The 72,089-nt window shown below is 36.8% G+C and overlaps 4 protein-coding genes across 4 annotated transcripts; 2 read left to right on the top strand and 2 right to left on the bottom strand.

Moving 5' to 3' along the window:
* Positions 1–1,989: 1,989 nt before the first annotated feature.
* LOC136224892 (ferric reduction oxidase 4-like) lies at positions 1,990–12,668 on the top strand. The gene is made up of 8 exons (XM_066013320.1): positions 1,990–2,299; positions 2,390–2,498; positions 2,570–2,737; positions 2,811–3,045; positions 4,588–4,915; positions 5,012–5,252; positions 10,236–10,921; positions 12,353–12,668. Exons 1-8 carry the CDS (start codon positions 2,149–2,151, stop codon positions 12,490–12,492), a joined length of 2,058 nt encoding a protein of 685 aa, XP_065869392.1. The 5' UTR covers positions 1,990–2,148; the 3' UTR covers positions 12,493–12,668.
* A 2,346-nt stretch (positions 12,669–15,014) lies between these two features.
* On the top strand, positions 15,015–18,805 carry LOC136224909 (ferric reduction oxidase 2-like). The gene is made up of 8 exons (XM_066013340.1): positions 15,015–15,255; positions 15,341–15,440; positions 16,041–16,229; positions 16,371–16,605; positions 16,976–17,303; positions 17,381–17,624; positions 17,749–18,455; positions 18,666–18,805. Exons 1-8 carry the CDS (start codon positions 15,063–15,065, stop codon positions 18,803–18,805), a joined length of 2,136 nt encoding a protein of 711 aa, XP_065869412.1. The 5' UTR covers positions 15,015–15,062.
* Positions 18,806–18,908: 103 nt separating this feature from the next.
* LOC136224899 (proline--tRNA ligase, chloroplastic/mitochondrial) lies at positions 18,909–24,411 on the bottom strand. Its single transcript, XM_066013331.1, has 12 exons — positions 23,957–24,411; positions 23,818–23,874; positions 23,463–23,573; positions 23,234–23,320; positions 23,034–23,147; positions 22,742–22,948; positions 21,322–21,459; positions 21,064–21,225; positions 20,532–20,731; positions 19,755–19,838; positions 19,453–19,637; positions 18,909–19,356 (listed from the first exon to the last, which is right to left on the bottom strand). The coding sequence occupies exons 1-11, from the start codon at positions 24,299–24,301 to the stop codon at positions 19,496–19,498; spliced, it is 1,647 nt and encodes a 548-aa protein (XP_065869403.1). The 5' UTR covers positions 24,302–24,411; the 3' UTR covers positions 18,909–19,356; positions 19,453–19,495.
* Positions 24,412–30,071: 5,660 nt separating this feature from the next.
* Positions 30,072–32,468, bottom strand: LOC136224918 (uncharacterized). Its single transcript, XM_066013349.1, has 4 exons — positions 32,312–32,468; positions 31,287–31,348; positions 30,740–31,192; positions 30,072–30,656 (listed from the first exon to the last, which is right to left on the bottom strand). Exons 2-4 carry the CDS (start codon positions 31,315–31,317, stop codon positions 30,454–30,456), a joined length of 687 nt encoding a protein of 228 aa, XP_065869421.1. The 5' UTR covers positions 31,318–31,348; positions 32,312–32,468; the 3' UTR covers positions 30,072–30,453.
* Positions 32,469–72,089: the final 39,621 nt, after the last annotated feature.

Genomic DNA, 72,089 nt, shown 5'->3' on the forward strand with positions numbered 1-72,089 from the left:
CGTTTACTACATGTTTTATGCACATACTCAATAAGATAGCAATCAATCACATATACTCAATAAGTTAAAGAAATCTTCCCATATTATAGGCATGAATTGATTGGCCATCTCTTCAATCAATCTTTCCATGTACATAAGCATTCTTACTATCTCTGCAAATATTATTTGTCAAATAAAAAGAGAATCGGATCAGTTCATAATCCTTAATGTTAATAATATTTGCAAATAAAAAGAGCAAGATCTACCTATCTCACCATCACCAACAATAGCATCACGAAGTATATTGTCCACCTGTAACATGAATTTAAATGGTGAAATCAGTGTACATAAGATAAAGACTCATCGTTTTCATTAGTGAATCTCACAATGAATACAGTGAAATCAGTGTATCTAAACGAGAGATATAACCTTTTCAACGGTAAGTCTGAAAATTAATAGATCCTTATTCCAGCAGCTGAAATCCACACCCGTAAGAGTAAATCTGATGATTATTACCAGTTTGATGAGGAAAAGATAGATTATGGAACAATGAAACCCTAATACATCGATGAACAGAGTAAATATGGCTTACCATTTCCGTGTTTCGATCTCAGAAACAGAGATTTGCATGTAGAAAGCTATCATGGAGATAGCCAAAGAGAGAGGTGGGAGAGCTCAAGCCTGAATCATCGAGTTGAAGGTGAAACCTAATTTACTCTCTAGGTTTTGGTTTATATATGAGCTGAAATATTAGTCAAACGTTTTGAGCGCCTTAAATTTGAGATGCGTTTTGGTTAGCCGCGTAACTTAATTCATTTGCTGCCTTTTTTTTGTTTTCGGACAATCATGTCAGTCATATATAACAAGTGTCATCTGATTGTTAAGTAACTTTTCAATTAAAAGCGTGTGTTCTTTAGATGACAAACGTGTGTCATCATAAGACCACATGAAGTTCTTTTCACATAAGCATTCAGACATAACTTTAATATAGTGTCGCAAAAAACATTCAGACGACAAGAAAACAAATATCTATCATATATCTAGTGTCATGTAAAAGGAAAAATGACATAGTGTCATTAAGTAATTCACTTATAGTTCTTATTCATATATACACTCAAAGCTTCACTCTAAAGTACATCGTCCTAACCGTCTAGCAACTTGAAATTCTGCCTGTGTTGATTATTATTCCATTGTAATGTAAGTTGGTATAGGATCCGAAGCTCTTCCCACATGATCTCCTTGGGGTGTATTGTTGTACTTCATTTCAGCTATTAGTCAACTGTACTTCCATTTCCCAGTAGAAGTCAACTGTACTAGCATTTCTAGCACATGCTGTCACATTTCGGCAGAATTTTACACAGAATAATATTGAAATGAAATCACCCATCTTCTTGAAATTAAAAAAAAAAAAAAAATTATTAATTGAGGCACTGTTTGCAAGATGTGACAACCTCAAAAGTCAGTCATATGACAGGGACTTAAGACTTGCAAGAAATAAACGAAAATGTATCTTCATTTTTTTTCACTGAGATGCATATATAAACATTATCATCAATTCTTACACCAATTTCTAATTATGTCTCTTCCAACTTACAAGAGACCAAAAAAAAACAGTCAGATTATCATATATAAAGTGACAGATGAATTCTTTCATTGACTCTAGGGATGACAATTTTGGATTTCGTGTTAAAATCATGTTATTTCATCTATATGTTCCATATGGTTACATATGATATAAATGCTAGAAAAATGATTTGCGTGTCAATCATGTCGTGTCAGTCTGGTGCTGTAAATAGTGTTTTTATGTCAGAAATTGCTATCTTTAGTTGACGGTGGTGCTCTACTATCTTTAGGCGTCTATCTTAAAAAATTATAGTTTGATGTATAAGTTCAATGAAGTTTTTCAACGATAAGTGGGTGTTCAAGTTCCCTCTCGGCTCCCTAAATACATTTGTGGATGTAAGAGTTGTCAGAGATTAATATAAGATATATGATTGAGCCTTAACTATCAGTTTGAATTTTTAGTTTAATTGGTTCCATGACATGGTATTAGAGCCTCTTGAATTCAAGTCGTGTCAACCTCATGGTGAGATGGAAACTTCTTCCATTTGTATATATATAAATGGTTGAAGAAGATCATACAGATAATTTAAGTATCTAGAGGGGAAAATGAGCAGCAGCAAAGTGATGAGGCTAATACTTGTTCTGGTATTTGTTGGATATATCATTATTTGGTTTTTGCTTCCAACAAAGCTTTACAAAAACAGATGGACTCCAACTTTACAAACCAAACTCAACTCCACATATTTTCAAGCACAAGGTAATTTTTTTCCAACATTTTCCTAATTTTCCCAGTTCATCACAAGTTAATTAAGAATCATTAATCTTATAATTATTTCCTTAATTACAGGAATCAATCTTCTTCTATTTTCATTCCCTATGATGTTCATAGCTGTATGTGGATGTGTTTATCTCCATTTTCAGAAGAAAGAAGCAACAACATCCACCTCCACAACTAGGTTATCCTAATTTCCTTATTAATTAATATAACTGTGTTAAAATAGTGTTATCTCATATATATAACGGTTAGGTTATCATTCTGGAGACGGCCGGTCCTTGTAATGAATCCACTGGGGATAGTAACAGCAGTGGAGTTAGCTTTTTCAGCTATGTTTATTGCACTCTTGATCTGGTCTCTTTATAACTACCTCTACATCAGTTTTGGTCATCTTCATATGCATAAAGCAGGAGAGAAAGTGTGAGTACGGATTTCCCGTTCTGGTTTTTTGATTAATAGACCGGAATCATAATAGAATTTGTTGTTTATACAGATGGCAAGCGAAGTTCCGAAGCGTGTCACTAAGACTGGGATACATAGGAAATATAAGCTGGGCGTTTCTATTCTTTCCAGTGACAAGAGGATCTCCAATATTGGGTATTTTTGGAGTGACATCTGAATCAAGTATCAAATATCATATTTGGCTAGGCCATCTCTCCATGATTCTTTTTACTGCACATTCTCTAGGCTTTATTGCTTATTATGCAATGACTAATCAAATGTCTGAGGTAATTGTCTATATTACTAATAACTTCATTTTGATTTTTTGTTTTATTACCAGTCTAATTCTCCTTTTATTAGTGTTGTTTGTTGTTATGTTTTGCTGTTGGAAAAATTTGTTGCTGTTGGAAAAATTTATTTTTCCAAAAAGCACAGATTCTCTGTTTTTCTAAATAGCTATTTTTCATGTTTAAAAGGTAAATAATACATTGTTAACCAGCACCAAAAACTCTCCCTTTCAGAGTGAAAAGGTAAACAGGATGTTGAAAAGTAGGTAGACAAACACCCTAATATCGAGAAACATATAATGAATCTCGAACAGATTAATGGGATTTACATTAGAAAAAATGTCATGGTAATTAGAAGAGGCCATTTATATTATGAATTTATGGATTAATTCATTTTAGTCCAATCTTCTCTAAATCAAAAGGAGAAGATATGATTGTTGTGGCTATAAATCATAAGGAGAAGTCACCATCTTAGTATCCATCAACTATGAGAAATTTGTCCATGCATTACTGGCTTTACATTTTTTGGTCTCTTCTCATCATTTTTATCGCTTTATGATTTTATGCATATCACCATATTTATTATAGATTTCTTACCTTTCCTTCATTCTATGTATTTATTTTAGATTTCTTATATTTCTTTCATTGTATATATTTTAGAAAGGGAAGAATGGATGAAAATCAAACCAATTAGTATATAATTGAGGTTCTAGAAAAGTATGTGTGCTCTGAACTTCTTGAACTGCTCACTAGGGTCAGATTTCACATGAAATGTAAGGAATGAGTAGTAGAGTCTGTACTAGGAGTGGTAACGAGCTGAACTGAGACCGAATCTAGATATGCTATTAGTTCATTAATATCTCAAGCCGAGCTTTGACCGAACTGAGTTTTAATTTACCGAGCTCTGACCCGATTCATTTAACATACTTCACACAAGTTTAAAAGATTTAAAAAAATTCATATAACATACTTCACACAAGTTTAAAAGATTTATTTAAAAAAAACCATCACATGTAAAGTTTTAAGAATAGTAGCTGTTACTAATAGTTAGAGAAGACAAACTCACAGATTGTAGATGATATTGTTGTCGGTGTGAATGTGTAGTTGCTAGTGTTACTGGTGTGGATGACAAAGTACAGAGAGATAACTTTGGGAATGAGAATCAAATTAGTCTCTAGGGTTTATATATTTTGAACTTTGAATTCCTAGTTCTCAGACTAAACAAAGCCCCAAAGCAGCCATTAAGTAGTTGTGACTAGTTTAGCAATAGAGTCAATGACTAACTGCTAATTTTCTTTCTTCCTCCATAGTCATTAATATTTTATTTTTAATTAAAAAGTAATTGAACATGTTTTCAATATTTAAAGCCGAATCTAAAGAAGCCATTAGGCTCGGCTTATTAATACTTCAAGCCAATCCCAAACACGAATTGAGCCTATCAAGCAAAACTTTAACCGAGCTTTTACCGAATGCTGAGCTAGAATAGTTTGTAGCTTATATAGTAGACTCATAGTTAGTAAATTTTGGTTGTACTTGTTGCAGATGCTAGAATGGAGTAAAACGTATGTGTCAAATGTAGCTGGAGAGATAGCAATAGTATTTGCACTGGGAATGTGGGTGACCAGCTCTTATACGATTAGGCGCAAAAAGTTTGAAGTATTCATGTACAGTCACCATTTATACATTCTCTACATAATATTCTACGCATTGCATGTTGGAGCTGCCTATTTCTGCATGATTCTTCCTGGGATATTCCTCTTCCTCATCGATCGATACTTAAGGTTTTTACAATCTAAACAACATGCTAGATTACTTTCAGCTCGACTCTTGCCATCTGGCACTGTCGAACTCAACTTCTCCAAGGATCCAGGTAATTTTGCAGATATAACAAATGTTTTTAATATTATAACTACACTTGCATTGCATTTCCTTAAAAACATGTATTTATTTGTAATGTTTTAAACAGGATTATATTACAATCCGACAAGCATAATGTTTTTGAATGTTCCAAGTATTTCAAAGCTACAATGGCACCCTTTTACTGTTACTTCAAACAGTGAAATGGAGCAAGATGTGGTTAGTGTTGTCATCAAAAGAGAAGGAAGTTGGTCTCACAAACTCTACAATCTAATTTCTTCTAATTCACTGGACAATCTGAAAATGTCCGTTGAAGGACCCTATGGACCCGCTTCATCCCATTTTTTAAGGTCAATTTCTTTCAATTCCATATTGATGCATTTTAATTAGAAGAAAATATAAAAATAAATTAGCTGTTGAGTTGGTTTTCAAACCCAAACTATTTGATTTAAAAGTTGATAAACACGTACTTATAGCTGATTCTTTTAGCAAAAACAGTCTAAACTGATTAACGTATTAAAAAAGTCAAATGACAATCAAAGTAAAAGGAAAAAAATTATTTTGGTGCAAAAATGCACCTAAGGTTTACGATCTAGAACAATATTACTCCTAATGTCAAAAATAGTACAATTAAGAGTTCAAGCTTCATAATTTAGACCAATTTTAGACGTACTAACAGATTTATTTAAACTGTTAAATTTTCCGTTTGTCTTCCACTCATTCACTCATCACGCTGAATGATTTTTTTTAGCAAGAATTTTGTTTCGGATGGAAAATCCGCATCAACAACAACAAAGCCTTAGTCCCAAAATGATTCGGTGTCGGCTAACATGAACCATCATATAAAACCGTGAAATCAAGTCGTGTCAGCGACACAAATTCTTTCCATCCACTCTGTCCTATTCACTACCATATTTTCCTCAATCCCCAAAAAACTCATATCACTCTCGATCACCCTCCAAGTTTGCTTAGCTCTTCCCCTACCCCTCATCACTACATCCATTTTCCACTCTTCAGTCCTCCTAACCGGCGCATCAAGCGCTCTTCGTCTTACATGGCCAAACCACCTTAGTCGGTTTTCCCTCATTTTATTCTCAATAAATATAACCCCTACTTTTGTCCTAATTATTTCATTACTCACCCGATTCTTTCTCGTATGACCACACATCCATCTCAACCTACGCATCTCTGCCACCGACATCTTATGAATGTGACAGTGTTTCACTGCCCAACAGTCCGTACCATATAACAATGATGGTCTGATTGCCGTGCGGTAGAATTTTTCCTTCAATCTATTAGGCATGTCGGGGTTACAAAGGAAACCCGTAGCACTCTTCCACTTCGCCCACCCAGATTTAATCATATGAGCAACATCTCCATCTACTTCTCCATCTGTTTGGATAATAGATCATAAATAACGGAAGCAATCCGATGCATGAACAACTCTCCCGTCTAGTGTGATTGTCTCTGCCTCCCTACTCCTATGCCGCTAAACTTACACTCCAAATATTCCGTCTTACTTCGGTTCAACTTAAAGCCTCTAGATTCTAAAGTTTGTCTCCACAGTTCCAACTTCCTCTCCACGCCTTCTTTCGTCTCATCAACCAACACAATATCATCTGCAAACAACATGCACCATTGTATACCATCTTGAAGTGAACTCGTTAGTTCATCCATAACAACGGAAAAAAGAAATGGGCTTAGTGCAGAACCTTGATGCACTTCAATCGTAATAGAAAACTCTTCAGTCTTCCCAACACGGGTACGTACACTCATGCATGCTCCCTCATACATGTCCTTTATGATGTCAATATATTTCCGCGAAATGCCTTTCCTTATTAAGGCCCACCAAAGTACTTCCTTTGGTACCTTATCATATGCCTTCTCCAAGTCAATGAAAACCATATGCAAGTCTTTCTTCTTATTTCGATAATGCTCCATTAATTGTCTTATTAGATCGATGGCTTCCATAGTTGATCTTCCCGGCATAAAGCCAAACTGGTTTTCCAAGATCTTCGTCCTCCTTAGCCTTTGTTCGATCACTCGCTCCCAAAGTTTCATAGTGTGACTAATTAATTTGATTCCTCGATAGTTGGCACAATCCTGGACATCACCTTTGTTCTTATACAAAGGGATTAGGATACTTTTTCTCCATTCTGATGGCATCTTATTGTTTCTCCAAATTTTGTTGAAGAACGTCGTCAACCATTCAATTCCCCCCTCTCCCAAACATCTCCAAATCTCAATAGGGATGCCATCAGGTCCTACTACTTTCTTCAATCTCATCTTATTTAATGTCATTTTGACTTCACCTTTTTTAATTCTCCGTATACATTCACGATTTACCATATCGCGAGGGATACTTATATCTCCCACATCTTGTCCGCGATCTCCACTAAATAAGTTATCAAAATAGGACCTCCATCATTCCTTGATATCCTTATCTCCAACTAGGACTTTTTGGTCCACATCCTTCACACATTTAACTTTTCCGAGATCTCACGTCTTCCTATCTCTCATCCGAGCAATTCTATATATGTCTCTTTCCCCTTCCTTCGTATCCAATCTTGTATATAGATCCTGATTCACCTTTGCTCTAGCATCTCGTATGAGCTTCTTTACTTCCCTTTAAGCCTCTTTGTACTTTTCGTACTTTTCATCACTCCTACACTTCCCTAATATTTTATAGGATTCTCGCTTACTTTTTACTGCTTGTCGTACTTCTTCTGTCCACCAAGATGTGTCTTTACCCGGTGGCATGCTACCTTTAGATTCCCCCAGAACTTCCTTCGCTACTTCCCTTATACTATGCTCCATCTTAGTCCATATCGAATCTATATCTAAATCCATATTACAAGTCCAAATATCTTTTTTGGCCATCTCATCCACAAATTTTTTGTTGATTCTCCCCTTGAAGTTTCCACCATTTAATCCTAGTCTCCACTTGTGGTGTTCGTTTTCTCATACGGTACTTCAAAAATCAAGCACCACTACTCTATGTTGGGTTGTCGTACTCTCACCAGGGATCACCTTACAATCAATATAACTCTTTCTCCAAGCACTCCTTACTAGGAAGAAGTCAATTTGACTCGCATTACCGTCACTCCGATAAGTCACTAAGTGGGATTTTCTTTTCATAAACCATGTGTTCATGATACTCAAATCATAGGCTGCTGCTAATTCCAAGATATCATTTCCTGCTTCATTTTTATCTCCAAAACCATACCCTCCATGGACACTCTCAAACCCATCTCGCCTAGAACCCGTTGAGATCACCACCCAGTACCATCTTTTCATCCCTAGGAACCTGTTGCACCACTTGCTCTAAGTCCTCCCAAAAGGCTTATCTTATAGAGACATCTAATCCTATTTGTGGCGCATATGCACTTATGACATTCACAACCTCATCCCCTATCACAAGCTTAACACTCATAATTCTATCGCTCTTTCTAGACACTGCTACTACATCATCAATATACTCCCGATTAATAAGAATACCTACTCCATTTCTACCCATGTCCTTTCCTGAGTACCAAAGTTTATAACCCCAAGGAGCTATCTCTCTGGCCTTGGCTCCAACCCATTTGGTTTCTTGTAGGCATATTATATTTATTCTTCTCCTCTTCATAACATCTACAATTTCAACTAATCTTCCTGTCAGAGAGCCTATGTTCCATGTCCCAAAGCGTAACCTATTACCCCTACCCCTACCTTTACCATTACCGTTACCGTGGACTAGCTTATTTACCCGCAACCCTTGCATATTTGACACCACCCCCGGGTCCTGGGGTGGCACACCGCTTCGGGATGACGACCTAGCAACCCTTGCACATTTTTCACTACACCCGGGTTTAAGAAGTGCAGCGCGTCGCTGAGTAGGGAATGCCCCCACGATATTCATATGTTGGTTCATGTCATAAGATGTGGCTAAGTTTTACGCTGGCCGCCACAAACCTACCGCAACCTTGCTCCTTTGTCCGGGTTTGGGACCGGCTGTAAATGCCACCAAGTGACCCTCACAGGCGGAGTTAAAATCTGCATCAACCCTCACCAATATTACCAATTCTCACAATTCATCTGAAAGTTAAAACCAAACAAAAAACATAAACATAAACGTAATAATCTCAAGTAACAAAAACCCTAGCTGAAATCTCTTCAGCTTCCAAGTATTTCAAAATTGCCGATTCCACTTCCTTCTCACTTTGATTTCATCCAAGCTTCAATCTCACAAACCCTAAAACGGAAATTACAAAATTTGGTGAGAAAATCATGTCGAAAACTTGAAAATTAGAATGAACTTGGATATCAGTTACTCAATAGCAGGGCCGTCTTAAACTTTTTAGGGCCCCTGTGCTAAATTTTTATCAAATCCTTAATTTTTAATAAAATTTTGTATTAAGAAAAATATAAAAAGAAATTAATGAATGCTAAGGTTGTGAATTTTGAATGGTTAAATATCTAAATCACATATGCACTCGATATAGTAAAAGAGTGTAAATATATCGTATTACATTACATTATTATTATTTTCAATTTAAGCTAATATATCTATATTTAACTAAACACGTCTTAAATTTTGGGGCCCTTACAATTTTGAGGCCCTATACGAAAGGACTCCTTGCGCACCCTCATCTACTCCTCTGCTCAATAGCTTCTTCTAAGATGCTCAGGGATACCATTCAGCTTGCGAATCGATCCAAGCTCTCTTCTTTTTCTCCATTCACTCATTTATGGGTATTTTTGTTAAAGAATTACTGTAAAAAAGATGTTGAGATTGTGGCAATGCTGTGCTGTTGAAAGAATTTGCCGCCAAGTTATACAATTTCTGAGTAAATATTAAATCATGGCTTTTGCTACACAGAACTAACTTTAGCCTCCTTCCTTAAATATTAAATCATGATTTTAACTGTGGAAACAAATCAGTTGGTAATATCCAAAATTGGTCCAAATTATGAACGTTAGACCTTTAATTGTGCTATTTTTGACATTAAAGGGTAATATTGCTTTTATTTGTTAACGGTCATTTTTACACCTTATCCTTATTATAAAAACTCTTTTCCTCTTGATTTTGACTGTCATTTTACCTTTTTTTCTTTAATACAATTAATCAGTTTAGACTGTTTGCTAACGGAATCAACCAGTACCTGTTTGTCAACTTTTAAACCATAAAATTTATATTTAAAAATTGACTAAACCGAATTTATATTTTGTACTTTTCTCTTTTAATTATAACAGTATATATTAAGCTCAATTAGCTACGAATATTAAAATTAGTTAAAAATTTATGACTCATTTTAGTTAAAAAGGCTTATAATTAATTATATTGTCAACAGGCATGATTTATTGGTGATGATCAGTGGAGGCAGCGGTATAACTCCATTTATCTCCATAATCCGGCAAATAATTTCCCAAACCACAAAACCAAACACCCAAGTTCCACGTGTCCTTTTAGTTTGTGCATTTAAGAACTCTACTGATCTCGCCATGTTAGACCTCTTGCTTCCCATCAATGTCTCTTCTTCACACATGAACCAACTTCAGCTCCAAATCGAAGCTTATGTCACTAGAGATGAAGATCAAGAACAAGAGCAAGAGCAGTCTAAAATTGAAACAAAATGGTTCAAACCGAACCCAAAAGACTCAGCCATAACTGCACCACTCGGACCCAACAATTGGCTATGGTTAGGTGCAATAATTGGAACTTCATTTGTGATGTTTCTACTGTTGTTAGGGGTTGTTAATCGTTACTATATTTACCCGATTGATGGAAATAGTAATTTGGTGTACCATTACTCGTATTTTGTGCTGTGGGATATGTTTTTGGGATGTGCTTGTGTTGTGATTGTGTGTAGTGGAGTTTTACTTTGGAGGAAGATGCAGAATGAGAAGGCAAGTGTGCAACAAGTTCAGAACTTGGAAATGGAAACTCCGAAGTCAATTGAGGAGGTTGAAAGCTTTCCTCGGCAGTTGCTTGTTGAAGCTACCAAGGTTCATTTTGGTGCTAGACCTGATCTCAAAAGTAAGTTCTCCCACTTACTTTATTTTGTCTTAATGGTATCTAAACTTCAAAATCAGTCATTATATGGCTCTGAATTTTGAATTTACTAATATAATGACTTATGGTGTTTGTGGATTAAGATGTTCACATTCACTTCAATAACAGTGACAGTAGAGTTGATGAAAATAATATTTTTAATTTTTTTTTTAGATTTGAGGTCATTTAGTGGTTGTTTAGAAGAAGGTTCCGAAAATAGTGAGTTGACAAAAAAAACAATTTTAATTCTTAGATTTTTCTATTTTGAGATTATCATTAATCATTTTGACTTTTTCACAATAAAAGAAACTATTATATTAGTAAAATACAAAATTTAAAGACTATATTATCCAATTTTGAACTTTAGGAACAATGAAAATTGAGGTAAAATTAAGGAGTCGGAGATGTAATTTATATTAAAAATAGTTACAATTTACAGCATAATAAGTTCTGGTATGCTCAAAAACCATATTGGGCTAAAGCGTTTAATTGTTAGTGTCAAATACATGAATATCATAATTAAGTACAAAATTATAACTAAGTCATATCACCAAATTTAATTCTTAATATATTATTATTCTCTATATATTATGATTTTACACTATAATTTAAAAATTCTAGACTCCAATTCATAAATCATAAACCCTAGAAAATATATTCTAGACTTATAATTTATAAATTCTAATCCTTAAAATCTATAAAAAAAAAAGTACTGATTTACTAGTTTGACATAATCTAAAATTATGATTTGACACAGTTGTAAATAGTTTTTAAAAGATGAATTTCTGTATAATTTTCCCTAATTGTTATAACACGTCAACATTAGTGTTGATTTGCTAGAAGCAGAGTAGTCTCGAGCCATCATAAAATAAATTCCATAATGATATATGTGAGGTACTCTTTTTATTTCACAATATTTGTTTTTTAAGATTAATGTACAGGAAATAAAAAAATATAATTAATTGTAAGTAAAATATTTTATTAACTTTATATTAATTACATCCATTAATTAATTTTTATTTATTCTCAAAATAAATAAATAAAAAACAACTTAAATAGAGGTATATTTGGTAAAAATTAATTAATGTGAATAGATTGAATCAAAACATCAAATATTATGGAATGGAGAAAGTATCATTAAGTCTATATATCGTTGAAACTCCTAATCATTTGATAGATTGAACTTCTATTTTTTATTTTAATATATCGTATCTTTAATCATTCATTTATTGTGATATTTAAATCTCTATTTATGAAATTAGTTAGTTGGAAACCTCTAATTCAACTTTTACCATTTTTCAACTATAAAGAACTATTTTAAAGCTGTTAAAATATAAATTTTTAAAGTAAAGTTTGTTTTGTTATTTGTGGTATTTTTGTTAATGTTTGAATTGAGGTGTTGGGTTTGCATTGCAGGAATATTGTTTGAATGCAAAGGAACGGATGTGGGAGTGTTGGCATGTGGGCCAAGGTCAATGAGACATGAAGTTGCCAAAATATGTTCTTCTGGTTTGGCAGATAATCTCCATTTTGAATCCATTAGCTTTAACTGGTGATCCATATATATATGCTTGAATATATGTATATATACAAGCTTTGTTTTCTTTATTATATGTGTGGCTGTTATGAGAACATAAATATACAAAAGATAATAAGTTCTCATCACCTTGTTTGGATACTCTGTAAATAAATTTGCTAATTCCTTTTGAATAAAAAAAAGTTTCAAGGGCTATCACGACATCCCAATTAGATTGGCACCCGTCAAAACTAAATTTACTAATTCTAATCCAATGAACTTTACTAGTAAAAAGAAAATAATTGTCCAACTTTATTTTTTACATCAACAATTTTCTAATAAAATAATATCAACTTTCCTTGTAATCAACCACACACAAAAATGATTGTAATCAACCACACATACACAAATGCCCATGGCTGCCTCTACCCCCCAGTCTAGGATTGTTGCAAATTTGTGAATAAATATCTAACTCAACAAAAGGTAACTTAATGGTAAGGATTTTCTCATGCATAAAAGAGTCGAAAATCATTTAGCTTAAGCAACATATAACAAAATTAACCTTTGAAATTATGCAAATTTAACCTTCATATTTCAAAAGATAACCTTAATATATAAAATTGTACAAATTTATATGTAGCAAGTTTGATTTTTAGCATTTTAACAACAAAAAAAAAATTGTTAATAATATACTAAATATTTTAGACATAATTGATATTTAAAATATCTAAAATGATGGTTAATAATAATTTGACAAGTCCGATTTTAACAATTATAATCATACATTTAATTATAATTTATTAAAAACTAATTTCTATAATTTATAATAATTTTATTTTTATTTTTCTAATATAATAAATTAAAAAAATATATTTTATATTTTGGGAAGTGGCGTGAACTTTAAGGGATTCCCAATGCATACTCATTACGGCACCTATGGCGCCATAATGAGTAATTAAATTTAAAAAAAAATACTTTTTTTTTAACTCTGGTTGGAAAATATTTCCCAATCTAACCCTTTTACAAAAATTACCTCAAAAAAGGGATTAACCTGTATAATCAGAGCTGGTTTTTGGTGGTCAAAGGTGTTCCACCTCGAACCCCCTCCGGTCTTTTCTCTAAGGGTCCGTTTGTTTTACCTGCTATTTGTTGTTGTTGTTTCCCATTACAATTTGTTGTTTGCTGTTTGAAAATGTTGTTTTTCCAAAAAACAGAGATTCACTGCTTTTATATAAAAAAAAAATTACTTTTAAGCTACAAAAAGCAAACAGGAAGTGTCTAACCAAACACCCAAAACTCTCATTTTCAAAATCAAAAGGCAAACAGAAGGTGAAAAAACATTAAACAAACACCCCCCTAGATATATATTATTGCATTAATATAGATCTTTCATCTAAAAAACCTTAAATTAAATCATAAAAATAACTCAAATGAAAATATAAAGTTGAAGACAATAAAGTACAATCTACAAAAATAAGAAATATGAAGTAGAAAAAACTAACTAATGGTTCCCTGGAAAATAAAATTCGAATATGAAATTCTGAACCAAAAAAAAGTAGTACAAGCTTATTCCTATAAGATGAAAGAAGTATTATTTATTACTACTTTATAATATGAACGTATAAAACTTGTCATTTTTATTAAATATTATAATAATGATATGCTTAAACATTAATGGTCCAACTTCTATCGTCCGGCTTTGCCTTGCAGTTGGCGGAGTTCCTAAACCATGATTAGATTAATATAATAAACCAAACTATTGTTCAATACAAAAAATTTATTAGCAATAATATATAACCAACCTTGGAACAACGTGAATGAAATTCTATGAAGCACTCCATTATCTTCCGTACGGAAACATACAGAATTGATGAACATTTGCTTATAACTATATGTTAGGAAAAAAAAAAAACAACTATTTATTCCATTCCATTTTATAAGTCATTCTAAAAATGTTTTTTTTTTTCAGAATATATATAAGTCGTTCTAATTTTCCAAGAATTTTTAGTTTAGTATTTCGGTTCAAGCATTAAATTTTTGTTTTGGTCCACATGTTTTTTTAACATATTCCAAGGTTATTCGTCAACCATTACATAAGAGATAAAAGTTTTGTAGGTTAACCAATGTAAATTCATTAATTTGACTCTATATTAACTGTATTTTTTAATTTGTGTGAAACACTATATAATGGAATGGATGGAGTAATATCAATCAGTTAACAACAACTGAACTAAACAAATTTTAAGTAAACATATCGAAGGTCAATCAAACCAACTCTAAGAAAACATATTAGAGACCACTTAACATGGCGAATTGCCTCAAACCTACTAAAGTAACAAAGCAAAGTGACAACTTTCCCTAATTTGCCTGTCACAATTACTTGCATTGTGAGAAACGATAAAAACCATCCTATTCATTATGGCACATTCCTGCAGCTCAGGTTAGGAATCAAACTTGTCTATTCACACAGTTCCCACTGATAAGTGACATATAATTTGTCTTTCATTGCCACTCTTAATTCCTCTATATATAAGGTCTCTTTCTTTCTATCAATAAGTATAAAAGATCCCTCAAGACTTGAAAACAACAAAGTTATAAAGGAAAAAACACATGTTTTCAGGATTTAGCGAGAGTTATTCTCGCCAAACAATGACAACCGTCCGATCAGCCATATGGGGGCTGATATCGGTGATCTTTCTGGGTTATATGATGATTTGGGTGATGATGCCTACAGACACGTATTATTTGCACTGGCTGCCTGATATTCAGGCAAAAACCAGTTCCACATTCTTTGGTGAACAAGGTTAGATTTGGCTACTTAAACTTGCAAGAAGAAGAAAGCATATCCCACTATATCTCATCTCATGTTATTTTCTATGAAACTGCAGGTGCAAACACACTAATCCACACATTCCCAATTCTTTTTATTGCCACCTTGGCCTGTTTGTATATCCATATTGGAAAAAAATATGTTTCTGGAGGCAGCAGGTAAAGCTCTTTTACTCAAAATATAACTCTGCCTTTTGGTAGTCTCTAATTCAAAGAGAAAGAAGATGAATAGTGTACGGTCAAAAAGCACCATGATATCCCTGATCATTCTGTGTTTGCTGGATCAATCCACGATCTTTTATTTCAACACATCAGACTCACTGATCATTTATTTATTTTGTCACATTATATTTTTGCTTGCCAAATTAGTTAGTTGTTAACATGTTATTCAGTTAAAAGAGCGTCATTTCATTTGCTTTTAAAATTATATTTTTTACCGTTTAAAATAAGGTTTTTATTATTTCCCTAAACACAAGTCAAACATGAATAAATAAATAACCTACTTTTGAAAAAGTTAAAGCTACAAAATAGGAATGCAGATGAAATGAATAATGCTCAATTAACCGAGTTTTATATTCAAAACTTATTTTCTGATCATCAAAGGTTTAATGTGACAAAAAAAAATTGATCAGTGATCTAATGTGTTGAAATGAAAAATCAAAAATTTAATCTACCAAAATCAGAATTATCAAAAGTCTCGTGATACTTTTTTCCCAGTGTATATAACAAATGAATTGATGGACTGTGGAAATTAAACAGAGAAGTGAATCCTTCGTTTGCTTGGTGGAAGCGCCCGTTGATGACAAAAGGCCCTCTTGGGATTGTTTCTTGTAATGAATTATCATTACTGGGCATATTGCTTGTGTTAATGGTGTGGTCTCTGTACTCTTACTTGCATAGTATGTTCTCATATGCTGCCATACAGGCTGCTTACTCAGGGCTACAAGTGTAAGACTTTCTCACACTTTACTCTTTGACTTAATTTCTAGTTGTAATAGTTTTCAGGAGAATTACATACCTGGTTTAGCAGAAAACTAAACTAAGGTTAGTTCTTCAATTTCATCTCGTCCAATTGGGTTGTTTTGGCAGGTGGGAAGTCAAACTGCAGGATACAGGCCTTTCACTTGGACTTGTTGGAAATATCTGCCTGGCCCTTATCTTCTTTCCAGTGGCAAGAGGGTCATCAATTTTGCAGCTTGTTGGTCTCACCTCAGAGGCAAGCATCAAGTACCATATATGGTTAGGACATATGGCTTTGACCATCTTCACTGCACACGGTTTATGCTACATCATCTATTGGGCCAAAACTCAACAATTATCACAGGTAAAAACAAGAGAGAAGCAATTTTTCCACAAAAAGATCAATTTTACCTTTATAAAACAAAACGAACAACTATTGCCCCATAGTCGAAAGTCTAGCTCATTTTACACCTTCTCAAAGATTCAATCAGTAGTATTAATGGTAAATTAAGCTAGGGTTCTTTCTATAGGGGTAAAGTTGAACTAGGCTTACCACCATAGAGGCAAGATTTAGCTATTTTGTATGATAAGGATAAATCCACAATAATCTTAAGGCGCAAATTTTCCCCTTGTCCCGACTAAAACTATAATTCCCTAACTACTTGGACGCAATTAGTTTATGTTGCAGCTGAAAATATCTGCAGACTGAGCATACGTTTTTTTGCGAATGGCAGATGCTCAAATGGGACAAGGTCCTTGTTTCAAATGTAGCTGGAGAAATAGCTTTGGCCTCTGGACTTGTCATGTGGGTCACAAGCCATAAGAACATAAGGCGAAAACTTTTCGAACTTTTCTTCTATAGTCATCATCTTTATATTCTTTTTGGTGTCTTCTACATGTTCCATGTTGGCATCTCCAGTGCATTCGTTATTCTTCCTGGTTTCTACCTCTACTTGATTGACCGATATTTAAGATTTTTACAATCTCAACAAAGAATTCATTTGGTATCAGCTCACATTTTGTCATGTGAAACAGTTGAGCTAAATTTCTTTAAGAACCCAGGTGAGATTAAAATTCATAACTTTATGCTATCTTACACAGATTTATAACATGCAACTGAAGTTTGTACCTTGTAGCAGAGTTGAGCTATGCTCCAAGAAGCACGGCCTTTATAAATTTGCCTAAAATCTCCAAGCTGCAATGGCATCCTTTCACAATTACATCCAGCAGCAATATGGATCCTGAACAGCTGAGCATTGTCATCAAATGTGAAGGAAACTGGACTAAAAAATTGTATCAGATGCTCTCATCGCCTGCACCAGCGGACCATCTCGAGGTTGCCATTGAAGGGCCATACAGCCCTCCTTCAACCTGTTTTCTTAGGTGCTTGACAAACCTTCTCATTTCCTAGTGTCAATATTTGAAGCACTTCTAGCTTTTGTTACTAATTACTTGATAAGATGAAGTGCACCTATGATAACATGGGAGAATAATATAAATGTTGCAGGCATGATATGCTAGTGATGATTAGTGGAGGAAGTGGCATAACCCCTTTCATCTCCATCATCCGTGAGATCCTCTTTCTAGCCAACACAACAAATGGCAAGACTCCAAAGATTCTGCTTGTATGTGCTTTCAAGAAATCTAACGGTCTCGCCATGCTAGACCTTCTAATGCCAGTTTCAGGCACTACATTTGACATTTCTCGTCTGCAGTTGGAAATTGAAGCTTATATAACTAGAGAGCAAGAACTTAAAAAAGAGAACCATAATCTCCTCAGAACCATATGGTTTATGCCTAAAGCATCGGATGTGCCTATTTCTGCAGTCCTAGGTCCAAACAGCTGGCTTTGGCTCAGTGCCATAATATCTGCTTCTTTCATCATCTTCCTTCTCCTGATTGGCATTCTTACGCGGTACTACATATACCCCATCGACCATAATTCTAATAGGATATACACTGTGCCTTCAAGATCTGCTTTAAACATGTTCACAATAAGTTTTTCCATCCTGATAACTGCGTCTGCAGCATTTCTGTGGACCAAGAAACATAATTCCAAGGAAATGAAGCAGATTAAAAACACAGATATGCCAACACCAGGAACATTACCAGGCTCAAAGATTACAAATACTGACAGAGAACTAGAAAGCCTTCCACACCAGTCTCTTCTGCAAGCCACCAAAGTGCACCTCGGTGAAAGACCGAATTTAGAAAGTAATTTTTTTCTTCTCTCTTTCTCCAGAACGGTTCACAGAAATCTTAAGATCCTTAACAAAGTTGATGTCCAAAACAAAATTAAAAGGCAATACAGTTATACAACCAGAATGCTACTAGTGGTATTCTCAAATACCGCATTAATGTTTAATTAAACATGCTATTGCATAAATGTTAAAGGGGTCTAAATTCTAATATTGATTCTTGTAGGGATTCTGTTGAAATGCAAAGGAGAGAGTATAGGCGTACTTGTAAGTGGGCCAAAGAAGATGAGGCAAGACGCGGCCGCAATCTGCTCTTCCAGCTCGTCGGATAACCTTCATTTCGAGTCAATTAGCTTTAGCTGGTGAGGCAAAAGAAACAAGGCTGTCTTCTGATCCAAAACTTGTTTGGAGTTTCATAGTTGTAAAGCATATCAGAGAAGCAAAAACAATGAAATTGTTACCAATTAAATTGATTAAAATCGACTATCTCATATATAACTAGCAGAGTAAATAACAAAATGGGATCTCAGATATTATTTATGTATACAAAATAGTGGTGAGAAAGATATTAGCAATCAATTTCTCTCCCCAAGTTCCTCATTAGATTTCAAACATGAGTTCCGGAACATCATTTTCGCTTTTGACCATGCACATAAAGTCAAAAAAGACCAAATTAAAAATCGAATTACAGAGAGAGAACAAAATGAACTACAGAAATTTTTCGCTTAGAAGCATTCCCATCCCCCTTTTCCAACATCCCAGTCGCAACTGATTGCAAACTCCAATGCTTCACCAACGCAATGTTTACCTTCTCATGATTTCCAATGGAACTTGCAAAATACAAAACACAGCACGGTACACCCTTCGGTAATAATATTTGCCTCTCCGTGGTTATCTTCATGAGCCCCACTATATGCCTATTCAAAATTAAACAGAGGATTAAGATACAGTGCTTTAACCAAATTTTTTAAACTGGTAAACATGTGAAAAGAGAGAACTGTGAAGAAATGTACCATGATTAAATACTCCATCAAACAAGATTTGAATGCCAGTGCATTAATAAGATTTAGCAAATATTGCAACTTCTTCTGCTGGCTTGCCAGTCATCAAGCACGTTTTATTGCCTTGAGGCTGTTCAAAGGGAAAGCACCTAATGGTTGCTCCTGTTTCTTCTTTCACCTTTAATTCATCGGCATCACTGCGACCAATAATGGCAGCATAACATAAGAAAATACATGCAGTGATGCAAGAATACATCATATTGCATTCTCCTTGCATTTATTAATAGACAAAAGAGATATAAGAAACAATCTACCTAGCTGACCAAGGGCCCCTTGCCCATTTGCCAAGGGATATGGCTGTTTTAAGTTCATCATACGAGCTCACATCCACAATATTACTGCAAAGAAACATTGAATAACATATGAAGAATGCAATTAGTAAGTAATTATACTATATAAAAAATATCAGCTTTAAGTACTTGAATTACATACAAATCCAAAAGCCTATGACAAGGAACTTATACCTATACATGGGTAGCAAAACAGGAAGCTTCCAGAAAACGATGCCATAAACAATGAAAAAAGTGCTGTTATCATAAATAGACATGTAATCCTATTTGAATTAAAAACCACTCATATTACTTTATCTATTATCTGAACCATCTGCAATGTCAAATTCTGGTAAACTAAAAAGACAGTCCTAAAACAAAATTTGCTCCCTAACCTGAAATCGTGAAAGTACAGTTATTATATATTTACTTCCCAGAGATTACATATGCATCAGTTCCCGTTTTAGCACTATCAATTCCTAAATATTCCATGAGCATTTCAAGATTCTTGAATTTCAAATCATCATAACATTTGGTATTTCTGCAAAGTGAAAATTCCCGGGGCAAACAGAAACTCTTCACGAGATCCTATCAAGGACTAACTTGCACGCCCTTTTTGCTTGAACATTTTATGTGGTTATGCCCCATACTTGTGGAAAGTAATAGCAAAACATGACAGAAAAATAAAGCAAAGTTCATATCCCATGATTAAAAATGAAGTAGATTTCTCAGGAAAATAAATGCTAGAGCGAGAAAACACACCTATCCCGGAATGATATTGCTCTTCCCAAAAGGGATGACTGAATCTCTTCCAACCTCTCCTTCACATAAGCTTCTAAAATAGAAGGCTCCATCGATATTCCAAATACTTTACCTTCCTTTCCAGGAACATCTCTTCTGGATACGACCACACTTCCACTTGCAACATCCCGAGGACCAATTTCAATCCTCAGAGGTACTCCCTATGAAATCAAGGTACAATATTACAGTTTGAACAGGATTTTCATAGTAAAATAGTGATTACTAAACAAGTATTCTACAATCAAATAAACACCAGCATAGTATACAAGGCAGAAATGTACATGCACCAGCACCAAAAATCAGCAGATCAACATTTGAAACACGATAAAAAAAAAGGTCCAATATAGGTCTTTTGACAAAACGGATGCAATAAGTTGTATTGGTCGGTACTTTATTTGATTTCTTGCCATGGGAAACATAACTATGTTATTTGATGCAACAATTAATCAATGACAGAGTTACATGTGGTCAGAACTTAGGAATGAGGACTGACCTTCATCTCCCAGAAATTGAACTTCCATCCAGGGGTTCTTTGATCTGAGTCATCCAGTTTAACTTTCAAGCCAGCAGATAGCAGACCCTCTTTAACAGAAGATGCCGCATTGAGAACGACAGATTTCTCCTTTTCCTTCTTCCAGATTGGCACAATCACCACCTGCAAGGATGCAATGCACATATGAAGCATTTGAAACAGTTGAAGGTATATACCAACCTTATGAAATCAAAACCAGCATCAGGAATTTAGAAGTGCCTGTATTGGTGCAATTTTCGGCGGAAGCGTTAGACCAGCATCATCTCCATGTGTCATAATAATACCACCGACAAAGCGGGTGCTAATGGCCCATGATGTCTGCCAGACATGATGTCTCTGTCCATTTTCATCAGTGAACTGTACAATCAACAATAAAATGTAAACCTCAGTATCGCAGGACAATGCAAAAATTGTTACTGAGCTGAAAGGGAAAAAAAAATGAAAATAAGGGAACCGCAAACAAATATCAGAATATTTACTATGCTATAATGAAAACACCTGTCAAGACAATTCCCACACTGAACAACATTTCACCTTAGGGGTCATTTGGTTTAAACTTTGTAACTGGAACGATATGGAATCAGAATCGAGTCACCATTTAATAAAGCTGTCCCGCTTAGACCGGAATTAGAATCTGACTACTTTAGTTCTCATATGCATAATTATGATAATACAATATAATTCATATAATATTGTTTATAATTTTACTTTTTATTTAGTTTAATTTGTATAGTACTATATCACATTAGTGTAATCTTTCATATTATAGTATCAAACATAGAGTAATAAAACATGGATAAGATTTTTCGGCAAAAAATATGGATTGGATCTGCCACTGTAAAACAAAATCATCTATGAAGACTTCAAAAAAACAACTAGTTTAAAATATTTATATTATTACATTTATAAGAAATAAGGTTTATTGACTTCATAAACAAAGAGAAAACGTGGGAATATGACATTTTTTTTTTTTTTTGACAAAAAATGTATTTTCTAACTTGATTCCTTGGAGTAAAAAATGATTAATGGGGGGTGAGGGGCCATGAGTGATTCCCTACTTATAGGAATGCCATTCTCATTCCAAATCTCCTTTTATACAACCAAATAATAATGATCCATGCCCATCCAGTTCCTAGTTATATTTTTGCAGAACCAAACACCTTCTTTATATACGAAAAGAGAACAAACATATTCTGCATGTGATAGTAAGTAAACTGAAACTGACAAGCAAGCATTTTACATGCATAGAAGCAGAAAAGAAGGGAGATTGGTACTAAGCCAATCATTAGAAGGTTAGACACCTCTGCTCACTTTTATATATGTTTCTTAGATCATCATGAAAGAGCATAAGAAATGCCCATCGTTTGGTTAGATTGATGATCGTAAGACAGAGCAATTCCATAGTTTGCCTCTTCAATTGTCCTCTTTTATGAAGAAAATATGAGCAGTCAGTTATTAAGCTACTTGGGTTCAGTTTTCACTAAATGAACATAAAAAAATAAAAAATAAAATAAAAAACAGCCACTAATTCACTTCTTTGAAGAAATTTTATGGTTATCTTTGGTTAGTACCCAGATCCTTTGTTTGCAGCAGCCAGAATAAATGTTAGTGCAATAGGCCTAGCTGAATATTCAATTACCAGTGTTCCAAAAGCTCGTGAGAAATTTTGACCAAGGTTGTGGCTGGTTCCAGCCTGTAATGCCTTCCGATCACCCATCATAGCCTCTATTGTATATGTCCTAACAGCACCCGCAAAAGTTTCAACCTTAGATTTCCGGCCAGCAATAACAGGTATTGCAGCTTGCTCATAAGAAAATTTAGTATAAACATCAATCATCTGGAGTGCCTGCAGTTCAGTAGAGCATTGTAATAATTAAATTTCTGTCTCTTTTAAGAGTCATCAAAATAATTCCATGGAGTTCGCAGAAAACCTCTTTTTCTGCTTCCTCCAGGGTGGCATGAGCAGTATGACCTTCTTGCCACAAAAATTCAAGAGTCCTCACAAATGGTTTTGTGCGCATCTCCCATCTTGTGACATTTGCCCACTGAAAGGGAAACAAAAAAAGTTATGAAACACAAAAGAAAAAGGAGGTTATACACAGGTCTTAAACTGAATTATCAAAAAATTTACCTGATTGACCATGAGAGGAAGATCTCGATAACTATGAATCCACTGTGTAAACATGTGATTCACTATGGTTTCACTAGTGGGTCGAACCTGCCACAACCTCAAGAAGTGCAACAATCAAAGCCAAAACACAGGTCATGTCTTTTCATGAAGTTGAACAAGCTTCTTGTATGATAAATTCTAAAAGCGGCCAAAAGTGCAAGTGTAAATTGTTGCTTCAGAATACACTTACAACAAGTTTTTCTTCAAGCTCCTTTCCTCCACCAATTGTTACCAAAGCAAGTTCTGGACTGAAGCCCTCAACATGACTAGCTTCTTTCTCTATAAAGGAATAAGGTATAAACTGCAGCCATAATGTAATGATAAGGAAAAGAAAACATTCTAACCTGGAAGAAAACAATCATTTCTGCAATAATTTGTTTCAGGAGGTAAAGCACCAATTTAAAACTATGATTATAAGCAACTGGCAATTCTTCTATTATTTTCTATCATACTATGTTTTTTGAAGCTTATAAACATCGATTAAGGAGATAGTAAAGAAGCTCAGTTGAGAAACAGAGAAAAAACCTCATCGACTAATAACACACCTGTGGGAAATACATGTTGCTATGCCCAGTCTCCTTGAATTTAACATTCAGATAATCCTGAATTTTGCAAGTAAGCACTGTAAGTCTCCAAAAGCACTTCCAAAACGGAATTTAGCAACTTAAATGAATAAAAATGCACCTGAATTGCCTCCCAGATAGCATATCCGTACGGACGGATAACCATAGTACCACGAACGGGACCATAATCGGCGAGCTCAGCGCTGGCAATAACATCAAGATACCAAGCATTGAAGTCTTGAGATCGGGGAGTAACGGAACGGTCCTCACGGACTCTATCTTTGAGGTTCTGAACTCTGTCCTCAGTCTCCGGAGGGCTAGACGCGGCACTCTGAACAGAGAAAGAAGATATAAGAGGCGGCGGACGGATACAAAAGCGACGCCTGGAAAACGTCGGAGAGCGACGGAGTGACGGAGAAGAGAAGAATAGGGAGGTTAGAGACGGTAGTCTGAGAGACACTACCATTTCTCGGCGTGTTGAATTGAGGTTTTGGGGAGGGATATGGTGAAGATGAAGATATTCAGATGTGGGCTCGTGTAGCCATGGAGTGGGCTGCACTTCCTAAACAAATGCTTATCCAAACTACCAATTAAGCTAAACTTTTCTTCCAAAACTCGTCATTTCTAAAATACCGAAATTTTAATATTTACTAGAATATCAAATTTTCCCATTAATAAACAATCTATAATAAAAATTATATTCTTAAAATATCATTAACAAAATGAACTAAGAAAACACATGTTTTCTCATTTAGAACATAATAATTCAGTCTAACAATCATATAGAATGTATTGTAGGTTAAAATAGAACTAGCATCTACCTCGATCCGTACAGAGAGATTGGATAAAGAATAGAGTTGGTCCAGGCTTACCCTAAGGCTAAGTAAAGATGGACACTAACTAACCTTGCTTACACTAACTAATACTCGACGATTCCCGATAAAAACGCATTTGATTGCCTCTGGTCGAAGTAAGAGAGTGTTCCGTTGGTGTTCGAAGTCTCAGTGCGAACTTGCTTAGATATAAGTGTTATTTGTTAGATGGAACGGACTTCTGCACGGTCTCAGAGTCCAGTCCTTTCTTTTTCTTACCGGAAAGCAAGTAAAAAATAGATGTGAGTTCTGAACCGTATCCAATTCCTCGAGATAAAAGGAATATCCTCAGTCGACTGACTATAAAAGATGCCAAACACTTTCGTTGATAACTCAACATTGTAAAATGAAGAACATAAATAATGAATTAAGCAATCTAGGACGACATGCACATAATTCTATCAAAAGTCAAACAAACATCATGTGGGTCATCACTCTTCCACAAAAGTGGATAGCTCTTGGGGGACACTCTAATGTAAGGTATGAGACATCACTTTATAAACTTTTCTTACAAGTGATAAATTTCTGATGTGGAACTCTAATGTATATATAAATAAAATAGGAGTTTAGACACTTAGTCAAATTTTATCAAGTCTCAAATTTGAACAAAGCCTAACATAACACTTTTATAATTTAAAGATTTAGGGTTGCGCAACAATCCCCCCCACTTGAATTTTTAAAACGTTTTATTGAGCAATAACTTAAAACGTAATATCAAGCATAAACAAAGGCATCTTTTGATTTGAACTTTTGCATTGTACAATTTAGATTTTACTAGAGCGACACGTAGTCTTGAACTATATCTCTAATATTATACTACACCAAACCTTTTCAAAGTGTAGTTCAAAAAAGCTTATATTTTTATGGTCATGGATGTATATCCCGGTATAGTGAACATTTGAGAATGTTTTTCCCAAAATTCATAAGGAGCGAGCTCACTCCCACATTCACATAGTTAGCTTTATTAGAAGTGCTCTTGCAGATCGGTAGGTATCCACTCTAAACAGAGTTTCTATTGATTCAACTCAGGATCACTTCAAGGATCCATGCTTCGATATGCATGATTCAAGGGTAATGGTTACGTCTTAACATTGGTTGGTGGTTGGGCTTAATATGGGCTTAAGTTGGGTGGGACCAACATGAGATTATTTATGAAGATGACGAAGATAGGGTCTATCATAATGAGAGTGAGCATCAAATCATTCAGTGGAACCGAAATGGGGCTTCCTATGAAGATGAGGAAGATAGATTCCATCACGATGATGAATTGGAGGATGTTGAGTGGAACCGAAATGAAGATACTTATGAGGATGATGAAGATTGGTTCCATTATGAAGATGAGTCGGCGAGCATTGAGTGGAGCCAAAATGAAGATACCTATGAGGGTGAGGATGATCGGGATGAGCATCATGTGTATTTGGTGATGATGGTGCTAATGTCTAGTGAAGAGGAGCATAGCCCACGTCATCCATTATTTACAACTCAGTGATTAATTCTTGGGAATAAATGTGAGGTGATCATCGACAGAGGAAGTCAAGTGAATATCATTAGTCAATCCATCGTGGGTAAATTTGGTTTGTTACCAAGCCACATCCTAGACCTTACCGCATTAGTTGGGTCAACGAGGTGGAGGAGTTTCAAGTTACTCATCGGTGTAAGGTTCTTTTCACCATTGGAGCTTATCAAGACGGAGCTATGTGTGATGTTGTGGAGATGGATGTTTGACATGCGCTCTTAGGAAGGCCATGGCAATTTGATTGTGATGCCTCATATGCGGGAAGAAGCAACACCTACACCGTACGCAAAGGCGGAATCCGGTACATCCTTACGCCTATGAAGAGTTCGCCTCATGAGAAAGGGGAGACCACCTTAGGAGATTGTCCAACTCGGGAGTTGAATGTGAATGTGTGCATTGGTAGAACGGGAGAGACATTATGTCACATTGACTTAGGTTTCGTGGATGATTTATCCAGCCTCTCTCATAATAAAGTCAAATCCAAGGAGGGGAGTGAGGTCAAAAAGGGAAAGAGCAATGTTGATGGGGGAGTTGAAGAAATGTCTGAATGTGACAAGTACGTGTCTTTCAACGAGCAACCTAAAGGGCTTCCGTCTTTGGGAAAAATAACATGTGACATAGGATGGGATCCGGGAGATGGTGCACCTAGTCTTACACATGGTGAATTAAGATCTGAGGAGGAGGATGAAGGTTACCTTATGATGCCTCTTGATAGAACCGAGACTCCTACCACATGCATAATGCAAATGAATCAAGTGCCTACTTGGTAAAACATGAACTTATTCTTTAGTGCTTTGTTGAAATATATAAGTTGAGGTCTATGCTGAGTTTGTTGAGGAAGAACCTACCCTATGAGGTGTCTATGAGAGGTGATCTTGTGATGAAGAATGTGAGCTTCATGAAGTATTTATTGAATGGGAATGGCGTCTGGGGGGATATAGTGAAGATGGAAAAAATTCAAGATTTGCGGGATAGTGACCAAGTTAGTGAAGGGGTGAGTCTAGAAGTCCCGAGATTGTTAAACCAATGCAAGGAGGGAGTTAATACGAGTGTTTTTGGACTCACTATGAAGTGGGTTGAGAAGTGTCATCAGGATATCCCATTTGATATCGGCAGTGAGCGAGTAGAGATTGAGCCTAGCATTCGAGTTGATGACGTGAGGTATAAAGAAGTTTGGGAATACTCTACTCAAAGTCATGATTGGGTCTTGAAGAATGCTCAAGGGATCGCTCCAAGTTGGGTTGATATGTTTCGTGGGGACATTCCATTCAAGGTAGGCTAAGAGCGAAAGAAGGTTGTGGTGAATCTTCAAGTTAGTGATGTGGAGACTGAGAGGATCCGGGGGTGGTCCATTCGACATGCCAAGGGAAGTTGGACGAGAACGCCAGATACCATTGGGAAGTGGTTTGATAAGCTTCACCGAGATATACCATATGATGCCGGTAGAAAGTGGGAGACAAGTGTCATGGAGGATGAGAATGGGGGCACGACACATGTTGAAATGTGGGAGGAAGTTCGTGTAAAGAGGGCGAATCCGAAAATATGTGGAATGGGTTTTTTGAATTCATTTCGAACAACACCTTGGTTCGATTTGAGAGCTTAGAGTCCACTCAAGACTAATAAGCTTCGTCTATACGTAACGAGTAACGTGAGGTCGAGTTCTTTTCAATAGAGAGTGAATGATACGAGGCATCTCCTTCAAGGGATCGAGTCTGGGTGAAGGGAGTCGAATAAGAAACGAAGCATGGGCGAGCATGCGGGGAAAAAGGGCAAAACTGCTCCCATACGGGGAACAGGGAAGAACGAGATCGTGCACCAAACACGCCGTGTGGAGTGATCCACACGTTGTGTAGCTTGACTCACACGTCGTGTGGGCTCACTCACACGTCGTGTGAAGTTGAATTCCTGCACGTATGAACCTTGATACAATGCCGTCAATTTTCTATCCCTTTCGGAATTTACTATTTTGCCACTCATGTATTTATTGTCTTGCCATTTAGGGTTAACAACCTAAATGGCATTTGAGCATTCCCTTCCCATTCTACCCATATCACTCTCTATTATGTTCACTATTCGAAACGAAGGCCGTCTGGACCGCCTAGGCGCTCGAAATCGAGAATCCGCCCCGATTTACTACAATTAAGTCCCTTTAGGTGTTTTATTGATTCCTAGGCGATTTTCAACCGCTTGGGCTCCACCTAGGCCGCTTCGACACCGCCTAGACTGCCTAGGTACCCCCTAAACGACTATGAACAAAAGCATTTTTAATTGTAAATTTATTTTTTTGCTTTCTTATAATTCAATTTTAAGTTGTTTCAATGATATTGTTGTTGAAATGTTGATGTTTGTACAATTTTAAAGATATATGTTACAAATGTATGTGTTTTTCTATATTAAATAATTTTATATTATTATTTTTAGATAGTATAATATATATTTTAATTGAATTTTTACAATAATTTGTTGATTAACAAATAAAAAATACAAATCCGATTAATCCTTAAGGGCCCTATCCGCCCGACTAGCACCTAGCGTTTTTTACAACCAAGATTATGTTATAACCCTAACTAGAGTTTTTGGTCTTTTACATATTATTTGGGAGAGCTATATAAGTCTCATTCTTTGTAAGGATGTAACTTTCAATCAATAACAAAATTATAGTCTTCTCTTTGAAGCTTTGTTAAGGTTTCTAACCTTCAACAATGAGAAATTTCCATTTCCTATGGATTTAGTTTATGAAATCCGGGATTAATTCCTTTTAGTTTAGCGAGATAAAACTCTCTTTGTTAATTTAGGATTAAAATCAACTCGTTTAACACTGATATAAGATTTAAAAAAGCAAACAAAAAGTAGTAAAAAACAATAAAACTTAACATAAAGAAACATCACAAACAAACAAAACAAACATTTTCTAACACAGATTTTTTATTCTGAAAATATTAATTAAAAAAATCACATAAAATTTACACAATAAAAAAAACAACAGTATAAAGAAACACATATTCTAAGTTTTAGAGAGAAAAATAACACTTGAAAATCACAAAAGAAGAAGCAAAAAACTGGAAATCAGAGATAAAAAAAACAAGAAAAGGGGTGAAATTCTTTTTTAACCAGAACACGTGTTTAAGAAATAAGAAATATATTAAAAATAGGGTTACTAGTCATTTAGTGCATTTATTTTGCAAAACACATTATAAATATTTTTTTTTTTATCACCGTTAACCATTTGATCTTTATTTCTATTGTTTTTTAGGTTTTTAAATGTTTATATTCGGTATAAACATGCGAACAGTAACACAATAACATAATCATTTTATACTGCACGCTAAAATATGTTTGGTTAAAAATCTAAAAAAAGATCAAATGGTTAACAAGGATAAAAATAGAAATATAGATAACTTATTAAGGCCCATTGGGCCATAGTTGAAGCTATCTTTTGTCATCCTTGAGAAGGAGAGTTCGATTCACTAGCCCAAGGACGAGGAAGATCCTACAGTGATGAGTCTCTATCCCCTATGATAGTGCTTACATCGACTGGAGGCCTGAGATCCACAACCATCGATATATTCCATTAAGAGATAATTGCTCGGCCTCCTCGGAGCCTTACATATACTTGAGCTGAATTTGTCTATACGTGATTTTTTTTTTCCCGAATTAACCCTACAAAAATTTGATAATCCTATATCGGAGGGAGTATTGATATCACTGTAGAAGGATGGGGAAATGGTACCTAGTTAAACTTAAGTGTCCAATCTGTCTGGAACAAGTTAAAAACTATTCTATATACAATTTCTAAAACAGTAATACTCCTTGTTTACTGCAAGTAAGCAACACATCAAAACATGAGCTATTCAACAAGACAAAAATTTATTTGGTGCAAGCTCATATTACCTGCATACTTCCAAGTCGATTAAATAAGACAAGACAACCAACATATGTATATACAGTAATAGAAAAAGAACTGGAACCATCACTCAATAGTGAAATGCTCTACCCTATACAAAAACAACACAAAAGGACAAACTTCAGAACAAGGATGATAAAAAAAAGCATCAAGTTTCTCAACTCCAAACTAATTGCCACAGATTTGTCACATTGTTACTGCCATAACTCTATCACAGTGTCAACTGTGAGAAATTCAACTATGATATTGACATGCCAAAAAAAACAAAACATACATCATAAGTCACAAACCCCAAGCATTGATTGAGAGGGGAAATCAATGGAAGCTTATGGGGATCCTTTCAACTGGAACTCCAAGTCATAGTCCATGTAATACTTTGGTGATTTCACAGGTGGAGGGGAATCAAGTTCGTTGTAAAACTTGTGTTTCCATGGTCTATGTTCAATGAACTCCTCATCCATCTCTTCTAATTTGAAGTCCCTTGGGGGACTCTGATATGGCATAGGACTAGTCTGTTCCATGGGAAAATCTAGACAAAGAAGCAAAATACCAATATATCAAAGGGTGCCAGAAAATGAAAAGATACAACAATTCAAAAGAAGCTGTGCGTACCGTTATTATCCAGTCCGATTGTCTTCAAAAACAGGTTCAAGTCCATAGGTCTGGACTGTGCCTTGATGCATTCCTTGTGATTGTGCAAGAACTGTTCACCTGCAATTTCACTGGCATCAATTGGCTCTTCTGCCAAAACACTTAGCTTACTAGCACAGCTGTTCTTTTTTGAGCCCTCATTCAGGTTTGATCTCCCTGAATTTGATATATCGGACAGTGCTTTCCTGCCACTGGGCTGCAGTTTCTTTGATGCTTGTGCGTTGATGCCTTTGCCTTTCTTCTTGATAACATTTTGGGACACACCAGTTTCGGATAAGGAGAAAAGGCTAGAAGAGCTCTGCTTCTTTGATGCCTGACTCAGAGAAGGCTTCAGTGAGTTTGACAAATCACCAAGGGGTGTCCTTCCTCTCCTTGGCGCTTTAGAGACATTAGTGTTCCATTCAACAGAACTTTCTGCGGAAGAAATATTGAAGTTAGTCCTCATTGCAAGATAATACAGATCAGATCCCTCAAATATAATTAGAACACTATATGTTTTAATTCTGACCTTGAACAACTCCTCCACCTCGTGATGCCATTTGTGAGTATGAGAACAGTTGAATTCAATTTCTGCAGGAAGACAACAATTTAAGTACTAAAGGGCCAATACATTAAAATAACAAACGGAAAGTTTGAGCCACAAAGGAACTGCAAGAGTTTTAAATTGAAACAAATGCATCCCAAAGTTCTACAGAACCCCAAGCACGAAAGCAACTAACATAGTACAATATAAAATTCACTTCAGCAAGGCAATTAAATGTATCTACAGTTAATTTGTAAATTTAATTACAAATAGTAAGTAAAGTTATACATTCAGAGATGTGTATCATATTCTATTGGCTATTGAATTCACCCAGAACAAACAAACAAGAACAATTAATAGAAATTCAGAGAAAAGCCAAAAGGTTTTTTAGATCACGGACACGCTTCAATTCACCCAGAACATACAAACAAGAGCCATTAATAAAAATTCAGAGAAAAGCAACAACGTTTAGATCACCGGTACGCTTCGTAACAGGGCTATAAATCAGGACATGATAATTCCATTAAGAAGAGCTAAAGAGAAAAGCAATAGCAACACCAACATCATACACAGTCCTCAGTTTTTCACTAATTCAAACTATAAGTTTTGTACACTTCTCACTTGAATTTGAACCACAACCAATCAATACAAGTAAATCTGATACAGAACATGAGGAAGATTTCACCCATCAATCAAATTAATTATAAGATCACGTTAACCTATCCCAGGAAAACACGAGAATGTTCTTTTTTGGATCTTTGGAACAACAAAAACTGAAATAAAAATCCCCGAAAGGCATATAAGCAATCAATTGAAATCTGTATTTTGATGATTTACCCCTAAATCGTCAAAACCCAGTGTTAATTGGCATTTGTCTGATTTCAGGAAAAAAGAATACAATTTACTAGCCCTATACCATCGAAATAATTCGAAAACCCTAGAGAAGAAGCTGGGAATCAAAGAAGAACGAAAGAATACATCTCGAAGACTAAATTGAAAAGAAAACTCACAAAGAAGATACGGATCAGATCAATCGTCTTGCTTTTTCCTCAAAATAGTGTTCGCTTCTCTAGTAGTAAGGTTTGCTTTCTCTCGATTTTTGAATTCCTTCGCAGTGTAGATGTTAGTTTTTCGAAATGGGTTGCATCAGTCTTGTATATTGCGAATATATGAAGAGCGAGAGGGGCAAGGGTTTGAAGTTCTAACGGTAACTTCGTGTCCTTTTACAAAAATACTTTATTTTATGACCGATAATTACAACAATGACACTAGGTGAAATAAATCTGCTCAGATGCGGACTACTATAGCATAGATCCTCCTCCACAAAATGTTGAAGATTTTTTAAGGATAATAATATTACTATATTAAAAGAATCTTTTTAAGGATAATATTAAATTAAAGCAGCAATTATATGGTTTTCCTAATATATCGCACCTCATTATGATTATAATTTTTTTTTTAAAAAGCCCTAGGTTTTCCTAATATATCATTATGGTTTTCCTAATATTTGATTTGATTGTTGATATGGTTAATTATTTTGGAAAATAAAAATAATATACTTGCAATTTTTTTTTTTTTTGAGGAAATATACTTGCATCTTTTAGTAAGAGATTAATAGTTCCCTAAATCAAAGTAAATTTTGTCAACCGCAATCCATAAATTATGAAAATATTATACAATTACGCCCACTAGTCAATTATGAAGCATAAACTCTTCCCCGGGGTCGCCGTGGCGGTGTCGGACTTACCGGACTTAGAGACTCACCAGGACTCGGCAGTGATATGGGATTCGGCGGGGACTCGGCAGTGACACAGCGGGACACGGCTAAGAGTGAAAAAATGTAAAATTTTAGGGGTTTTTTTTAACTTTTTTTTTGAAGAATTTTAAATTTTTTAAAAAAACATATGGTTCAATTACAAAATTTGACAAAAAAAACCTAAAATACATCTAATTCTCACCTGTTGTTATCGCGATCCTAACCTTTTAGGGCTTCTTTCTTCTCCTGTGATTTTTGTCAAAAAAAAAAAACCTAAAATAATTTGGTTTGCTTTTTAATTTTATTTGAAGTATTAGATGTTGTTTTTTTATTAATTAACAAGTTATCTTATTATGGATGTGTTTTTTTTATGGTTTATAAGTAATTTGTGATTTATCAAGTTTTTTATATATTTTTTTATATGTAATATATATAAAATCAATTATGTAAAATTTATCGTGCCCGCCACACAAGTGTCTTATTATTTTTTAAAGTATCATTTGCCGCACCCGCGTCCGAGTCGATGCTTCATAGCTAGTCAATAATCTATTACTCATGGTAAGAATATTTTTTTTTAGAATTTAGAATGGTTTTTTTATATTGGTGGTAAGAAAAATCAGTTGGGTCTCATTTTAGTTATCTTACCAATCATAAATTGGGACCTACATCTTCTAGAAACGTTACTCATGCAAGTAAAGGTTCCAAGATTACCCACGAACCACTAGTCAACAACTCATTAATCATAGTAAGAATATTCATTACGATCTATAATGGTCTTTTTGGATATGAGTGGTAAAACCTTAATTCAAACTATAAAAATATAAAAATATAATTTTAAACTATAAAAATATAATTTGACGTGTAAGTGAAATTATAAAACCTTAATTCAAACTATAAAAATATAATTTCAAATACAAATGAAATGAATAACGTTCTTTTAACCGAATTAAATGTTCACAACTAACTAATTTGGCAAGTAATGGCTTAATGAGAAAAAATAAATGATCAGGAGGATTAATATGTCCAAATAAAATACCAAGGGCTTAATAAGCCAAAAATAAAAGACAAGGGTCTCAATATGATTTTTATCAAATAATAACACCAATCATCAATTGGGACGCGCATCATTGTATTTAATTGTTGATAATTTTGTGGATATTGACATGGCCCAGGAAGAAGATTTGGGCATGTTTCTTTTTTAAAGATAGGAAAAGGAGAACAGAGGGTTTTGGCTTAGGTTTAAGTCAAGACCTGTAGACAGATGTTGTTCAAACCAATATTTCTAAAACTATTCCTTCTAATAAAGGATAAAACAGTTTGTGTTGGTCCCTGGTAATTAGTTCCAAGGGGGAGTTAGGAACTAATATAACTTTTTTGCGTTTTAATTAAGCTGACTGGATGTTATTTTGAGAGTTTATTAACTTAGCCTTTTGTCAGCTTGGTGAGATATATCTCAGGACAACTTTAGTCAGATGTTGACCAAAGTTGTTTTCTTGAGAGTTAGGAATTGACACTCTTGGAGGTCAGCTTCTAACTCAGCACCACTTATTTACTCAAGATCAGTTTAGGCAATTTATATGCTGAGTAAATAAAGCAAACAACACATGTAATTATAAGAGAGAGTTTAGAGATTACTCAGTATTACTTATCCTGGTTCGGCCTCTCTGCCTACGTCCAGTCCCCATAGTCCTCCGGGCTTTTTGAATCTAATACTGAGCTCTTTAAAGGTAGAGCACAAACCAATTACAAGGCAGTTGAATATGAAAGAGTACTTTCCTCTATTCGTCTACTCAACTCCTACTAAGTGCTACAACCCAGCACCTAGATTTCTCTACTACTGAAATGCTTACAGCCAAGCACTCAGTTTTTCACTCTCAATATTCCTATTGATCACAGACTTGTTCTTTTTGAACTAAAGAACACTTTAGATGATTACAAATCAATCTAGCATTTACACATAGAATAGAAAAGTCGGTGTAAGATTCTTTTTGTATTTGAGTGCTTTTGAAACTTTCTCTCTTGTATTTTTCTTTTTATGCTTCAGTATTTGTCCAAGTTTTTCGATTGTCCTTTTATAGAAGGAAATCTGTAGATTTGATTGTTTTGAAATGTCCTAACCGTTAACATCAAAACGGCTCTTTTGGGGAACAATTTCTGGAAAGCTTCAGACTGCACCTCCATTCCCTTTCTCCGTTTTCTTCAGGCGTCAGGTTTGTCTTCTAGCGTCTGGTTTGTCTGTTTGTGCCAGTTGTCTGTTTCCAATAATCCAACGTCCCATGACTCTTGGAATTAGTCTTTTAGGTGTCTTCGAGGTTCCAATTATTGGTGCAGAAGATTGGCAGACTTTGTCTTTTAGTGAACGGATCCTTCATGCTGTCCTGACTGCTACTCAGCTTCGTTTGTTCTTTTCGAATGTTCAACGTTCATGTTGAGTTCCTTCAAGGTCAGCTCCATTCTGTTTAACTGCTCCTGAAGAAGTCTTCAACTTTAGTCAGCTTCGTTTTGCTTCTGAATTTTAACTCCACTCAGCTTCTATTCTGTCATGCTGAGTTCCGTTCTACTCAGCTTCGTTTATGCTGACTTTTGTCCTGTCTTTACTTTATATATTTTTGCACTCAATATTTAACAAACATATTAGTACAATTAAATCAAAGCATCTAAATTTAATTGCCTCTTAATCATGGATGATTTTGTCAAATCAAAATCTTGTGGAAAGGTGTTTCAACAAACTCCCCCATTTTGATGTTGGCAAAATACATAATTACGGAACTCAGTTATAAGTTGCCCCATGATTGATATTTTTGATATGACTCCCCCGTAAGGGTTGCATACATTTTGTCTTAATTTTATTCTAAACCTTCCAAGATCTAATTTGATTAGACTTAAGACATTTGTGTGTACTGACTCAGTTTTGGAAGGATGTTGTCTCTCAGTTTTTAGTGTTAATGTGTTTAACCTTTTTGATTCGTTTGTTCAAACTTGATTAGTCAGATCAGGAAGAAAACTGATACTTGTGATATTAGATTAAACCATAACAAAAAAAAAAAAACATATTAACCTAACCAGTAAACAACAAAAATAGGAAACAGGATATGATGCTAAGTCTCTAGACACAGACTAGCTAGTTTTACTTCTTCTTTCTTTGAGCTGAGGGATCAACATAAGCAATGCCTTTTCAATTGCTTCTAGACGCAGTACCTGCAGGCTGAGGCTGAGTTCCTCCTTTACTTGTCTCCCCCGTTTTTCCATCATCAGGTTTGTAGAGGAAAGTTTCATTCCGTGCTGCGGAGGATAGATACTGAGAGTAGCGCTGGAGCCTTTCGGTGCTTTCACCCAAGCCATCAATGACTGGCACACTATCGTCTTGGATATGCCGAGGAACCCTAAGAGAGCTGCTGATCATACTGAGGAGGCATTCATGAGATTTGCTCAGGCAGGTGAGGGAGCTTGTGATCTGACCAAAAGCTTGATGGAATAGTTTGAGCAGAGCAGAATCATAAAACATGCGATGGCCATTGTTGATACGCATTGCCTTCATGATAGCTTGTGAAAAGCTCATGAGTTCAGTGTTGGAAATGGGATCAACATCCATTTGGGCTCGGTCAATGTTGAGTAGTCTAACAGCCTCACTCAATTGGTCAATAGTACACTGAGAAGAGGAGGATACTAAATCACGTGTACTGGTCAGCTCAGTATGAAGTTGGGTGAAACATTTTTGAAGTTCGGCAGAGGTAGCAAACTCAGCATTGCCGGGAGGACTTAATTTGGTCAGCTCAGCATTCAACTTTGTAAAACAGTCTTGCAATTCAGCAGATGTAACAGACTCAGGATTGACAGGTGCTCTAGAGGTGGTCAGTTCCGCTGCTAGCTTAACAAAGTAGCTTTGAAGCTCAGTGGAAGTGACATACCCTGGATTGACTTCTGACAGTTGGTGAATTTTGCCTTCAAGCGAATTCATATGGCTGGCCATTGTAAGCACTAGTTCAGTCAGTTTTGCGATTTGCTCTTGATTAGGTTGCTGAGTTTGAACCGCAGTGATAACACTAACCAGATCCTTAAGCCCTCGAAGTTCAGTCAGAAGCTGAGTAATACCAGACAGGTGAGAGGACTCAGCTTAAGTGGATTGGTGACCATCATCGTGAGTAGTATTGAAGTCTTAAAGGAAGGACTGAGCAGAAGCAATGACACATCGGCCAGACTCAGTAGCATTCAAGTATGCAAACTTAGCAGTATTGGACTCAGAGGCTGGTACAAAGTTTGATGGTGGTGGAGGAGTTGGTTCTCTGCCAGATTGAGTACCTTGATTGGTACCTGGACTTTGATGGGTTTCTTGAGCTGAATCATCAACATGTTGTGTTGGGGGTGGAACTTGATTAGATAAGTCAATCTGCTCAGTTTGAAGTGGGGAAGTGGAGACAGGAAGTGTGCTACCTTGAGCATCTTGGATTGGATCTGCAGGGTTTTTGGCTTGTTCCTCATCCTGAGTAACAGAGGCTTGTTTTTCCACTGGATCTTCTGGTGGTGACTCAGTTTCATTTGAGAAGTACTGGAATTGGATTGTAGAGAGGTTAGTTTTAGGCTCATCAATGGGAAAGTCGTCCATGAGATCAATCTGCTTTTGTGCTTTCTTTTTTAGTCTTCGCCGGGTCTCAGCTCTTGGCGGTGAATGGTCAGTTCGAATACCTTCACTGGACTCAGTAGCAACTGTTTCCTCTTTTACAGGTTGCTCAAAAGGACCCTCAATGGCATTACTTTCTTTCTTTCTCTACTCAGTATCATTCTGAGGTCCTTCAACATTGGGACATTCTTCTTGCTCAGTATTAACTTCTTGGTGTTCAACATGTTGCTCAGTATCTTCCACAGCTTCCTTTTCTTGGTCAGTTCCATGACCTTCAGGTTGAGTAGAGGCTAGTGGGACAGCTTCTACTATCTTTAAGGAATTACCCTTTTTCTTTTTCTTTAAGGGGGTTTCTGGAGTTTATTCATTCTCATCCTCAGGCTCTTCTTGCCTCTTTCTTTTCTCAGCATGCTCCTTAGCCTTGTCGGCTTTAGCTTTTTCTCTTGATGAAAGCCTTACTTTCTTTGGGACAGCATGAATGTCCTTGGAGTAGGTTTCTACAGCCTTCCTCTTCTTCCTTCTCTCAGGCTGAGCTGTCTCAGGTGACTCAGTATGAGCCTCAACATCTTCTGCAGGCTCAGCTTCAGGCTCAATTTCTTGTTGCTCATCTTCTTCATCTTCCTCAGCATCTCCAGCTCCTTCATAACCCTTCAAGGGTTGATTATACAATAGTCCATCCAGCAGGACTGCAGTAATTTCACTTCCCAATGTGCTTGTCTCATTCACCGTCTCTATTTGCTTGTCCTGTATAATTTTTATAATGATTGAGCCCAAGCGGAGTTTCTTACCACTTCGTTGAAACGCTCCAACTAGAAAGACGGGAAGATTGAACGGAGTGCAGGTCAACATGTGCCAGATGAAGCACTGTTCGAAGTTTGATGCGGATGAAGCTGAGCTGAGTTTGGGGAAGATAAAGTTGGTCAGCATGAAGTGGCTTTTGGTATTTTCTCCTTTATCGTTCTAAATTGAATTCCTTCGTCTGGTAAGTCTAGCAATGTGGCTAGATAGGCAGGGGTTACGATGATTTTCTGACCTTTAACAGTGGTCTCCAGATAGTCACAGTCATCTGCATCAACATGTAGATTCGAGTAGAATTCCCATACTAAGGTTGTTCCTGAAAGAGAGAAGAGACATTTCCATTTGTTCTTCTCGATCCATTCGCAAAATGGTTTCTCAGACGAGACGAAACTTGGAGAAAACCATCGGCACTTTAAAACCTCCAGATTGTTGACCTTGGAATGTACCTTGATCATTTTCCTTTCTATTTTCGTTGAAGGACCCGCGAGGTCAGTGGGTTTACCTGTGGTTTGAGTTTTAGGGTTTTTGTTTTTGCCGGGTGCCATTTTTGAAGATTTTGGAGTTCTTAGAGAGAAAGAAATTCGATTTCAGGAGATTACAGTCGTAGTGAATGAAGAGTGGGGATTCTTCCACTTTTTATATAAATCTACGACGGTCCTTAATCATTAACTAGCCGTTTTTACCTAGGGACGTTCAACCGACAAAAGTTCTGTCAATTATGACATCTTCGGTGCATGGGATTTGCCATTAATGTGCATCTTCCCAAGGTGCCAGAGGTTACACGTGTAGGTTCTCTTTACGCCAGTGGGTTTTTACTAGGTTTTGCTAGAATTCGAATCATCCACGATATTGATTGCTTAAGATAATTTCTCTATCACTAATTTACTCAACATACGTTACTCACTCAGCATGTGTATTTACTCAACATAGAGTGATTACTCAATACGTTTATCTACTCAGCATAGGATGTTTACTCAGCTTTTGTGCCTACTCAGTATCATCACTCAATATATATGTCAATTCAGCATAGGGTGGCTTTTTCATTTTCAAGCTTAGTAAGGAGTAGATATTTTACTCAACATGGCATTTGCACAATTATTCAAAGTTCAACTCATGTGACAATTTATTCAATACAGATTTAGTTAGAGTGGATTTGACATACCAATTGCCTCCCTTAGTGATGTAAATTAAAATCGACTGGAGGTTTTAATCGTAAACCAACAAAGATTGCAAACTTCTCAAGCTTAACTTGAAGGTTGAATAAACCCAAAAGGAATGAATCCTTGCTCCAATGGAGGCTTCAAAATATAATATTCATCAAAAGTTTTCCAACATTACAAAAGATGGAGAATATATACTCCCCCCAATTAAAAGATAAAGACTAAAAGACCACCCCTAGGGTTACCAACAACTAAGGAGCCTTAGGGGTAAAATAGGAAATACATAAGGATAGATATTAGGGTAAATAAGTTCAATGGCAACATGGTAAATAGTTAAATGGCAAAACAGTAAATAAGAGGTGGCAGGTATTGTCCTTAACAATAAGAACTTGGAGAGGAAGTATTCCCCAACCCAGGTACGCCCCGCGTGGCCTCCCTCACGCCCCGCGTGGATGTGTCCCTGGACTTGGTGGTTCTTGTTGGGCACTCTTACGCGTGGCGTCTTGAGACACACGCCCCGCGTCTTGAGACATACGCCCCGCATCTTGAGACAAACGCCCCGCGTACTCGACCTCCTGGTCTGAACTCTCATCGGAGGCTGGTTCCACGCCCCGCGCCTCGCCATACACGCCCCGTGTGTATGACCTCTTGGGTTGTTCCCCCGACTTCGAGCCCTTCACGCCTCGCGTCCCAATGGACACGCTCCGCGTGCTCTGTTCTTTGCCCTTTCCTTCATCCCCCTCGGTTAGCTTTCTACGGGTCCCATCCTTCAACTCCGGTTCAACCTTTAGGGACCGGATGTCCTCATCATACTCTCCTTCTTTAGAGGAGTTGGGCCCCAACTCAATGATAGCACAAGGATGACTCACCCCCAAGGTTGATGCTCCGCTCTTCCCACTAGCAATACTCGTCTTTTGGGTCGGCTTACCCACACCTAACAATCCGACGGGCTGCTCAACGCGGGTATCTTCTAGCGGCGTTGGTTCCCGGCTAGGATACACAATCAATGCCGCTTTCTTTTCTCCCTTAGTAGGACCCGTCAACGGTATGAGAATATACTTGGCCCCATCTTTGAAGACGGTGTACGTGTTGTCCCGTCCCGCATGTGAGGCGTCACGGTCGAATTGCCAAGGCCTCCCAAGAAGCAAGTGATACACATCCATATCAGCCACATCACACATAACCTCATCTTGGTAGCCCCCAATAGAGATAGGAACCTTGCACCGGTGGGTGACATTAAGCTTCTCCCCCTCTTTGATCCAGCCCACTCGGTATGGCTTCGGGTGTGGCTCGGGCACTAAGCCAAATTTGCTCAAAGCAGCTTTGCTAAGGATGTTCCCTTGACTTCCACCATCAACAATCAAGTCACATTTCAATCCGTGGATTAGACCTCTAGTTCTAAACAATTGGTGCCTCGGGTCATGCTCTTGTTCAAACGACATCAGTACCCTCTTCACTACATGGACCTTCCGCTCATCCCCGGATGATCCACTATCAATGGGCTCACAATACACCTCATCATTACCTCCATAATCACCATCATTACATCGCTCAACCATGTTAGCGCTCCTCCTCCTTGGACATTCATTCGAACGATGGCCCGGTTCGTTGCATCGGAAACACTTAAACGGAGCCGGTTTTGTGTACGGGTTGTTGCCCTTAGGAAGTGCGGCTGTCCTAAAGGGTCTCACGTCCCCATTAGGTGATCTTCCCCCCTTCACGACTTTAGTGCCACTTGAGCTAGCACCACTCTTATCCTTGCCCACCTCTTTGGACTCTTCCCCCTCTTCACAAACTTCCTCAATTCTCGGCCTCCGGTATCCGTCATGTGCCTTAACATTCAATTGAGACTCGGCCTTCAAAGCTAGGTTCCTTGCATCTTGAATCCGGATTACCATTTGTGTCCCAATTCTGTCTTGAATATTATACCGTAGCCCCTCTAGATACCTTGAAGTCTTTTGGCTTTCGGTTTCCGATAAGTTAGCCCTTGCCGAAAGCCTTAAGAACTCCGAAGTATACTCGTGCACGCTCCTCGGTCCTTGCGAGCAATTCCGGTAGGAGCTGTAGATATACTGCTCGTAGTCGGGTGGTAAAAACCGCTCTCTTATCATCGATTTCATCCTCCTCCAAGACCTAATCGGTTCCCTTCCTCCTCTCCTCCGCTCTTCCTTCACATTATCCCACCATACCGAGGCTCCCCCTTTCAACCTATATGCCACTAACCGAACTCTCCTATCTTTCGGTATCCCCGCATAGTCGAAGAACCTCTCCACCTCAAGCAACCAAGCAAGGAACCCCTCAATGTCAAGCTCCCCTCCAAATGAAGGTAGATCAACCTTGAGTTTGAAAGCATCATCCCTATCATAGTGTCCTCCATACCCCACTCTCCCATTCATTCCGTCTCTATATCCGCCCCTGTCAATAGCATGACCCCCATACGGATCATTCTTTCCTTAATTTCCCCTTCCATGACCACCTACATCATCATCATTCAAAATATCCAAATTCCCGGCATGCACATGTACGGGACCAACAACATCATGCATATTCATATCATTCACATGCCTAACATTCCCAATACCGACATCATGCTTAATACCCATGTTTCTAGCAATCCTATTCAAGTCGAAATCATCAAATAGGTAGCCGTCACTATCACTATCAGCATTTTTAACGGTTACGGGATTAGTCCGCCTTACCTGTTGAACCCGAGGGTCCCTTGCTTGGGGTGCATAGGTTATCCGTGGTGGTGGTGTTGGTTGTCGGTCAAGTAGAGGGCGGTCTTGTTCTTCTTGCCGCCGGTGAGGGTCTCCGGTTAGGAAAGCTTGAGTGTTGCGGGTTGTTACGGTGAGTTCTTTAAGTTTGAGACGAAGCTCTCGGGTACTTGCATCGTGCTTCTCATCTATCGCCCTTAGAGACTCCGTGATATGCTTCACGTTGCCTTCTAGTGCCTCAATCCGTTGCTCCATGGATCCGGTGGCTTCGATGGTGATACGTGGTTGAACCATTTCCGAGAAGAAGTCTCCGGTCAAGGAAAACGACTCGGCTCTGATACCAAATGATGTAGATTAAAATCGACTGGAGGTTTTAATCGTAAACCAACAAAGATTGCAAACTTCTCAAGCTTAACTTGAAGGTTGAATAAACCCAAAAGGAATGAATCCTTGCTCAAATGGAGGCTTCAAAATATAATATTCATCAAAAGTTTTCCAACATTACAAAAGATGGAGAATATATACTCCCCCCAATTAAAAGATAAAGACTAAAAGACCACCCCTAGGGTTACCAACAACTAAGGAGCCCTAGGGGTAAAATAGGAAATACATAAGGATAGATATTAGGGTAAATAAGTTCAATGGCAACATGGTAAATAGTTAAATGGCAAAATAGTAAATAAGAGGTGGCAGATATTGTCCTTAACAATAAGAACTTGGGGAGGAAGTATTCCCCAACCCAGGTACGCCCCGCGTGGCCTCCCTCACGCCCCGCGTGGATGTGTCCCTGGACTTGGTGGTTCTTGTTGGGCACTCTTACGCGTGGCTTCTTGAGACACACGCCCCGCGTCTTGAGACATACGCCCCGCGTCTTGAGACAAACGCCCCGCGTACTCGACCTCCTGGTCTGAACTCTCATCGGAGGCTGGTTCCACGCCCCGCGCCTCGCCATACACGCCCCGCATGTATTACCTCTTGGGTTGTTCCCCCGACTTCGAGCCCTTCACGCCTCGCGTCCCAATGGACACGCTCCGCGTGCTCTATTCTTTGCCCTTTCCTTCATCCCCCTCGGTTAGCTTTCTACGGGTCCCATCCTTCAACTCCGGTTCAACCTTTAGGGACCGGATGTCCTCATCACTTAGTGTGTTGAATTGTTCTCGTGCCAAGGGCTTTGTGAAGATATCTGCAAGCTGATCGTTTGTAGGCACGTAGGTCAGCTTGATCTCATCTTTTAGTACATGGTCTCTGATGAAGTGATGCCTTATGCTAACATGCTTCATCCTGCTGTGTTGGACTGGATTTTTAGATAGATCAATGGCACTTTTGTTGTCGCATTTGATCTCTATTGTCTTTGTTTTGACTCCGTAATCCTCAAGTTGTTGCTTTATCCATAGGACTTGTGCAACACAGCTTCCAGCAGCCACGTACTCAGCTTCAGTTGTAGAGAGAGCTACGGATGATTGCTTCTTGCTGAACCAAGATACTAGATAGCTTCCGAGGAAATGACATCCTCCCGAAGTACTTTTTCGTTCTAGCTTATCTCGTCCGTAGTCAGCATCAGTATATCCAATGAGTGTGAAATCATTTGAGGTTGGATACCATAGACCTGCATCAACTGAGCTTTGCAAGTATCTAAAAATTCTTTTTACAGCAGTTAGATGAGATTCCCTGGGGTCAGCTTGATATCTAGCACAATAGCATACTGAGTATTGAATATCTGGTCTACTAGCAGTGAGATAGAGTAATGAACCTATCATACCTCGATAGAGTTTACTATCAACTGACTTACTCTTTTCATCCTTGCATAGGACAGTATCAGTACCCATGGGAGTTGATATTGGTTTGCAATCTACCATGCTGAATTTCTTTAACATTTCCTTGGTGTACTTCAACTGACTTATAAAGATGTCATTCTTACTTTGCTTGATTTGAAGTCTAAGGAAGAAGTTGAGTTCACCCATCATGGACATTTCGAACTCAGTTTGCATCTGTTGGCTAAATTCTTTGCACAAGGATTCGTCAGTAGCACCAAAAATTATATCATCAACATATATCTGCGCAAGTAGGGTATGTTTACCCTTTTTCTTAATAAACAAGGTTGTGTCAGCTTTTCCCCTGACATAGTTCCTGGTCAGCAGGAAGTTGGTCAACCTCTCATACCAAGCTCTTGGAGCTTGCTTTAGGCCGTACAGGGCCTTTTTGAGTTTATAAACGTGGTTTGGAAATTTTGAATCTTCAAACCCAGGAGGTTGATTAACATATACCTCTTCGTTTATAAAGCCATTAAGAAACGCACTTTTTACATCCATTTGGTATAGTTTAAAATTCATGTAACTAGCATAAGCACACAATATACGTATAGCTTCTAATCTAGGAACATGAGCAAATGTTTCTCCATAGTCTATACCCTCTTGCTGACTATAGCCTTGGGCTGCAAGTCGAGCTTTGTTTCTAATCACATTTCCATGCTCATCTAGCTTATTTCTAAAGACCCATTTGGTTCCTATGGGCTTTTGATTCCTAGGTTTAGGTACTAAATCCCATACCTCATTTTTGGTGAATTGGTCAAGCTCTTCTTGCATAGCATTGATCCAATATTCATCTTGCTCAGCATCAGCAAAGTTCTTTGGCTCATGTATTGAGACGAATGCAACATTGCTGAGGTATTTTCTAAGTTGATCTCTGGTCATTAATTTGTTGTTGGCGGCATCAAGAATAGCTTGTTCTGTATGTCCTCTTGGGATCTTTATTTCCTTGGGCAGTGTTGAGTCGTTTGGAAGAGGTGTTTCTACAATCTCTACAGGAATAGATTGGTCAGCAAATGATATTTCAATTTCTTGCTTACCTTGAGTCAGCTCCTGTATAGTTGACACAGAGGCTTCTGGTTGATCAGCGGAAGCTAAGCCTGGTTCATCTTCTTCAGGCTGAGCTGACTTACCTGTAGGGTCAGTTTCATCGAACTCAACATGTACATACTCTTCTACAACCTGAGTTCTTTTATTAAATACTCTATATGCTTTACTGTTTGTTGAGTACCCTAAAAAGATCACCTCATCAGCTTTAGCATCAAATTTAGCAAGGTTGTCTTTTGTGTTAAGTATAAAGCATTTACACCCAAAGGCACGAAAGTATCCAATGTTGGGCTTTCGTCCTTTCCAAAGCTCATATGGGGTTTTCTTAAGTATAGGTCTAACTAGAGCCCTATTCAGTATGTAACATGCCGTGTGAACAGCTTCACCCCAGAAGTACTTTGGAAGCCTATTTTCACTCAGCATTGTCCTAGCTATTTCGACAATGGTTCTATTTTTCCTTTCAACGACCCCATTCTGTTGAGGTGTTCTAGGAGCAGAGAAGTTGTGGTCAATACCACTGGTTTCATAGAATTCATCAAACTGTTGGTTTTTGAATTCACCACCATTGTCGCTTCTAATGTGAGCTACTCTTAGGTCTTTGTCATTTTCAAGCTTTTTGATCATTGTGGTAAACATCTCAAAAGTTTCATCCTTGCTACTCAGCAAGATGATCCAAGTGTACCGAGAGAAATCATCTACAATAACCAAGGAAAATTTCTTACCTCCCAAGCTGAGTGGCTGGATAGGTCCGAAAAGATCCAAATGTAGTAATTCCAATGGTCTTTTGGTTAAGACAATATTTTTGCTATGAAATAACTTTTTAGTTTGTTTGCCTTACTGACACGCTTTACATAGTTGATCTTTTTCAAACTTTAATTTGGGCAATCCCTCAACTAATTGCTTTTTAGCTAATTTGGCAAGAAGGTCCATGCTGACATGCCCAAGTCTTCTATGCCATAGCCAGGAGTTGTCCTCTTTAGACACTAGGCATATGTTTTTAGAAAACTGTTTTTCTAAGTTTAACATATATACATTTTCTACACGAGGGGCAGTTAAAATCAGTTCATTTGTATTTCCCTCGAGTATTTGACACTTAGTATCATCAAATACAACATTTCTGCCGCTCTTGCAAAGCTGAGCTACACTCAGCAGATTGTATTTAAGACCTTTAACTAAGGAGACAGACTCAATAGTTGGGTTACCTCCAATAGTACCTGATCCGACTATCTTACCCTTCTTGTTGTCTCCAAAGCTTACACTTCCACCTCGTTTAAGCTCTAGTGTGATGAACTGAGTTTCATCACCTGTCATATGCCTTGAGCATGCGCTGTCTATATACCATAGTTTTGACTTCTCCACGCATGTCAAGCTGACCTGCAGTTCAAACTATTCATTTTTAGGTACCCAATTTCTTTTGGGTCCTTTCTTGTTAGTATAAACAGGAGCAAAATCATATTTTAACTTGTGACGGCATACTTTTATGGTATGACCTGGCTTACCATAGAAATCACAAAAAGGTACCCTTTGTGGGTTGAACTGAGTATGGTCAACATTATTGTGTTGGGCATGCCAACATACTTTTGTGGTGTGTCCTTTGTTGAAACACCTTTCCACAAGATTTTGATTTGACAAAATCATCCATGATTAAGAGGGAATTAAATTTAAATGCTTTGATTGTACTAATATGTTTGTTGAATCTTGAGTGCAAAAATATATAAAGTAAAAGACAGGACAAAAGTCAGCACAAGCGAAGCTGAGTAGAAAAGAACTCAACATGACAGTATGGAAGCTGAGTGGAGTTAAAGTTCAGAAACAAAACAAAGCTGACTAAAGCTAAAGACCTCGTCAGGAGCGTTTAAAACAAAACAGAGCTGACCTCGGAGGAACTCAGCATGAACCATAAACAAACGGAGCTAAGTGTTCATCAGGACAGCATGAAGGACTCATTCTACTAAAAGACAAAGTCTGCCAATCATCTGCACCAATAATTGGTACCTCGAAAATACCTAAGAAGACTGATTCTGAAAGTCATGGGACGTTGGATTATTGGAAACAGACAATTGTCACAAACAAACAAAACAGACGCTAAAAGACAACCTGACGCCTGAAGTAAAACAGAAGCAGGGAATGGTGTGCAATCTGAAGATTTCCAGAAAATGTTCCCCAAAAGAGCCGTTTTGGTTGCAACGGTCAAGACATTTTAAACAATCAAGTCCACAGGTTTTCGTCTATAAAAGGACAATCGAAGAACCAAAAGAAAAGACACAGACAAGCATCAAAAAGCAAAATACAAGAGAGAAAGTTTCAAAAGCACTCAAATACAAAAAGAATCTTACACCCACGTTACTATTCTATGTGTAAATGCTAGATTGAGTTGTAATCATCTAAAGTGTTCCTTAGTTCACAAAGGAACAAGTCTGTGATCAATAGTAATATTGAGAGAGTAAATCTGAGTGCTAGGTTGTTAGCATTTCAGTTGTAGAGAAATCTAGGTGCTGGGTTGTAGCGCTTAGTAGGAGTTGAGTAGACGAATAGAGGAAGGTACTCTTACATATTCAACTGCCTTGTAATTGGTTTGTGCTCTACCGTTAAAGAGCTCAGTATTGGATTCAAAAAGCCCGGAGGACTCTGGGGACTAGACGTAGGCAGAGAGGCCGAACCAGGATAAGTGATACTGAGTAATCTCTGAACTCTCTCTTATATTGTATGTGTTGTGTGCTAAATTTACTCAGCATATAAATTGCCTAAGCTAACCTTGAGTAAATAAGTGGTGCTGAGTTAGAAGCTGACCTCCAAGAGTGTCATTTCTCAACTCACAAGAAAACAACTTTAGTCAACATCTGACTAAAGCTGTCTTCGAACATATCTCACCAAGCTGACCAAAAGCAGAGTTAATAAACTCTCAAAATAACTTCCAGTCAGCTTAATTAAAAAGAGAAAAAGTTATATTAGTTCCTAACCCCCCCTTGGAACTAATTATCAGGGACCAACAAGTGGTATCAGAGCAAAAAGCTCACTACTCAGAGATTTAACAATCTTGAGCTGATCCCTAAAAATGGGTGAGAATAGCACTCGTTTCCTCCCTGGAAACCAAACAACACAGATACTCCCTGAGGGATTATCAATCACTAGACCATCCCTATTCTTTGGATCAAATTACACATTCTGGAAGAATAGGATGAAGAACTTTATTCAAGCCACAAACATGAGTACATGGCTTGCAATTGTTCAAGGTCCACATGTGCCATACAAAACTATTAACAATGAGAAAATTGTTAAGAGTGAGGCTGAGTGGACAGAGGATGACCTCAGAAAATTGCAAAATAATGCTTCGGCTATAAATATGCTTCACTGTGCGTTAGATGCTGCAGAATACAATAAGATTTCAGGTTGTGAGTCAGCACATGAGATTTGGAAGAAGCTTGAAGTAACCTATGAAGGCACAAGCAAAGTTAAGGAGTCTAAAGTCAATCAACATATGAGACTCTACGAGTTGTTTGAGATGAAGGAAAATGAAGACATCTCAGAAATGAACGCAAGGTTCACAAACATTATAAATGAGCTAAAAAGGCTTGGAAAGAACTTCACTGAAGAAGAACAAGTGAAGAAGATTCTGAGAAGTCTGCCCAAGAGCTGGCAAGCAAAGAAAACAGCCGTAGAGGAAGCTCAAGACTTGACTACCTACAAATATGATGAGCTGATAGGATCCTTGCTGACCCATGAAATCTCTATGAAAAACTTTGAAGCCAAAGAAAAAGAAAAATCAGAGGATAAGAAACAAAAATCCTTTGTCATGAATGCAGACTCAACTGAAGCTGAGTCAACCGATGATGAGGAGTTGGCCATGTTCACCAGAAAGATGAAAAAGTTGTTCAGAAGAAATGATAGAAATGGCAAAAGATCATTTAGAAGAAATGATAAGTACAAAGCTGAGTCAAGCGACAAGTACAAGAAGGACAGCTCGAAATCTGTCACATGTTTTGAGTGTCATCAAACCGGGCACATCAAGTCAAGCTGTCCCAATCTCAAGAAAGAAAAGAAGGGAAGCAAAAAGGCTATGGTAGCCACATGGAGTGACAGTGATGAGTCAACATCATCTGAAGCTGAGCAAAATGAAACAGCCAACATATGTTTTATGGCAGATGATGGAGCTGACCAATCCCAGTCTGAGCATGCTGACCTTTCTGATGAAACTGACTAAGAGAATCACAACAATGAGGTAACATCTTTACTTGTGCTTAGAAATGAAATGGTGAATGCCCTGAGTGACTTATATACACTAACAAAGAAGTGTAACAAAAAGATTAAGGCACTCAGCAGGCGTTGTGATGAGATTGAAGAGGTCAAACTGAGTGATCTCCGATATCTTCTCTAGGACAACTCTGACTTGCATACCAATATGCAAATCTTACATAAGTTTGTCACGGAGGTCCAATCTGAGTCAAAGAAGCTTAGAAAGGATATCACACACTTACAAAGTCAAGGGAAAGGCTTAAATAGAAATAAAGCTCATGCTGAGTATGCAAATAATAGTCAGCATAAGCAAGTCACTCAATGTGAATGTTGTGGAAAATGGGGACACACAAAGGATGTGTGTTGGCATAACAAGCGGACTGTCCAATGTGACTTCTGCGGAAGAAAAGGACATACCACAAAAATATGTTGGCATGCCCAACACCATAATGCTGACTATACTCAGTTCAACCCACAAAGGATACTTTTTTGTGACTTCTGTGGTAAACCAGGACACACCATAAAAGTATGCCGTCATAAGTTGAAACATGATTTTGCACCTGTCTACACTAACAAGAAAGGACCCAAAAGAAATTGGGTACCTAAAAATGAATAGTTTGAACTGCAGGTCAGCTTGACATGCGTGGAAAAGTCAAAACTATGGTATATAGACAACGCATGCTCAAGGCATATGACATGTGATGAAACTCAGTTCATCACACTAGAGCTTAAACGAGGTGGAAGTGTAAGCTTTGGAGACAACAAGAAGGGTAAGATAGTCGGTTCAGGTACTATCGGAGGTAACCCAACCATTGAGTATGTCTCCTTAGTTAAAGGTCTAAAATACAACCTGTTAAGTGTAGCTCAGCTTTGCAAAAGCGGCAGAAGAGTTGTATTTGATGATACTAAGTGTCAAATACTCGAGGGAAATACAAATGAATTGATTTTAACTGCCCCTCGCGTAGAAAATGTATATATGTTGAACTTGGAAAAACAGTTTTCTAAAAATATATGCTTAGTATCTAAAGAGGACAACTCGTGGCTATGGCATAGAAGACTTGGGCATGTCAGCATGGATCTTCTTGCCAAATTAGCTAGAAAGCAATTAGTTGAGGGATTACCCAAATTAAAGTTTGAAAAAGATCAGCTATGTAAAGCCTGTCAGCAAGGAAAACAAACTAAAAAGTCATTTCATAGTAAAAATGTCGTCTCAACCAAAAGGCCATTGGAATTACTACACTTAGATCTTTTCGGACCTATCCAGCCACTCAGCTTGGGAGGTAAGAAATTTTCCTTGGTTATTGTAGATGATTTCTCTCGGTATACTTGGATCATCTTGCTTAGTAGCAAGGATGAAACCTTTGAGATGTTCACCACATTGGTCAGAAAGCTTGAAAATGACAAAGACCTAAAAGTAGCTCACATTAGAAGCGACAATGGTGGAGAATTCAAAAATCAACAGTTTGATGAATTCTGTGAAACCTGTGGTATTGACCACAATTTCTCTGCTCCAAGAACACCTCAACAAAATGGGGTTGTTGAAAGGAAAAATAGAACCATTATTGAAATAGCTAGGACGATGCTGAGTGAAAATAGGCTTCCAAAGTACTTCTGGGGTGAAGCTGTTCACACAGCATGTTATATACTGAATAGGGCTCTAGTCAGACCTACACTTAAGAAAACCCCATATGAACTTTGGAAAGGTCGAAAGCCCAACATTGGATACTTTCGTGCCTTTGGTTGTAAGTGTTTTATACTCAATACAAAAGACAACCTTGCTAAATTTGATGCTAAAGCTGATGAGGCGATCATTTTAGGGTACTCAACAAACAGTAAAGCATATAGAGTATTTAATAAAAGAACTCAAGGTGTAGAAGAGTCTGTACATGTTGAGTTCGACGAAACTGACCCTACAGGTAAGTCAGCTCAGTCTGAAGAAGAAGAACCAGGCTCAGCTTCCGCTGATCAACCACAAGCCACAATGCCTAACATACATGAGCTGACTCGAGGTAAGCAAGAAATTGAAATATCATTTGCTGACAATCAATTCCTGTAGAGATTGTAGAAACACCTCTTCCAAACGACTCAGCACTGCCAAAGGAAATAAAGATCCCAAGAGGTCATACAGAACAAGCCATTCTTGATGCCGCTAACAACAAACTGATGACCAGGGATCAACTTAGAAAATACCTCAGCAATGTTGCATTCGTATCAATACATGAGCCAAAGAATTTTGCAAATGCTGAGCAAGATGAGTATTGGATCAATGCCATGCAAGAAGAGCTTGATCAATTCACCAGAAATGAGGTATGGGATTTAGTACCTAAACCTAGGAATCAAAAGCCCATAGGAACTAAGTGGGTCTTTAGAAATAAGCTAGATGAACATGGGAATGTGATTAGAAACAAAGCCCGACTTGTAGCTCAAGGCTATAGTCAGCAAGAGGGTATAGACTATGGAGAAACATTTGCACCTGTTGCTAGATTAGAAGCTATACGTATATTGTGTGCCTATGCCAGTTACATGAATTTTAAATTATACCAAATGGATGTAAAAAGTGCATTTCTTAATGGCTTTATAAACGAAGAGGTATATGTTAATCAACCTCCTGGATTTGAAGACTCAAAATTTCCAAATCACGTTTATAAACTCAAAAAGGCTCTGTACGGACTGAAGCAAACTCCAAGAGCTTGGTATGAGAGGTTGACCAACTTCCTGCTGACCAGGAACTATGTCAGGGGAAAAGCTGACACAACCTTGTTCATTAAGAAAAAGGGTAAACATACCCTACTTGCACAGATATATGTTGATGATATAATCTTTGGTGCTACTGACGAATCCTTGTGCAAAGAATTTAGCCAACAGATGCAAACTGAGTTCGAAATGTCCATGATGGGTGAACTCAACTTCTTTTTTGGACTCCAAATCAAGCAAGGAAAGAATGGCATATTTATAAGTCAGTCCAAGTACGCCAAGGAAATGTTAAAGAAATTCAGCATGGAAGAGTGCAAACCAATATCAACCCTCATGGGTACTGATACTGTCCTATGCAAGGATGTAAAGAATATCAAGCTGACCCCAGGGAATCTCATCTAACTGCTGTAAAAAGAATCTTTAGATACTTGCAAAGCTCAGTTGATGCAGGTCTATGGTATCCAACCTCAAATGACTTCACACTCACTGGATATATTGATGCTGACTACGGACGAGATAAGCTAGAACGCAAAAGTACTTCAGGGGGATGTCACTTCCTTGGAAGCTGTCTAGTATCTTGGTTTAGCAAGAAGCAATCATCCGTAGCTCTGTCTACAACTGAAGCTGAGTACGTGGCTGCAGGAAGCTGTGTTGCACAAGTCCTATGGATAAAGCAACAGCTTGAGGATTACGGAGTCAAAACAAAGACAATAGAGATCAAATGCGACAACAAAAGTGCCATTGATCTATCCAAAAATCCAGTCCAACACAGCAGGATGAAGCATGTGAGCATAAGACATCACTTCATCAGAGATCACGTACTAAAAGATGAGATCAAGCTAACCTACGTACCAACAAACGATCAGCTTGCAGATATCTTCACAAAACCCTTGGCACGAGAGCAATTCAACACACTAAGGGAAGCAATTGGTATGTCAAATCCACTGTAACTAAATTTTGCATTATGAGTGGAATTTTGAATGATTGTACGAATGCCATGTTGAGTGAAATATTTATTCCCTACTAAGCTTAGGTTGAAAAAGCCACCCTTCGTACACATAGTAAGTAATGATACTAAGTAGGCATAAAAGTTAAGTAAATATCCCATGCTGAGTAGATAAACAAATCACTTCATACTGAGTGAAGACACATGCTGAGTACGTAATCCATGCTGAGTTAATAGGAGATAGAAAGATCGTCTTAACAAACGATGGGCACTCAATATTATTGACGCTTCGAATTTCGGCAATAACCCATTCGTATAAAATAAACTTACACGTGTAAATTCTGACACATTGGGAAGACGCACATCAATGGCAAAAACCCATGCGCCAAAGATGTCATAATTAACAGAGTATCTGACGCTTGAACGTCCCTAGGAGAAAAACGGCAAGATAATGATTTAGGATCCTCATTGATTTATATAAAATAGTTGAACCCCCACTCGTCCTTTCTCCTTCTTGCAATCCCTAAAACTCAAACTTCTTCCGTTCCAAAAATCTCAAATTCGTCAAAAAAATGTCTCCCAGCAAAAAGAAAACCCCAGAAGCGCAAAACACACTCACTGACCACGCTAGTCCTTCAATGGAAAAGGAGAGGATAATGCTGAAAGTACACTCGAAGGTTAACAACATGGAGGTGTTAAAATGCCGGTGGTTCTCTCCGAGCTTCGTGTCGACTGAAACACCATTCTGTGAATGGATTGCGAAAAACAACTGGACAGGTCTCTTTTCCCTTCCAGGAACAGCCTACCCAAGGTTAGTTCGAGAGTTCTACTCAAATTTACGAGTTGATGCAGACGACTCAGATTACTTGGAGACAAATGTGAAAGGTCAGAAAATCGTTATTACCCCTGCCTATCTAGCCACACTATTAGAGATACCGAACGAAGGAATCCAATTTCGAACAACAAAGGAGAAGATACCTAAAGCCACGTCTGAAAAGTTAAAAGGGTTCTGTAAACCCAAAGATCACAAAGGAGAAATACCCAGTACTTGCATGGGTAAGGATCAAAAGATGGTTCATTTCATGCTGACTAACTTTATCTTTCCCAAACTTAGCTCTGCCTCCTCCGCATCTAACTTCGAACAGTGCTTTATATGGCACATGTTGACTTCAACTCCATTCAATCTCCCTGTGTTTCTAGTTGGAGCCCTTCAACGAAACGGTAGGAAACTACGTTTGGGTTCACTTATCACAAAAATCATACAGGACAAGCAAATAGAGACAGTGGACGAGACAAGCTCGTTGGGAAGTGAAATCACTACAGTCCTACTAGATGGACTATTGTATAATCAACCCTTGAAGGGGTATGAAGGAACTGGAGAAGCCGAGGAAAATGAGGAAGAAGAGCAAGCAGAAATGGAACCTGAAGCTGAGCTTGCACAAGAAGTTGAGGCTCATACTGAGTCACCCAAGACAGTTGAGCCTGAAAAAGGGAAGAAGATGAAGGCTGCAGAAGTTAGCTCCAAAGATATCCATTCTGTTCCAAAGAAAATAAGGCTTTCATCAAGACAGAAAGCCCAAACTGACAAGGTTGATGAGCACATTGGGAAAAGAAAGAGGCCAGAAGTGCCTGAGGATGAAAATGAAGAAACTCCTGAGACCCCGTTAAAGAAGAAGAAAAGAGGTCACTCCTTGAAAATAGTGGAAGCCGTACCACTAACCTCTCCTCAAACTGAAGGTCATGAGATTGACCACAAAAAAGAAGATGTGGAACACGTTGAGCAACAAAAAGGTAATACTGAGGAGGAAGCATGCCCTCGTGATGATGCTGAGTAAACAAGGGAAGAAGGTAATATTGAGCAACTTGTAGGGGAAGGAACTGTGGCTGCTGAATTGACCATTCTCCGCCAAAAACTAAGACGCGGCGGAGATTAAAGAAGAAAGCGCAAAAACACCTTGATCTCATGAACGACTTTCCCCTTGACGAGCCAGAAACTGACCTGTCTAAAATTCAGTTCAAGTATTTCTCAACTGCCACTGAATCTCCACTAGAAGATCTAGCGGAAAAGCAAGCCACTGTTACTCAACATGAGGAACATGCCAAGAACCCTACAAATCCAAGTCAAGCTGCACCAATTGAGCCAACTCATACCGCAACTCCACCTCCATCACAAAATGTTGATAACTCAGCTCAACAACTTCATAACAGTCCAGGTACTCAGTCTGGCAAGGAACCAAGACCTCCACCATCAGAAAATCCTACACCAGCCTCTGAGTCCAATGCTGCAAAGTTTGCATACCTGAATGCAACTGAGTCTGGCCGTAGGGTCATTGATTCAGCTCAGTCTCTACTTCAAGACTTTCATTCTACTCACGCTGAAGGTTGTCAGTCCACTCAAGAGCCCTCTCACCTAACCAGTATCACTCAACTTCTACAAGAACTCCGTAGCCTGAAAGATTTGGTTAGTATTATCACTGCAGTGCAAACCCAGCAGCCAAACCAAGAGCAAATGGCCAAACTGACTGAAGTAGTGCTTACCATGGCTACTCATCTGAACTCTCTTGAAGGAAAAATTCAACACCTATCTGAAGTCAATCCAGGGTACGTCACTTCCTCTGAGCTTCAAAACTATTTTGTTAAGCTAGCAGCGAAACTGAACCCCTCCAGAGCAACTGTACACACTGAGTCCGCAACATCTGCTGAGTTGCAAGATTGCTTCACTAAGCTATATGCTGAGCTAACTAAATCCAGTCCACCAAGCACTATAGAATCTGTCACCTCTACTGAGCTCCAACAATGGTTTACTAAGATTCAAGCAGAGCTGACAAGTACCCGTGACCTTGTATCCTCCTCCTCTCAATGCACGATTGATCAACTGAGTGAGGCAGTGAGACTCTTGAACATTGATCGGGCCCAGATGGACGTTGATCCAGTATCCAACACAGAGCTAATGACCTTCTCGCAGGCTATCATGAAAGACATGAGGATCAACAATGCACAACGAATGTTCTATGACTCTGCTCTGTTGAAACTATTTCATCAATCTTATGGTCAGGTCACCAACTCCATTGTTTGCCTTAGCAAAGCCCATGAATGTCTTCTTAGCATGATAAGCAGCTCCATTCGCGTCCCCAGGCACGTCCAAGACGATAGCGTTCCTGTCATTGACAGTTTAGGAGAAAGCACAAAGAGGCTTCAGCGCTATTCCAACTACCTCTCCTCGGCCGCCAGGAATAAAACCTTCCTTTATCAACCCGATGATGGCAAAACGGGGGAGACTAGTAAAAGAGGAACTCAGCCTGGAACTCAGTCTCTAACTTTAGGAACTGCGTCTGCCTCTGGGAGCAAACGAAAAGGCATTGCTCATATTGACCCCTCAGCCCAAAAGAAGAAGAAGTAAATCCAGCCAGTTTGTGTCTAGAAACTTGGCATCTTATCCTGTTATCTGTTTGTTTTGTCGTCTACTGTTTAGGTTGATATACCTTGTTTGTTGCTGTTGTCCAATATCGTTTCTTGTTTGTTGATTGATTGTTATCCAATATCAGTTCTTTTTCCTCTTCCTGAATCTGATCAGTCAAGTTTGAACAAACAAATCAAAAAGGACACTAAGACTAAACTAAGAGACAACATCTTTCTAAAAGTAAAGCCAATATACACAAAAGAAACAAACCTAGTAAAGTTAGACCTCGGAAGGCTTAAGACAAAATGAATGCGACCCTTACGGGGGAGTCACTTCAAATATTTCAATCATGGGGCAACTTATAACTGAGTTTCGTAATTATGTATTTTGCCAACATCAAAATGGGGGAGTTTGTTGAAACACCTTTCCACAAGATTTTGATTTGACAAAATCATCCATGATTAAGAGGGAATTAAATTTAAATGCTTTGATTGTACTAATATGTTTGTTGAATCTTGAGTGCAAAAATATATAAAGTAAAAGACAGGACAAAAGTCAGCACAAGCGAAGCTGAGTAGAAAGAACTCAGCATGACAGTATGGAAGCTGAGTGGAGTTAAAGTTCAGAAACAAAACAAAGCTGACTAAAGCTAAAGACCTCGTCAGGAGCGTTTAAAACAAAACAGAGCTGACCTCGGAGGAACTCAACATGAACCATAAACAAACGGAGCTAAGTGTTCATTAGGACAGCATGAAGGACTCATTCTACTAAAAGACAAAGTCTGCCAATCATCTGCACCAATAATTGGTACCTCGAAAATACCTAAGAAGACTGATTCCGAAAGTCATGGGATGTTGGATTATTGGAAACAGACAACTGTCACAAACAAACAAAATAGACGCTAAAAGACAACCTGACGCCTGAAGTAAAACAGAAGCAGGGAATGGTGTGCAATCTGAATATTTCCAGAAAATGTTCCCCAAAAGAGCCGTTTTGGTTGCAACGGTCAAGACATTTTAAACAATCAAGTCCACAGGTTTTCGTCTATAAAAGGACAATCGAAGAACCAAAAGAAAAGACACAGACAAGCATCAAAAAGCAAAATACAAGAGAGAAAGTTTCAAAAGCACTCAAATACAAAAAGAATCTTACACCCACGTTACTATTCTATGTGTAAATGCTAGATTGAGTTGTAATCATCTAAAGTGTTCCTTAGTTCACAAAGGAACAAGTCTGTGATCAATAGTAATATTGAGAGAGTAAAGCTGAGTGCTAGGTTGTTAGCATTTCAGTTGTAGAGAAATCTAGGTGCTGGGTTGTAGCGCTTAGTAGGAGTTGAGTAGACGAATAGAGGAAGGTACTCTTACATATTCAATTGCCTTGTAATTGGTTTGTGCTCTACCGTTAAAGAGCTCAGTATTGGATTCAAAAAGCCCGGAGGACTCTAGGGACTAGACGTAGGCAGAGAGGCCGAACCAGGATAAGTGATACTGAGTAATCTCTGAACTCTCTCTTATATTGTATGTGTTGTGTGCTAAATTTACTCAGCATATAAATTGCCTAAGCTAACCTTGAGTAAATAAGTGGTGCTGAGTTAGAAGCTGACCTCCAAGAGTGTCATTTCTCAACTCACAAGAAAACAACTTTAGTCAACATCTGACTAAAGCTGTCTTCGAACATATCTCACCAAGCTGACCAAAAGCAGAGTTAATAAACTCTCAAAATAACTTCCAGTCAGCTTAATTAAAAAGAGAAAAAGTTATATTAGTTCCTAACCCCCCCTTGAAACTAATTATCAGGGACCAACACCCTTTTCTTCCGCAGAAGTCACATTGGACAGACCGCTTGTTATGCCAACACATACCCTTCGTGTGTCCCCTTTTTCCACAACACTCACATTGAGTGAATTGCTTATGCTGACTAGTATTTGCGTACTCAGCATGGGGTTTATTCTAGTTGAGCCCTTCCCTTGACTCTGTAACATTGTGATATCCTTTCTAAGTTTCTCTGACTCAGATTGAACCTCCGTGACAAACTTATGTAAGATTTGCATGTTGGTATGCAAGTCAGAGTTGTCTTGGAGAAGATATCGGAGGTCACTCAGCTTGACCTCTTCAATCTCATCACAGCGCCTGCTGAGTGCCTTAATCTTTTTGTTACACTTTTTGGTTAGTGTATACAAGTCACTTAGGGCATTTACCATTTCTTTTCTAAGTAAGAGTAAGGATGTTACCTCATTGCTGTGATCCTCCTGGTCAGTTTCATCAGAAAGGTCAGCTCCATCATCCGCCATAAAGCATATGTTGGCTGTTTCATTTTGCTCAGCTTCAGATGATGTTGATTCGTCACTGTCACTCCATGTGGCTACTATAGCCTTTTTGCTTCCCTTCTTCTCTTTCTTGAGGTTGGGACAGCTTGACTTGATGTGCCCGGTTTGATGACACTCAAAACATGTGACAGATTTCGAGCTGTCCTTCTTGTACTTGTCACTTGACTCAGCTTTGTACTTATCATTTCTTCTAAATGATCTTTTGCCATTTCTATCATTTCTCCTGAACAGCTTTTTCATCTTTCTGGTGAACATGGCCAGTTCCTCATCATCAGTTGAGTCAGCTTTCATGACAAGGGATTTTTGTTTCTTATCTTCTGATTTTTCTTTCTCTTTGGCTTCAAAGTTTTTCATAGAGATTTCATGGGTCAGCAGGGAACCGATCAGTTCATCATATTTGTAGGTAGTCAAGTCTTGGGCTTCTTCTACGGCTGTTTTCTTTGCTTGCCAGCTCTTGGGCAGACTTCTCAGAATTTTCTTCACCTGTTCTTCTTCAGTGAAGTTCTTTCCAAGCCTTTTTAGCTCATTTATAATGTTTGTGAACCTTGCGTTCATCTCTGAGATGTCTTCATTCTCCTTCATCTCAAACAGCTCGTAGAGTCTCATATGTTGATTGACTTTAGACTCCTTAACTTTGCTTGTGCCTTCATAGGTTACTTCAAGCTTCTTCCAAATCTCCTGTGCTGACTCACAACCTGAAATCTTATTGTATTCTGCAGCATCTAACGCACAGTGAAGCATGTTTATAGCCGAAGCATTATTTTGTAATTTTCTGAGGTCATCCTCTGTCCACTCAGCCTCACTTTTAACAATTTTCTCATTGTTAACAGTTTTGTATGGCACATGTGGACCTTGAACAATTGCAAGCCATGCACTCATGTTTGTGGCTTGTATAAAGTTCTTCATCCTATTCTTCCAGAAAGTATAGTTTGATCCAAAGAATAGGGGAGGTCTAGTGATCGATAACCCCTCAGGGAGTATCTGCGTTGTTTGGTTTCCTGGAAGGAAACGAGTGCTATTCTCACCCATTTTTAGGGATCAGCTCAAGATTGTTAAATCTTTGAGTAGTGAGCTTAGGCTCTGATACCACTTGTTGGTCCCTGGTAATTAGTTCCAAGGGGGGGTTAGGAACTAATATAACTTTTTCGCGTTTTAATTAAGCTGGCTGGATGTTATTTTGAGAGTTTATTAACTTAGCCTTTTGTCAGCTTGGTGAGATATATCTCAGGACAACTTTAGTCAGATGTTGACCAGAGTTGTTTTCTTGAGAGTTAGGAATTGACACTCTTGGAGGTCAGCTTCTAACGCAGCACCACTTATTTACTCAAGATCAATTTAGGCAATTTATATGCTGAGTAAATAAAGCAAACAACACATGCAATTATAAGAGAGAGTTTAGAGATTACTCAGTATCACTTATCCTGGTTCGGCCTCTCTGCCTACGTCCAGTCCCCAGAGTCCTCCGGGCTTTTTGAATCCAATACTGAGCTCTTTAAAGGTAGAGCACAAACCAATTACAAGGCAGTTGAATATGCAAGAGTACCTTCCTCTATTCGTCTACTCAACTCCTACTAAGTGCTACAACCCAGCACCTAGATTTCTCTACTACTGAAATGCTTACAGCCAAGCACTCAGTTTTTCACTCTCAATATTCCTATTGATCACAGACTTGTTCTTTTTGAACTAAAGAACACTTTAGATGATTACAAATCAATCTAGCATTTACACATAGAATAGAAAAGTCGGTGTAAGATTCTTTTTGTATTTGAGTGCTTTTGAAACTTTCTCTCTTGTATTTTTCTTTTTATGCTTCAGTATTTGTCCAAGTTTTTCGATTGTCCTTTTATAGAAGGAAATCTGTAGATTTGATTGTTTTGAAATGTCCTAACCGTTAACATCAAAACGGCTCTTTTGGGGAACAATTTCTGGAAAGCTTCAGACTGCACCTCCATTCCCTTTCTCTGTTTTCTTCAGGCGTCAGGTTTGTCTTCTAGCGTCTGGTTTGTCTGTTTCCAATAATCCAACATCCCATGACTCTTGGAATTAGTCTTTTAGGTGTCTTCGAGGTTCCAATTATTGGTGTAGAAGATTGGCAGACTTTGTCTTTTAGTGAACGGATCCTTCATGCTGTCCTGACTGTTACTCAGCTTCGTTTGTTCTTTTCGAATGTTCAACGTTCATGCTGAGTTCCTTCAAGGTCAGCTCCGTTCTGTTTAACCGCTCCTGAAGAAGTCTTCAACTTTAGTCAGCTTCGTTTTGCTTCTGAATTTTAACTCCACTCAGCTTCTATTCTGTCATGCTGAGTTCCGTTCTACTCAGCTTCGTTTATGCTGACTTTTGTCCTGTCTTTACTTTATATATTTTTGCACTCAATATTTAACAAACATATTAGTACAATTAAATCAAAGCATCTAAATTTAATTGCCACTTAATCATGGATGATTTTGTCAAATCAAAATCTTGTGGAAAGGTATTTCAACAGTTTGTACCAGTCATGATTTGGCGAGGTCTAATGCTCAGACCCGCCAACAATTAAAAGTTGCCTTAGTTGGAACTGTAAGAGTTTAGGCACTACCGATGTAGTTTGTGCTCTTGAGGATTTAGTCAAGTCAACTAACCTAAATATTGTCTTCATTATTGAGACTCTAGTTGATAAGCATCGAATGGAAAACAATAAATTGATGTTGAACTTTGATGGTTGCTTTGTTGTTGATTGCAATGGTAGAAGTGGGGTCTTGTAGTTTTACAAAGATATAGGGTTAAGGTTTCCATCTATAGTTTTCCTGCTCATCATATTGAATTGAGCATTATTGATCCTATCATTGATGATGGAGATTGACCGATTTCTATGGATTTGTTGACCCTAGTAAGCACAAAGATTCTTGGAAGTTATTGGATGACATTGCGACTTCTTCCATATCAGTCATTGGGGTGTGATCATGGATTTTAATTGCCTTTTGATTGAGGATGAAAAGAAGGGCAGTCCTCCCTATCCGAACCATCTTATTCAAGTTTTTGCTAATTATATTTCCCAAAATGGTTTGCATGTGCATGTGTTACAAGGTAGTAAGTTTAAGGCTCTCCCTATTGGGTGGGCAGAGCATTTGCAACTTCTGATTGGTTTAACAAGTTTACAAATCATAACTTGTCTACTCTTGTTTCATCTTACTTGGATCAATCTCATATTCTCCCAAAGTTGGTCGAAAATTTTGTCACTAAGCAATCTCATCGTTTTCTTTTTGAAATGGTTTAGCTTCGTGAAGATGGGTTTGTGGATTTAGTCAAGCAAGGTTGGTCTTCAAATGGTAGAGCAAATGTTGTTTCAAAGCTCACAATTTGTGCTTTGTTGATGGAGCAACGAGGTCGAGGTTTTAAGTCTAGGTTCACTAGGAAAATAAAAGCCTCCCTTCGGAATATACTTTTGCTACAGGATAAAATATTCTATTTCGGTTGAGAAATTTTTTTAGTGTAAAAGAGACTTAGCCATTTTCTTGAACTAGAGGACACATATTGGAAGCAAAGAGCAAAAGTTTTTTTGGTTGGCTAACAGGGATAGTAATTCGAAGTTTTTCATGCTTCAGTTTCAGCTAAAAAGAAGCATAACCATATTATGCAACTCCACAATGACACAGGAGCAGTCTTTGATGATCATGATGGTATAAGTACTCTAGCTAAAACTCCCTTACCTTTTTTTCTCTTTTATTTTATCCGATTTTTGATACATTGGATGTGTTGAGTTTGGTAATCACATATAGTATGAATGAGATGCTAACACCCCCATTTTCTTTTGATGAATTCACTATGACCGTGTTCCAAATACAACTTGACAAGTCATCGGATCCGGATGGTTTAAATCTAGGATTTTTCAACACTTTTGGGATTTTATTGGCCTTAAGATTTTTCAAGCCTGTATGGATTGGTTGAGTCATAAGAATTTCCCACCAATCTTAATGATGCTACTATTGTCCTTATCCCTAAGTATGATAATCCTGAGTTAATGAAAGATCTTAGACCTATTTCCTTATGCAATGTCTTGTACAAAATTATTGCAAAGGTTCTTGTTAATAGGCTGAAGTTAGTGTTTCTTGATATTTTTCATGAAAGTCAATATGCGTTTATACCGGGTTGTTCTCTCATTGATAGTGTCCAGAATTCTTTTGAATCCTTGCATTATATGAAAAGGAATAATAAAGTCTTATGTGGTAATGTTACTCTAAAGGTTTGATAACAGTAAAGCCTATGATAAGGTGGATTAGAACTTTTTGTAGAGTGTCTTAGTTCATATAGGTTTTAGTCAGCAGTGGATTTCTTGGATCATGTTATGTGCTACGTCTATATCGTATATGGTTCAGTTAATGATCATCTTGTGGGTCCCATCACCCTTAGAAGATGTCTTTGTTAAGGAGACCTTTTGTCACCTTATTTGTTTATCGTTTGTTCTGAAGTTTTATCTTAGCTTATTCTCAATGCTGAAAAGAGGGGCATACTTCATGGATGTAGTATCTCATAGGCAGCATATAGTGTCTCTTACTTGTTGTTTGCTAATGATAGATTCCTATTTTTCAATGCGACTATGGAGGAATGTCAGATTGTGGTGAATATTTTGGCTGAGTATGAGAGAGTATCGAGGCAAGCCATTAATATTTCTAAATCAAGCACCTTTTTTAAGTTTAATTGTGTCCCATGTTGTCAGCACCGATAATTATTCTCTTTTGAGAGTTATTTCCCCTCTTTATACTATAAGGTATTTAAGGCTGCCATCCATGATTGGTAGATCTAAATGATCCATTTTTATTTTTCTCAAGGAGAGATTGAGGAAGAGGTTTAGAGTTGAAGCTTCAGATTCTTATCTAAACCATGCAAAGATATTAACCTGAAATTTATTACTCATGCTTTACACACCTTCTGTATGAGTACTTTTGTCATTCCAAGGTCCATTATTGAGGATCTTGAGAAGATGAATTCCTTTTGGTGGGGTGCAAAGAAAAATGGAAAACAAAATATCCATTGGTTTAATTGGTCTAAGTTTTGTGTTAGAAAAGAGAATGGAGGCTTGTGGTATCAGGATCTTTATGATTTTAATATCCATCTCCTTGTCAAGTTCATTAATCAACCACATACTTTGGTGAGTAGGATTTATAAAGCTAAATATTACCAACGAGGTGCTTTTCTTTTCTCCAAATTAGGCACTAACCCTAGCTATGTTTGGAGGAGTGTGTAGTGTGCTCGAGATGTTCTTTCATTAGGTTTGAGGTGGCATATTGGTAATGGGGGAGACGATCTGTATTTGGGATGATACTTAGCTTGGTAAGAGTGAAAACTTCTTTGCTAAGCCCCATATAGTTCTTGGTTGGGAGAATGCGGTGGTGTCAGACCTGTGGGTGCATGATAGTAAATTTTGGGATAAAGGAAAGCTTTGTTCTCTTTTTCTCCCGGCTAAGACAACGTCCCTTGCTAACTTGTTGACCCCTTTTAGTTCGACTGTAGATTTTCTTTTTTGGCACCATACAAAGGATGGACTCTAATCGTCTAATTCGAGTTATAAGGAACTCGAAAATATTAGTTATTCTTCTCTTTGGTGAATGGTTGGTTATGGCTTTGGGATTTGTTTAACCCACTTAAGATTAAGTTGGTCCTCTAGAAGTTGTGTACTGATTGCTTTCTCACTCGTATGCGTCTTACTTCTAAGCATATAGGAGTCCATACTATTGGGGTTTAGTGTCCTATAGACAATTGTTCCAGGATATAAACCTAATGTAAATGAATTGTTCTTTATGTCATTTGTTTTAATAAGATATGATTTCATAACTGTATAAAGGCAACCTCCTTTAAAGAACTAAATAAGTCTAATAAAAGGAAATCCCTAAGTTTATTTAAAGTGATTATAAAGTGTTCATACAAGCATGAAGTGAGACGAGACATTATAATAAACTAATAAACTTAAATTCACCCCAAGTCAAGTGATATGTTTTGAATAGGGATTGACATAACACTGTTGAGACTTGCATGTAACAATGTTTTCTGTTAAGATAGAGAGCTGATCTCACAAGCTTTAGATATGCAGATATCTGGACAGTTACATGGATCCAATGAAAGGGGGTTCATTAGGATTGGGGACCCAACTTGAGATAACAGGATGGGTAGATTTATCCTTGTCACCTGTTCATCTCATTGGTATTAATAGGTATAAGTAATCCTAAGACTCAAAGGAATGTTAATTAGTGATTCTGGATTATGGAATGTGATGCTTTGATCCTGTTGTAACACGATCCATAACAGGGATGACTCTGGGGTGTGTACGACAAACGTTGGGTATCACAGGAAGTAATTGCAGGATAGTTATACATTGGATTGAGCATTTGTCACACCTGATAAATGGGAGATACGTCCAAGGATCACTTGTGGAAGACTTAACTCTAAATCCTTGCAAGGTGATAGCTTAAGACTTGAAATGCAGATTTCACTTAACCTATCTAATTGGAGTTAACTCGGCCTGTACAAGTACAACGAACGTCTCGCTATATGTGACTTGACATTGCCCATAGTCATAAGATTCTGTTCAAGGATGTAGTTGATGAAGGATCGAATTATACTGTAACTAATACGGAAAGGTCAACGACAGAATCAACCTGTCTTCTTATAGCTTTGGGGGAATGTTTCGGATCTGCCAATCACAGTTCGCATACTCATTCCGTTATACAAAGATTAAATATAATTCTAAGAAAATTAATTTAATAGTTGTATACGGCTAGAAGCAATAAGAACCTAATTGGTCACACATAAGACTTGGAACCCAAAAGAGAAACAAATGTTAATTAATTGACGGAAGCCCAACTGAGTCCACTAAGGCCCAGTAGTATAAGGGGAGCGAATTTGTGTATTAAATACACAAAGGAATTGATTTAATTTAAACAATTATAATTAGATTATGATTATGATTATGAATTAAATTAATTATATGATAAATAAGTTAGGAGGTTTAATGAGATTAAATTGCTTCTATTATTATCCTATTAATAAGTTATTATTATCTTTATATTTAAATATAATTATAGATAATAACAATAAGAGTTTTATTCCGAATTAAATTCTTATTCAGTAACCTAATTCTATCTGAATAGGGTTAAGATGGAACATGCTATATATACCCCCCTTAATTGTGAATTACGGCTAGCCTAGCAATCCCGGAGAGAGTAAATTTCGACCCCCTACTGTAGTGGATCATCGTTCACCGCTTGCTTCCGATCAATCGATTTTCATCTCTTTCTTTTATTCCTTGATCTTGTGTTGATTAATTAGAGGCAATCTGCTTTGGTTGCTATTATACGGTTGAGTTCCAATCTTTGTTTGAATTGTGTTTTGTTTTGTGCTCGTGAACTCGGAGTAAGAGTTGAGGGCACTTCGATTGTAACAGTAGATAGAACTTCAAAAGGTATTTCCTTCTATCCCTCTTTATATGAAATAACGATTAAGGGATCTTGGTTAAAGGAAATAGGTTAAAAAATTTATATTTCTACTGCCAAACGTTTGCCTATTTTCCCTTCACATACTGGTTACTTATTTTGTACCGTGGATTTGAACATAGCTAGCACTTATTCTCGGGTTGCCAGTTTGTTATGGCTATATGGTTGAAGATGGGGATTTCCCCCTAGATCTGATGTAGAGTTTTTAGGGTAATGGTTTCTCCAAATATGTGCGTCCTAAAGTCTTGATCTAACGAGTAAGGTGTCGCCCTCTAGCTTATTTAGCAGCAGAGAAATAGTATTCTTAGCCAGGCTCGTGATTTTCTCCAATTGATGCAGTGATTCTGCTCGTAGGTTCTTGGAGGATTGAAAATCTGCTCATGCGGGTAACTTTCACGGTTTAGTTAATATTCTTAGTACTCGAGCTGCTCCTTCTATCAATCATTGAACTACTGAAATATTGAAATATTTTTCTCCAAGAATGACTTTATGATCTTTCAACGAGTTAGATCTGTGTGATACTATACAAAACTCTTATGTCTTTCCATGAATGAAAATATAATAACGCTCATATGGGGAAACATGCCATGATCACCCATCTAGAGAGAGAATTGAAAATTCCAAATAAAATAGAATCGATAAAAAAATTATTCAATAAAGAAAAAACGATACAAAATAAAGGAGTTTATTTTCCGGCTAGTTTTTTTCTCTCCCGTCACTGTAGCTACTAAAATGTTTGTTGATTTCTCTCTTGTTATTTTTTTTTTAATTCTAAGTAAATGTTTCTAAATCTATTATTTCGTGATCAGTTTAGTAATAATTTCATTGAAAAAATAATAATAATAAGCATAATTAGCTAATTAAATTTAATAGTAATATTTTTATTTTGAAATATTTTTATGCTATTTTGTAGTCAAATTATATATGAAGTTTTATTTTTGAAAGCAAAATCTATCTATATACTTAAAGCAACTAACACTCAAGTTGACTTGCATTTTCTCAAATTTTTGAGATTTATATGTATTTATATCATATTTAATTTATTTCTCTTTCCACCCACTTCTCATTAGAGTAGCACGTTATTATTGTACTCATTCCTTCAACTGTTTCTTAATCCTTCTCAAATTTGAAACAGTTGTACATTCTCTCAACCATCAAGCCATCTTCCTCAACTGTGTTTCCGTTAACCATTTCATTAACTTCTTCCAACTCCCTCTCTGTGACTATTTTGAATTTTCTAACTCACAATCATCTCTCTCATCTATATAATACTCTAAACTGATTTTCGATTTATTCTCAACTGCTTTGCTCTCTCTCAACAATGATTTCTACATTTTGCAGATTTAGGAGCATCATTGTTAGAAATTAGAAATGGAGACGAATAAACTGGAAATACTTCAGGTAAACCTTGAATTTTCGTTTGATTTATGTTTCCTCAATGTTTTCTTTTCTGTTCTCTTCATTTCCAATTAATTTTATTATTATAGATTTTGATTTCCATTCAGTTTCTACCTAATAGAGTTTTGGGATTTGTTAACTTGCGGGAAATTAAAGGCTGAACTGAGTTAATTTGTATGGTTTTGAATGTTCTGAATTTGCTTTACTCTTTGATTTTATTATGGGATACACTGTGTTTTCTATTTGATAATCCTTCTTCTTTACAAATGAATTTTCTCTATTTATTCTTTATGCAGATGTATCACTATCAACGTGCTCTAGATTTGGGCCTCTCTGTTGTTGTATGCGTGTCTTTGTTATATGAATTTGGTTGTACTCCATCATAAGTTTGTTGTTCGTTGGCTTCTCAGGTAAATTTGTTCAATTTTTACATGAATTTATTTAACTTTTAACCTTTTCTATTGGCGATGCTCTGAAATTAATATACTGGGTTTTCTATTTCATAAAATTTCTTCTTTATAATAGATTTTCCTCTTTGTGGCAATATCAGTTGATATTGATTTTCATCTTTGCTACGCCACTTCACTATTTATGTTTTCTGGTGAAAAAAATCCATATAAAACTCAATTCCTATAATAAAAAAAAACCCATTTAAATTGATGGTTCCCTACTCTACTTTTACTTCTAGTAATTTTTTCAGTATCACCAAATGAACTGATGAGTTTTATGAACTTTTACTTTCAGCAATGGAAGAATACCTGAATGTACTGAAATCACGAATGGGTAGGCTTAAATCCTCAACAATTACATTCAGTTTACACTCTTTTTAATAGGATCAAATGACTATCCAACACTTTAGCTTGCCTCTATTTTGATTTACAATTGTTTGAACTTAATAAATATAATAATGCAAAATCTGGTACTCATAATCCCAAAACAGGAAAAGAGAATTACTTGCTTCTTTTATTCATTAGTCAATATATAATTATAAAAAATCTTTTGAGAAGGCATGTCTTTGCAGGAACATTGTAGGAACTAAGAGATTTTAGAGGGTTCAAGTCATATTTGAAAATTTAAAGGTGCAATATGTAGGAAACTCCTAATTCTACTGAACTATGCCTGAATGCAATTCAGGTATAAAGTGCCCGAGACTCTAAGTTCAGACTATACAGATTTGATGATAATATTCCCGCTCGAGCTTTCTATAACTTACAGGTTAGTGGCAGCTCTAAAGTGTACATAACACTGAGGTTTATGGGCTTTTTTCGTTTTCTTTGCTCTTTCAAAATGCCTGTCTTAACGGATGTCTTTTCATATTAGTTTGTAAATTTTACAAATATAATGGAAAAAACTATGGACCAATCTAGAAAAGAGAGAGAGTTTTCTTGCAGCACTGATGGAAATTCCTGCTCAATATTGGGGTAGTTATGAAATTCCCTTTTGTATATGGTTAACAAGTTTTCATATTTGTAATGTAAAGTTGTTTCTTAAGCAGTTGACGGACATGGAATTTTCTGGACACTATTCGTACAGTCCGGGACATTTATAACTAAAAGACTTTTCAAGGCGAATATCCCAAAACCCAAATGATTCTTCTGTATATTTTAGCAAAATGGGGTGTTACATATTTTCAATGTTTTCCATATTGTTGCACCTTAACATCAATTTTCTTTTTGAGTATTAAATTTTTATTGAAAATTTTGATTTATGTATATAGGTTTTAATCTTGAATTTTAGAGAGACTGGAAAATGACTCAAAAAAACATTTTCAAGCAATTGTATGGAGACAATTCATTATTAATAAATTAGTTCAAAGAAAATGCGAGGAGTATATTAGAAAACATTGAAACACTTTTAGTTTTCACTAGTTTTTGACCCGTGCGATGCACGGATTCATCTTAATATATAAATATTAACAAAAATATAATTTAATAATTACAATTAATGATATAAAAGTGCTATATAAATTAAATATTATTATTTTATTTTCACATTTAATTTAAATAATATTTTTATAGATAAATATAATAATATAATTAAAATTAATATATTATATTTTTTATCAGTAAAAAAACAATGAAGTGACACCTCAGCTCCATCGTTACTGTTTTATATTATATATAGATATGCAGAGAATTAGATATATTTTAGGGATTAATTTAAATTATGTAGAACTTTTAGATATAGATATGCAGAGAATTAGAGAGATTTTAGGGATTAATTTAAATTCTGTAGAACTCTTAGATATAGTACGGATAAAATAATCTTTTTATAAATAAATATAATAATATAACTAAAGTTAATAAATTATATTTTATATTATATTTTGTATCAGTAAAAGAAGGAGGAAGTGACACCTCAGCTCCATCGTTACTGTTTTATATTATATATAGATATGGAGAGAATTAGAGAGATTTCAGAGATTAATTTAGATTCTGTAGAACTTTTAGATATAGATATGCAGAAAATTAGAGAGATTTTAGGGATTAATTTAAATTCTGTAGAACTCTTAGGTATAGTATATAAATTAAATATTATTATTTTATTTTCATATTTAATTTCAATAATCTTTTTATAGATAAATATAATAATATAATTAAAATTAATATATTATATTATATTTTTTATCAGTAAAAAATAATGAAGTGACACCTCAGCTCTATCGTTACTGTTTATATTATATATAGATAGATATGCAGAGAATTAGAGAGATTTTAGGGATTGATTTAAATTCTGTATAACTCTTAGATATAGTACGGATAAAATAATCTTTTTATAAATAAATATAATAATATAACTAAAGTTAATATATTATATTTTATATTATATTTTTTATCAGTAAAAAAGGAGGAAGTGACACCCCAGCTCCATCGTTACTGTTTTATATTATATATAGATTCTTCATAGTTCATATTCACGGTTCTACATTCATATATTCTTTTGTTATTTTTGAGTTCATTTTACATTTGATCTAAATACATTATCATAGTTCAATTTTCATTTAGTTTATATCACTTTTATTTTGCTGTTTTAACTATTCAAGTTGGTTAGACATTCCATATTGCTAAATGAGGAAGTTGTATGACTCCTTAAATATGTGAGTCAATCTTTAACCTTTGAGGTACTTTTTGGGGTGAGTTAAGCCTTTATTTACAAAGTTATTGAGCATCATGTAGAAATCTTTCGGTTATAGATTCAAGTATTTTCCTTTGTAGTGTTCATGGAATAATTAAAAGGAAGGAACCAAACTCAAATATTTATGAAAGATTTTATTCATTATTTAGTGCGAAGATTAATGTAGGAATCCTTACTTGAACTTCCTACTTGATGCAAATAAAATAGCATGAGAGCTTATATGTGGCTATTTTTATTCTTCAATTGTCGAATTATAAGCAATATATAGTTATATGATGGTTGAATATTTAAAATTAATTGTTAATGTGTGATGCTTTATTGTTTATACAATTTTGTGACAATACTCCATTTGTTAAAATATCATGTATTGATTTTTTTTTCTTTTTGTCACAAGCAAGAAACAAAACAACTCATGGTTTTCATAACGAAATAGTGAATTTTACAAAGTCACTGATTTCTTCCCTTAATTTCACTTTCATATTTGGTAATATATATTCATTACTAAAAAACCATCTAAGTGTTTAACTCATTTCATTTGCATGTTAGAAAAAATAAATGAATTGATTTTTTTTGGCTTGCCAAAATTAGCAGCAATAATAATTATTGCGTGTTTGTTATGTTGTAGTAATTCATATTTTGATATTTCATCCCCTCATAATTTTGTGTTAGTATTAGGCTTTTTAAGCCCTTTTTTACTAAGGGCCCGTTTGTTTTATCTACTGTTTACTGTTGCTGTTTGCTGTTTACTGTTACGGTTTGTTGTTTGCTGTTACGGTTTGCTGTTGCTGTTGTTGTTTGCTGTTACGGTTTGCTGTTTGCTGTTGGAAAAAGCTGTTTTTCCAAAAAGCATAGATTCTCTGCTTTTGTAAAAGGCTGCTTTTCGGGTGTAAAAGGCAAACATGAGATCACTAACCAAACACCTAATGCTGCTTTTCAATTGTAAAAGGCAAACAGGAAGTCACTAACCAAACACTTGAAACTCTCCCTTTTGAAGTGAAAAGGCAAAAGGAGCCTGAAAAGGAGCAAACAAACACCCCCTAAATGTATGCATAGTAAAAAAATAAAATAATAATGTAAAATAAAATATGAAATTATTAACAAATATTAAAATTTAATATTTTGGATAATAATAATAATAAAAAAATAAGTAAACTTTAGTTTGGCATAATATTTGAATTTTAAAACAAAATTACAGTGCTAAATTTTTTCTTTTTGTTTAAAAAAATTCTAAGATAAAATTAAATTTTTCACTAATTGCATTTCATGGCCTTCGAGGAGTTGCAGGAGGCAGA

The sequence above is a fragment of the Euphorbia lathyris genome, chromosome 1 (genome assembly GCF_963576675.1).
Source record: "Euphorbia lathyris chromosome 1, ddEupLath1.1, whole genome shotgun sequence".
Taxonomy (NCBI): Eukaryota; Viridiplantae; Streptophyta; class Magnoliopsida; order Malpighiales; family Euphorbiaceae; genus Euphorbia; species Euphorbia lathyris.

Coding starts and splice junctions, on each gene's coding strand:
- LOC136224918 (XM_066013349.1), bottom strand. CDS start 31,317: ATGGCATCACGAGGTGGAGGAGTTGTTCAAG. Junction 31,193..31,286: donor AGGTGGAGGAGTTGTTCAAG/GTCAGAATTAAA, acceptor TTTCTTCCGCAG/AAAGTTCTGTTGAATGGAAC. Junction 30,657..30,739: donor AATCGGACTGGATAATAACG/GTACGCACAGCT, acceptor TTCTTTGTCTAG/ATTTTCCCATGGAACAGACT.
- LOC136224909 (XM_066013340.1), top strand. CDS start 15,063: ATGTTTTCAGGATTTAGCGAGAGTTATTCTCGCCAAACAATGACAACC. Junction 16,230..16,370: donor GCTTACTCAGGGCTACAAGT/GTAAGACTTTCT, acceptor TTGTTTTGGCAG/GTGGGAAGTCAAACTGCAGG. Junction 18,456..18,665: donor TGAAAGACCGAATTTAGAAA/GTAATTTTTTTC, acceptor TGATTCTTGTAG/GGATTCTGTTGAAATGCAAA.
- LOC136224892 (XM_066013320.1), top strand. CDS start 2,149: ATGAGCAGCAGCAAAGTGATGAGGCTAATACTTGTTCTGGTATTTGTT. Junction 4,916..5,011: donor CAACTTCTCCAAGGATCCAG/GTAATTTTGCAG, acceptor TGTTTTAAACAG/GATTATATTACAATCCGACA. Junction 10,922..12,352: donor TGCTAGACCTGATCTCAAAA/GTAAGTTCTCCC, acceptor TTTGCATTGCAG/GAATATTGTTTGAATGCAAA.
- LOC136224899 (XM_066013331.1), bottom strand. CDS start 24,301: ATGGTAGTGTCTCTCAGACTACCGTCTCTAACCTCCCTATTCTTCTCT. Junction 21,460..22,741: donor CACGAGCTTTTGGAACACTG/GTAATTGAATAT, acceptor TTGATTGTACAG/TTCACTGATGAAAATGGACA. Junction 19,638..19,754: donor AGGGGCCCTTGGTCAGCTAG/GTAGATTGTTTC, acceptor TATTGGTCGCAG/TGATGCCGATGAATTAAAGG.